The 72,089-nt window shown below is 39.9% G+C and overlaps 1 protein-coding gene across 1 annotated transcript; it reads left to right on the top strand.

The window, feature by feature from the left end:
- Positions 1 to 7,508: 7,508 nt before the first annotated feature.
- Positions 7,509 to 50,307, top strand: PPARGC1A (PPARG coactivator 1 alpha). The gene is made up of 11 exons (XM_008685845.2): positions 7,509 to 7,633; positions 9,689 to 9,811; positions 10,670 to 10,874; positions 15,129 to 15,174; positions 15,284 to 15,357; positions 28,248 to 29,163; positions 29,703 to 29,807; positions 29,961 to 30,081; positions 39,466 to 39,587; positions 39,920 to 40,071; positions 46,230 to 50,307. The coding sequence occupies exons 1-11, from the start codon at positions 7,586 to 7,588 to the stop codon at positions 46,331 to 46,333; spliced, it is 2,016 nt and encodes a 671-aa protein (XP_008684067.1). The 5' UTR covers positions 7,509 to 7,585; the 3' UTR covers positions 46,334 to 50,307.
- The last annotated feature ends 21,782 nt before the right edge of the window (positions 50,308 to 72,089 follow it).

The raw sequence follows: 72,089 nt of genomic DNA on the forward strand, positions 1-72,089 counted from the left end.
CCATGGAGGGCTAGGTCACAAGGGGCACAAGGTATGACTTAGGTTTTATCAGTATCCTTTAGTCTTCTGTGTTGAGAATGAACTATTGGGATGGGGAGAAAAGTGGCAAGGGTGAAAGCAGGGAACCAGTTAGGAACCTACGAGATCATCATTTGGGCACGTGCCCTGCAGCCAGAGTCGAGCCATTTTAGTTGAGGCTACGTAACTAGCTAGTGGTATAGATGGGACTCGGGCCAATTTTCCTGACTTTCAGTCTGGTGTCCTTTACACAGGGCCCAGCTTCTCTTTTAGTTCAAACTTGAAAACAAACGAAGGCCAGGCTGGATCTTTACAGGCCCATTAAGCCTTCTGTTTGGTGGCTCAACTTGGTGGCTTCCTCTTCACGTTATGAGAAGTGGACGTGAAATGTATCCCATCCCCCACCCCCACCCCACGAAATAGCTCATTTTGAACCATCAACCAAGATTTTCTTAAGCCTTTCTCTTGAACGTCTGTATTTACGCTTTTGGCTCGTGTAACCTCTTCAGAATAATGAATTCCACACGCTCAGTGCATGCTTAGTAACTTATGAGTGTGTGATATAAGCTAGTAAGTTCAAATGGAGCCTAATACAGATGAGAACACATATTTTATGCCTGCTTAAATAGGAGCATAAATATTAACAAAAATTAAATGGACAAATATAACTATAGAGGGAGTTCTTCAGTTTTGTGTATTTATTTCCACTTGATTCTTGGTTTATTTTATTGTCCCAAGAATTGTCTTCAATTTTTGATCATTGCTTTCCTCAGTTAGAGTGGATAACTGGGAGAAAGCATCCATGTGCTGATAATACACATATATAGTCAACTGCAATGGAATATATGAGCGTATACCTAAGAGACTGAAAGAAATGCGCATGTACATAGATTCTGTTTTACATATGTGTGCTTGCGATGCAAACTTGTGTGTGTTGGGGCATGGTATGAATAGACACATTTACATACGTGTTATTTTAAGTAGCCTTGATGTCCATGGAGATTTACCCAAACAGTGAAATTAAAATTTATGTTTTTTCTATTAGCCACTCTAGCAATACAACCGTAAATTCCAGCAACTTCGGCATCCAACAGAGCAAATCCAGGGTCTCATAATGTGCTTATCTTATCTCTCCTGGGAATAAAAGAGGGGACTAAGCTCATTCGCAGGGCATCTGTAAGAAGTGAATACATACAGAAGTATTTTTTCACAAGAAATGTGTGATGTAATGCAAAGTCTTTATTGTCTTGGCTATTTTTCTGCTGCACGTATACACCTGAAATTTCTTACATCATTTTTTTCCCCGTCTTCAAGTGTCCACCCTTTTTCAAAGCCATCCCATAAACAGAAAGTTAGTGGGTTATTTTAGGGCCTTCTCTTCTTGAATGGGGCAGGAGGTAGTAAACTTTAAGAAGTGCCACGTGGGGTTTCTGCGCATTTACTGTTGGGCTGTGAGAAGGTGCACGGACATACTGTTGGTCTGTATGTGGGTATAAGAGAAGCAAGAAAAAGCACATTGGATTGTAAAACACTCCAGGAAGGAAAGAGAAAAAAAAGAGAAAGAGAGTTGTTTGAGAGTGAGTATTCAAAATATTAACATCTCCAGCAAAGGCTTAGACCCCTCAGAGCTGACATGTATAATAACCAATCGGAGAAGGTGGTATCTTTCCTGATTAAAATGCTTTAAAGAAAAAAGCTAATAACCTCAAATTCTATTTCAGTAGTCTAGTATGAACTGTAATTTTTTTCTTTCATTTCAGAAATTGTTTTTTTTTAATTTTAGTTCAGCTTCTTGCAAATCTTGAATCAAACTTTATACATTAAAACCAAAATTTCACACATGTAAAAGTTTTTTGCCTTTTTGTGCGTGAACAAAATGTACAGAACTTTATGTGTAAAGATCCAGAAAAGGGACTCCTATGGTCAACTGTGTTTCTTCTTTGAACCCCTCAAGCTATCGTAAAAGTCACTTTCTCATTTATTTATTTCAACTCCTGGTTGGGGTCTAGTGGGAGAAATAATCCAAAATAGTGGATAATCCAAAAATGTCATTTATATTTGGCTTCAGAATGCATTACCAGATGTTACTCTAGCAGATTTCCCTTCCTAATTAGGCCTCACTTAAAGTAGGAGTTAATTTTGTCTTCATTAGCTGCTTCCAAATCAGCAGGATGGGGCAAGGAGGAAGCCCAAGGCATGCTGGGTATTTGGGAGGAAGCTGGCCCACTGCTAAAAGTCGGCAGTAGATCATGCTCAAAGAAAGAAATTCAAATATGGTCAATCAAGACGATAGACATATACCCTGGAAATGTATTGAGCCCCTCCTTGAAGGATTCTCAGGCTTTCGTCCATTCTTTTTTTTCTCCCGATTAACCATGAGTGCAGAAAAAGTCTGTCCTAGGAATTAGGCAGATAATAACCTGAATTTTTATATAGAAAAAAGAAAATAGAGGCTCACAGAGGTTAAGTGACCTCTCACATAGACTGATCTCTGAGTAAACAGTACCTAAGATACTAAAACTGATTAATGAGTGATAAGAAGACCCCACTGTTTCCTTCTTATTGATGATTTGAATAATGAGGAAGCAGGAATTCTCCTGGCCTAATTCGCATTAAGAGAGCTAAGATAATGAAGCTGTGATTAAATGGCTATTAAACTATTTTTATCAAACAGAGATCAAGCGAGTGTGAGAATCTGGGGACGCAGAGTGTAATTGCAATTCTACAAGATGTGGAAAAAATTACTATCATAAGCAGGGCATGGTCCTGCCATAATAGCCTGCATTTAAAAATCTTTGGGATACCACATGCCGCTTTCACTTTGCAGTTCTCCCTTCAGGTGTCGGGAAGCATCTCGGAATCCCTCATTGCCTCCTTAATTTTTTTTTTTTAAAGATTTTATTTATTTATTTGACAGAGAGAGAGAGACAGCCAGCGAGAGAGGGAACACAAGCAGGGGGAGTGGGAGAGGAAGAAGCAGGCTCCCAGCAGAAAAGCCTGACATGGGGCTCGATCCCAGAACTCCGGGATCACGCCCTGAGCCGAAGGCAGATGCTTAACGACTGAGCCACCCAGGTGCCCCTGCCTCCTTAATTTAGTAGATTTATTCCCTCTCTATGCACTTGGGTGAGCTCAGTGTACTGTCTGCCCCACCATGCATAATCAGTTGCAAGATCCTTTTGCCAACTGCTCACAAGGGAAGAAGGCCCAGATATTATGTCCCGGACCCCAAATTTCAATCTTCAGGTGACTCTGAGCACCTGAAGATGTGGAATCTGCCTTCCTTTAACTGTGCCCTTTGAATTGTATCACACTTAGGGCAGGTCAGATAGGGACCCAACAGTCCCAATGAGCAGTAATGAACCAAGTGTTCTGAACTATCATTTGTTAAAGACATAGCATTGCTTCGGAGTTACTGCCCATTCTGAATTTCAGGTTCCTAGTGCACGTGTATGTGTATCGCCTGCCAGTGGAAACTCTTTACAACCTGAGTGTCTGTGGAATGGGCTTCTTTACTCCTGGAGCGCCCTCCGGGAATGCACGGTACGGTCACCAGGACCTTTATTGCGGTGGGAGGAGCAGCAGACCCACCTTGCGTTAGGAGAGCCCAGGTGGACGCCCACCAAGGCTGAAGCTGCCTGAGAGTCTCAGAGCTCCCCTGTGGAAATGCTTGTCGGCCTGTGCCCGACCTTTCTTTCCCTCTCTGCCCCCCCCCACTCAGCTGTGCACCTTTACATCACTCTCTAATTGGTGACCTGCTCTCTCTTTTTTGCCTCTCTGCTCTTCTTTTCTTAACTTATATGGAGCTAATAAGCATATTTTTGTAAAAACAGTAATTCCGAACAATTAGAACACGGTGTCAGAGCGAGTCTTTGAAAGGTTATTTTGCAAAGTCGTTTTACTGCCTGATGTATTTCAATGCCCCGTCACCTGTGAACAGACATGTGTTCGTAGGCCAGAGTGCTTCATCTGCAGTGACTTTGATTTATTTGCTCTGTAAATTGGGACCGAAGCAATAATGGGAAGTGACATTAATTGTTTACCAGAGTCCTTTTTGTCACATCCATTGCCTTCTCTGGAGTGTTTGATTGTTGAAACTCTTGCTAAACTAATTGGAATTGCCACAGTGAGGAGCAATGTCCACTCAACTTCACCAACACGAGTATCTGTTGAGCTTCAGAACAAAAATGTCATCGGGAAATATCTTAGCTTTTTCCTCAGTCTTCTACGATTAGACAAAACACAGAGAATTTGAAATAACATTCTTTCCTTCCATAATTCAAGAATGACTTTACTAAAATAAACGGTCTCCGAACCCCTCACTGAGTCAGCCACATATGTGTCTGATGAACATGGGCTGTAAATAAGAATCACGGCCCGACCGGTCCGTCCTGGTTGAATACCAGCCTACCCTACCCACGTACCCCATCACACACACACACACACACACACACACACACACACACACACACTGCCAATCTCCCATCCCACCGCCCTCCCTCCCATTGTGGTTCCAGTAGAGAGAATTTAAATAGCTGTGGTTTAATCAGATCTTGTAAATTAATTATGACATTATCAGGCTCCAATATTTCTGCCATTGTTTTTGATGTACATTCACCCGGGCTTATTAAAGAAATTGGAGAAACTAGTTAATTTAAGTGTTCTTTGTCATTCTGACTTGATTGGAATTATTATAGTTTGTTTACACTAGGGATAGAACTAAGGCGCTATTGTATTATGTGATTGAAAGCAAATAGAGGCTTGTAGTGTTGCTGGAAAGCCAAATACAAAACTTAAATCGGGGTAAACAAAATTACTCATTTATTGGTAAACATTCTTAACTGTTTTTCTTGAGCTATTTTTGAACTTCAGTGAAATAAGCCTTTCTGAAAATTAGGATCCCTGGAAAAAAAAGTCCAATTTACTCAAACCATGTGTGTGTATGTGTGTGTGTATGTGTGTGTGCTTGAGATATCTTCAAAGATTATGTTTATTAGCTACTATGGGTATATTTATATTAATGTAAATCTCATGGTTTTTAGATGATTTAAAATAATATGTATTTAATTTAAATATTATTTCTATTTAGGACAGATGAATAATGGAATTTGGTTTTTCATATGTGGGGGTAATCTGAATTGAAAGGGAAGAGATTGGAATCTTTGGATGCTAGAATATGATCTGGGGCAGAAAATAAGTGAAAATCATTTCCATATCTTTATTATTCAGATTATATGGACAGATCCAGGAGAATTGAGGCTGGGCGGTATGTTCGATAATGATTTGTTATTAAATCAAGCAGTTTGATTTTTAAACAATCGGTCAATTTCTGGAAGAAGTGGTGCCATTCTGAAATTAACATTTCACACCACCCCCCAATTAGGATTTACCTCCTGCAGTGGAGTCCTCATACTCAGAAAGTTGTCATTCCATCCCCTGTGCCCAAATCCACTTGACTCACAATGTGAAGTCCAGGGGCATTAGGGAGACACATTATGCAAAGGTAAGAAATGCTAGTAAAGGGGCGCCTGGGTGGCTCAGTCGTTAAGCATCTGCCTTCGGCTCAGGGTGTGATCCCAGAGTCCTGGGATCAAGCCCCACATCGGGCTCCCTACTCCACTGGGTGCCTGCTTCTTCCTCTCTCACTCCCCCTGCTTATGTTCCCTCTCTCGCTTGTCTCTCTCTCTGTCAGATAAATAAATAAAATCTTAAAAAAAAAAAAGGAAATGCTAGTGAAGTCTACCATGAGTACAAATGGCTCTTTTTGGCCTCTCGAATCCAAGAGAAAGAAGTCTGTAGTTTTCCTTCTGGATAGGGACTCATCGGTAATGAGGGAAAATAATTTTTATGTGAAAATAGAATGTATACGTGATAAAGGCCTGCCTAATTTCTCTAGTAATACAATTTGATTTTCTGATTAGCTGTCTTATTCTGTGATTCTTGTAATTTTGTCAGGTCAATTAACTGGAGTTCAGTGCTAGAGAGAAAGGACGTGTGGGCACTGCTGGCTTCATTACATGTCAGCAGCTTAGGTGCATCTTGTAATAGAATCGGTGTGGGATGATTTAGCCGATATTGTTAATGTCATAGCACAAGGAACTTCAAAAAGAAGATTTATGAAGCAGGTCAAATTGGACAAACAATGTGGAGTGCTAACAGGAGGAAGAGAAAGTGATCTACACAACATATATTCTAGGCAGTAAACGCAGATCGATGAATTATCCAGCAAGTAATCGTTGACCATGCTGTGTGCCTAGCATTGGCACTGGTTGCCCAGGTGATGGGAATATAGCACATTTTCCTGTAAACAAGGTGTACAAGCTCGTACAGAGTACTGAAATAAATGTTATCATTTATAATAAATGATTCACAGGTTCTTGCCTTCCCCTGGACGGTTTCTGGAGGGCAGAGGTCATCTTTCTCTTTCTATCTCTAACACCAAACATAGCCCTGGTATAGGAGGTATGCAGATATGTTTATGCAATGAATACCTGAAGATTAACTTTCCAAGGGTGTGTGGCTGGGAGTGATTGTGGGAGTTGCGGAAACAAGTTAGAATACGTTCGCAGGGGTCCCCGTTCCAACTAACGTAGCACTAGAATTGCACCCCAGCCACAAGAAACGACCGCATTGAAGAGATATGACAAAGTAAGACTCTACCTAATGACTGACCAGATGAAGAGGACTCAAAGTCGCTCTACAGTTTGGGTCTGAGGAACTGTTACCCAAACTCAGGAAGTCAAGGGAAACAGCAGGTTTGCTGTGAAAGGTCCTAAGTTTGGGTTGTGGAGGATGAGGGAGCTATTATCAGGGAGAAATGTCCAGTGGGCAGTTCTAGATTTATGACCAAAGTTGGGAGAGATGTCAGGGAGGGAAATAAATGGCCGTGGAGTGTTTGGTGATGAGATTATAATTGAAACCATGAAAATGTATGGTTGCTCTCAGTATAGTTTCAGTTTCTGGTCCTGTTCAAACGGAGGGTTATCTAAGCATTTTGGCTGCACAGGAGATTGAAACACTATATCTGAAGATGAAATAGATGATGGTTAAAATTCTCTCAAGTGCTAAGATTCTCTAGACCTTCTCCTTTAGTTAGGGAAACAAGACATACACCTGGGAAGAACGACTGTGAACAAGATGGTGTCATATACAGCTGTCACATGTACCGACATCACAAATTGCTAGCTTGGACAGCTCAGCCATCAGAGATTGCTCCTGAGAGGTATCAATTCATTGTGTGATTCAGACCAAAAGTGAATTTGGAGTCTGAAGAAGACATGATCATTTGTGTTCTGGCACAAGCATTCGAAATTTCATGTACTACTCATTTGGATAAACATGATCCGTCTACACTGATGGATAGCGTTATCCGTCCCTCAATGTCAATGCTCTCACGTCGTCGATTTTTCTGTTTTTGCAGAAGATAGATGAAGAGAACGAGGCGAACTTGCTAGCAGTCCTCACAGAGACACTGGACAGTCTCCCTGTGGATGAAGACGGATTGCCCTCATTTGATGCGCTGACAGATGGAGATGTGACCACTGAGAATGAGGCTAGTCCTTCCTCCATGCCTGACGGCACCCCTCCGCCTCAGGAGGCAGAAGAGCCGTCTCTAGTAAGAACCCTTCCTACTGTTTAACAGGAATCGGAGTTGCCTCTGGCTACCCGCTGCATGGGTATGATGTAGTAACAATAAGGTTTGGATTTTTAATTTAGACTGATGCCAAAAACAATTCCCGAGCAGACTCGCAGTCGCAAATTCTGTGATTCTGTGTTTAAAATGTTGGTAATAACAGTCTTCATATGGTCTTACTACAGTTTGTTTTAACTGTCTTTTGCTATGTATATGTGTGTATTTTTATTTCTTAGCATTATTTATGTTCATGGTAGAAACTTAGAAAACGTAGACAACCCAAAAAGAATAGACCAAAAATTCACCTGTAAAATCAAATAATCTCTGATATAAGAAAAAAAGATTTATTTATTTTTTTTTTAATTTTTTTAATGATTGTTTATTATATTATGTTAGTCACCATCCAGTACGTCCCCGGTTTCTGATGTAAGGCTCGATGATTCATTAGTTGCGTATAACACCCAGTGCACCATGCAATACGTGCCCTCCTTACTACCCATCACCAGTCTATCCCATTCCCCCACCCCCCTCCCCTCTGAAAAGAAGAAATAAGAAAAAAAGATTTAAATCCCCTCTTGTTTTAAGATACAGCACCATGCTTGTGAATTTGAAATATATGCATCATTGTTCATGTTACATATTATTTTATTGTTTGGAGATGTCCTAGTTCATTAAGAGATTTGTTATGGCTGGATATTTAGTCTTTTTCCTATTTTCCACCATCATAAATTATATAATAATCGGCATATTTATAGTTTTATTCTTATGCCTATGATTCTAGAAATAAAAGGTAGATCAAGGGATATGCAATATTTTAAGGTTTTCGATCCATAATTCTTATGAAGATTGAAAAATAATAGCACATTTGCAACCTAAGTTCCCTAAATTTATGGGAGGCAATGAAGAGTGAATTTGTTGGCAATGAAGAGTAAATTTTCTTTTCGATGCAGTGCTTGACCAGAATTTTATTAGTTCTAAGACACAGTTTACCTTCTCATCTATGGTAGCCATTTGTCATTTGCCATAAATCTGATGGAAGACCATTCTATGTAAATTATGGAATGCTATCCTCCAAACTTTAATAGTGTTCCTGGGCATGCCATTTAGAGGTTGTTTCTCTCCCATCTCTAAGTTTTTTAAATGTTAAAAGCATTCCATGTAAACATATGGAGACTCTACTTGTACTCCTATGCATTTCGAGATTTCTGGTTTAGAAGAAACTCCCTCATAAGTAATTGCTACCCCCCCACCCCCCCCACCCGCCCACGCCATTTCTCCATTTGCCATTTGGCTTTGCTCTCTGGTACTTTGATGTCTTTACATTGATACCAGAGGATTTTCATCCACATAATTGGTTTACTGGGAGGGGTTGTTGACTCCGCCTCATACTGTCTGTCCGAGCAGGGAGGTCCTAGAAGGCCAGCAAGTCAAATGAAGAAACAGAGGTCAAGAACAGTAAATGCTTTGCCTGAGCCAGAATCAATCTCTATCTACTTACAAGTCTTCAGTGATAGCCACTCTTTTATCATAAATATCCTTTGAATCAGTAAAGTTAAACTGGATTGTGAAATATCATTCAAAGCATTACAGAATCTTTTATTTATTTTCCCTTGATTCATTTGGGTTATTGAGGGGAAAATGTACTATATTCTGTCCCCAACCCCCAGTTCCTCATTTAGCAGGGCAACTTTTCTCACCTAGTAGGTATTTGGAAATCCTTTTAGGAAGATCCTTTCTGCCTTATTTTCTCCAAAAAAAGAAAAAAAAACAAAACAAAAATCAAGGTAGACAATACTAAGTCTCAGATATAGGGAAGGGAAATACTTTCACAGTTGGTAGTGTAATGCCAATTTTTTCTTACTTTTTAAAAATGCGTTTCCTTTAGCACTACTGTGCCTTGGTGTGACTATAATTAAAGGGTGAGAGAATTAATCTTTATAATTAATTAACATGACGTTTAAAATTTCAGTAACTTATTCTAATGCTTAAAAGATGCATAACTTTTCTTGCTTTCCCCCTTCTCTGATATGTTTCTAGCTTAAGAAGCTCTTACTGGCACCAGCCAACACTCAGCTAAGTTATAATGAATGCAGTGGTCTCAGTACCCAGAACCATGCAAACCATAATCACAGGATCAGAACAAACCCTGCAGTTGTTAAGGTACAATGCAAACTTTCTAATATAGGAGGGAAAGTAACAAAGGATTTTGCTTGCAGCAGTAAAACAAAGGATAGGTTTATTTCTATGTATTCAGCTGGGATCCTGCAGTTGCTTTATAATGTGAAACAATATGAAATGGGTTTCCAAAAGCAGCGCTCCAGCTACTTTAAACTAGAAAGAGTTCATTTATGCTTTGTCTTCGGATGATTGGAATGGAAGTTCCGCCGTCTGTTACTCCTTGCCCACTTTATTAATACACGCAGCAATGTGGGTTCCAATAAAATGTGCTGATAGGCTGGTATTATCTATGAGTGACTTTAAGATGCAGGATTGCCATTTTGCCAGCTGTCTAACCTGAGAAAGATTGCTCTGGAATCCCTACAAAAGATCGATCTCTGCCATTAATTGGCGAGAATGCTGGCAATGACATAATTCGGTTAGCGGGCTGTATTAAACAATGTTTGTCTTGCCATTCACTGTGAGTGAAAACGGAGCGTTAAGGGGTACTTAAGAGAATTGTGAATATGGGGCTCCAGCAATCAGTGGCAAATTAAGGTTTAAACCAGCTTATTTTTTTTTTATTCACAGTAAAGGCGCTATAGGGTCTTGTTAGTTACATGTTGCTGAGTAGGAACATTGAAATGTAGGAGAAATGAAATAAAAAGCTGCATAAATGTCATTTAGGAATTTTAAATGTAATTTTCTTTCCTTGTTCTGCAAACAATTATTCACAGCTCATAGATCTAGTACACTTAGACTGAACACTTCATTGAAAATCTCATCTCTTCAGAAAACCTATATCCATTCTGATAAGGTTCAGTTCACTAATTTTAGCTTTCTTTATGCCTTGTTTTTAAGACCGAGAATTCATGGAGCAATAAAGCGAAGAGCATTTGTCAACAGCAAAAGCCACAAAGACGTCCCTGCTCGGAGCTTCTCAAGTATCTGACCACAAACGATGACCCTCCTCACACCAAACCCACAGAGAACAGGAACAGTAGCAGAGACAAATGCACCTCCAAAAAGAAGTCCCACACACAATCGCAGTCTCAACATTTACAAGGTAGGCTGGGGACCAACACGCAGGCTGTCGGCGGCCGGGGCGCTGAAGGCAAAGCAAGCATGCACGGGGCTGGGAGTGCCCCAACTTCAGGCTTTCGCTCCACTGCTCTATCTCTGGAAAGAGAATTCGGCACTTTATTATAGACTCATAAAAAAAAGAAACTCTTTCCTGGGACACAGGTTGAACATGTCCTATTCGGCTAATACGCAGCCTAATTCACAGTCACCAAAAAGCCCCTGAAATGTGAGCTGGGTCGGGAGGGGGTGGTGAAAGGTTTATGCGGAGTCTGAATTGCAGAGATAATTGAAATTCGGAGCAAGCTGGGCTAGCCAATATTAAAAAGCTTTTCTTTTTTCCTTTCTATTAATGGAAAAAACGAGGCATTGTTGATTTGCTGTCTATACCTTAAGAAAGAAGACACGGTGTTGGTGCAGCCTCTCCCGATTATTAAGTGCAGTCTTTTTTTTTTTTTTTAAAGACCACATGTTATGCTCATAGGTTTTATTTTGTAAATAAGGATTTGGAAATTCCTGGAATTTATTTGTGTTTGCCTTCTATTAAAAAATATTGCCCAGATCCAACGAAGCATCTGGGTTGATTTTTGTTGTCCCCATACATTCTGGAAGGCTGAAGCTTCTGAGGCAGATCAGGGTGATTTGGGGAAAACCTGTCTTGGCAGAGGTGTAATATTTTCTTTCTTTTTGGCTCTTCCCTCAAAATCGTCCTGTCTTAGGGGCCCAAAGGAAGCTTATTGAAAGTTGCTGTTGCTTTAAAATATCTCAGCTTCCACATTAACCCTACCTTTAACCTCATGGTGGAAGCAGGTATATTCATTTTTTTAAATTAATTTATTTATTTTAAAGACAGTGAGAGAGAGAGAGTGCAGGGAGGGGGAGGGAGAGGGAGAGAGAGTCTTAAGCAGACTCTGTGCTAAATGTGGAGCCCAACGCGGGGCTTGATCTCACAACCTGGAGATCAGGACCTGAACTGAAACCAGGAGTCAGATGCTTAACCGACCGCGCCACCCAGGCGCCCCAGAAGCAGGCATATTCTAACATAGCAATTACAAACACCCACTTCTTTTTTCCCTTTTGTTTCCCTGACTTCCCCTTCCAGCTGCAGAGTGGTAGTCCCTGATCCCTGTTTTGAACCATGATTATTTCATACAGGTATGCTGTTGCTGCTGCTTTTAATAAGTATTTTCTTTCCAGTGTTTTCAGTTTCCCTCTTTCATCCCTATCTCACCATAAACCTTCAGGAACCTTCTTTTAAAGTTTTAAATTGGCTCTCAGTCAGGTTTTCCCTGGTGGATATATCAAAATCACTTGGCCATCCTTTTCTGTCAGTTCAGGGAAAGGTATTTATTGAAATGGGCCACATTTTTTGGTAGCTCGCCTTGCCCTGATTGGCCCCTCACGCACATGTGCTGGACCAGTTTTTCTCAGAGCAGAACCGGCAGTGCTGTGGGATGCAATGGTGTGGAGAACCTCAGGTGAAGGGAAGGCAGCCGAGCTCACTCCAGTGAGTGGACTGCAAAATTCACTGGGCTGCTCTCCTTGTCCTAGTGTGTCCCAGTCTGGCGTTCATTTTCTGGAGCTGAATTTGAAGTCCTAAGCCAGCTATAACCTTGTAGCCAGTGAGCCCAGATGCAACACATGTTTAAAACATCTTTTTTAATTTTTATATTCTTAAAATTGTATTTGGCCCTTTTGGATTTTGAGAGTTTAGGAGGTTTGGGGTTCGTTTTTTAAATCCACTTACCACTAATAATACTGTAAACTCTTACAAAGCATGGCAGTGAGGAGTTAAATTGGCCTACGGGGAATATACTCTTTAGGTGAGACCTGCTGTATGCGGATTTTTTAAAAAAGATATATGCCTGTGGCAAAGCATACAAAGTTTATCCCAGAACAAAGCCTGTGGACAAAAACACAAAAAAACGAAACGAAACAAACAAAACGTCACAAAATTCCTATAGTTGTTAAAGGCCAAGAGCAAATTAAACATGGCTGGCTGTGAATAACCAACGGGAAATAAACGCTTAGCTTCAGGATTTATTTAAATTATGATTCAAACTTTAAAAGTAGAAAATATATTAACAATTAGAGACAGTAACCCAGGATCTACTGAGGTTTCTCTTTCCTGATGTACTGTAACGTTCTCTCAGTGAACTGCATGTGTGCTGTCTGTAACATTGTGGGGTCAAGTTCTTTTCACTTCCTTAGGATAATGGCCTGACCTTTGGCTCATGTTGGTGTCCCCTGTACTCATTTATTCATTCATTTGCTAATGTATTCATTCATCGAAAAGACCATGATCTGCATGAAAAAGATGTATTCCCCCGCCCTCAAGGATCTTAGAGGCCCTGGTCTGTCCCTCTTTGGAGTAGTGTGGATTAAACTCCCAGTAAACCAAATCAGTGTTCTTCTAGGGGTAGCTTCTGTGAGTGTGGGCATATTCAGGGATGGCGTTCTGTACTGTATTTGGTTCGGGGCTGAACCTTCCTGTAGCCTTCTCTTCCTGTTTGCCATCGGTCCCGTTAAACATGGCCACCGCCTAAGGCTCCCCTTCCAGTGCCCTTGCCATCACCTATACCCAACTGTCAGAATGTTAGGGATCTTCCTTTGAGCATTTCGGATAGCCTACCCTACACCTTGAAAACTGGATCCCAGAGACCGATTTTCAATGTGTATTTACTGTGTGACGTAGCACACAGTTCCTATCTAGCAACACTTGCTGTGGAGCCTGTATGCGTGATCCTAATTATTAGTTGAACGTCGAAAATGTTGGTAAATTTCCTTCATGAGTGTGTTCTTTTGGAAAGGCTCATTATATCAGACATACTAAAAAAATTAATATAAAACCAGTTCATTTATCTGTATATATAAAAGCCAATCAATCAAGCTACCTAATTTGTAGAAGACAGCGTGAACTTCGTATTTCTGGATGCACATTGGATGGATGATAAACCATTCAATTGTTTAAAAACTAAATCTAAATCGACAAATTAAATATGTAAATACTATTTATCCAAGTAAAGTATGTAATTTCAGCCTAATTTGGACATAAATAATATTTTCACATTTCAAAGGATCTTAATTACTGGGGTTGATTAATTTACTTTAATATCTATTGAATGCAATTCCTTTTGGTAATAGGAAAAAGAAAACATATTCTGGGCTGACTTTGTCAGTAACTAGTTTTATGGCCCTGGAAATATCATTTCACATCTTTAGGTCTCAGGTTTTTTCATCCATAAAATAAGAGTGTATTCTAAACACCTTTTTAGTTTCAAATCTATGATTTTCATTACGTAAATGACTACCTCTTGACCTTTTGAAAGTAGTTATGCTAATGAGAAAAAATTGGCATAAACCTACATACATATAAATATATCTTTATAGATAAGCATATATATACATAATATGTGGATGTATATCCCAAGGACGTTTCTCATCATGTTTTCCCCTCCTTCTGTTCAAAATACAAGACTGCCAAGGAGAAGCAATTGAAATTTTGGAGTGAGAAGAAGATTCTTACTCCACCCTTCCTAATTGGGAAATGCCTCCTGTAGGAGGTAAGATTTAGGAAGCATAAAGGAAGTAAATGAGCTCTCTTTGCAAGTCTATAGGTCTCTCAACTGATAAATGCAGTATCTTACTTTAGTTGTCTGTAAGATTTGGGGATCTGAACCCCTTTTAAACCATCAGGGTCAATGTCCACAATTTGTCATAATCTCTCAATTAATTTTCTGTAAATGGAATGGTTATTGCTTGATCTCTGGCCTCATAGAAATAACCTATTCTCAGGGCTAGATATAAAATTATACATTTTAGGAGAAAAATCAACTGAATATTCATAACGTTCTGTTGTCTTATAGTTATTCTGCTGTTTTCTTGTCTAAACAAACCGTGTACTGTATTCCAAATTAAAATAGAACACATTATTTCTCTCTGATGGTATGATGCAAATTTTGTATCCTTAACAGAGACGCTACATTTTGGGGAAAATTCTGTTTTTGTATGTGTTTTTGAATGATAGTTTACCGATGCAGATGTTGTCTGCAGTTTGTTTTAGCATAACGGACTGTTGTCTGACTTTGATCCAATATTCGGGGGTTTCCTTACTTTAGTTTTCCAGTTTCCAGTTTCCAACCTGATTGTAGTAAGAAAAAATGTTCTAAAAAAGAAAAAAAAAGAAAACCAAACCACGAAACTCAATATTTCATAATTAGTTTCCATTTTTTTCCTTTAGCCAAACCAACAACTTTATCTCTTCCTCTGACCCCAGAGTCACCAAAGTAAGTATTAAGAAATGTAACCATTTTTAGAAAGGGAAGGGGGTTCTAATACATTTGGCTACAGCAACTCCATTTCAGTTTGTTTTTATAAATGTGCCATATCTTCCAGTGACCCCAAGGGTTCCCCATTTGAGAACAAGACTATTGAACGAACCTTAAGTGTGGAACTCTCTGGAACTGCAGGTAAGCCTTACATTTCACTTGGAACTCTGTGTGTGTGTGTGTGTGTGTGTGTGTGTGTGTGTGTGTGTGAAATATGTATTAAATAATAGTGCATATTCTCCATGTGATTAATGAAATTGACGAATAGTATAAGCAACATTAGATAAGAAGTTACATATAAATATTTTCACTTCTTTTTTTCTTTTAAAGAGAAGATATTTATCGTGTGTCAGACCTGGGCCAGACCCTCTGATGTATACTACTGCTTTAGATCCTGAAGTAACCCTATGTCAGATTAAGACACCAAAGCTTGAGCAGGAGGAGAAATTAACATTTATTGGTCTCCCACTCAATAAACGTGCCAGGCACGTAAGTGGTTTTGACTAGTTTCACAACAACCTCATGAAGATAGTGGTAATTTTCTCATCTTTAAGATGAGGGTATAAAATTCAGAAATGTTAATCAACTTGCCCAGGATCACAGAGCTAGAAAGCAAGGAGCAAAGTTTTGAACCACAGTTTATTCATTATATCAATGTTTTAATTGGAATATTTTCTTACTCACCATTATACTTAACAGTATAATGTTCTCTTATATATGTTACCATTTTTATATCTTTTCAGCAAAGGAGAAAAATGAAAATGTGCCCATTCACCAAAACAAAATGTACTTAGATATTTTTAAACAAGACTGATTTTCTTCGCCATTTGGACTTCTGGACTCATTTAGTCAGTCTTACTTTATATACTGAAGAGGAAGGAGCTTTAAAAACTTGGAGTAACTTAATAATCCACAGACTTCCTAGGCAGACTTCTAAATTGGGTGGAAATGGTGCTTTTGCACTGAGTGTTTTAGGTTTAGGTACAGAACTAGACCAGAAAGTGAATCTTAGGCTGTCTGAACAAGAAGTTCCTTGGCTCTGGCCATTGCTGGTAAGGGTAAAGGAACAGTAACTTATACAAGATGCTTCCAACCAGAACTATAGTGCCCATGTACACCATGGCCATTGTCACTAAGTTTAATTTCACACTTTGAGTTTGCTAAATTACCACCTTATGAAAGGCCTACTGCATGATCGCATGATTTGGTCAAGCAGTAGAGTAGTTAATTTCATGGTATTTATATACGTATTTTCTTGTGTGTACACACATATACATATGCAAATGTATACATATCTTTATATGCATACATACATATATACACATATACTCACTTATAGACATATATGTAACATCATTTCTTAAATAAATTATAATTACTTATATGGTTATAAGTCACTTTTATGTATGTATATTACATGCAGTAGAAGCCTTCTTATCTGACCAGTGAGAATGAGTATTTGGTGGGCTTATCCAAAAAATCGATTGAAGTATACAGCTTTGTCATTTTACTTTTGCCTAAGTCATATAAAGAAATATTCAAATTTTTTTTTTTTTTTTTGTAAAGTATAAAAAAAAAAATTTTAATTTTTTTTTTTTTTTTTTTTTTTTTTGGTATAAGATACAGAGATCTTTGCCTTGAACTTAAATGTCCTAACTGGCAATCCATTCCTCTTTCTGGCACAAACTGTAGTAATAACAATGTATCTTAGATGGTATCCACTGTTCATTTCTTGCTTTTTAAAAGAAAAAAATTAAAGATATTGTGTAGTAGTCTGAGTGCAAAATCATTCTAGATTTTTATGATTTTCATATAAATCAATAATAATCATGATTTCCCATGTTTTCCCAGTGTTTCTGATACCACCAGTCTACAACCCATTTGACAGCTCTTCTTTTAGTGACATACCTTTATTGGTTCTTCTTAGAGAAACAATTTTTCTTATACTTCATTCAATGGCATCATATTTTATTACCTTATGTAATTCCAGTTACCACCATAATAGACATCAACTGGTTTGGGAAATAGGACTGTGGCTTATGATAACAACTCAGTTGAAAGGAATCTATTTACTATGAGTGTCGAGAATGTTGTATTAGTTACTTCGTTTCAGAGAGGATTGAGAAAGCTTCCTCTTTATACACCCACACCAAGGCTTCTGTTAAAAGGTTTTTATTATTTTCTTACTATAAATAATTTAAACTTACTATAAAAATGTCAAAAATATAAACTAGTGGAAAAATATTTGTAATTCTTTTTTTAAGATTTATTTATTTATTTATTTGAGAGAGAAAGAGAGAGAGAGAGAGAGAGAGCATAGCAGGGGGCAGAGGGAGAGGGGCAGAAGGAGAGGGAAACAATCTCAAGCCGACTCCCGGATAAGCACAGAGCCCGATGGGGGGCCTCGGTCCCACAACCCGGAGATCATGACCTGAGCAAAAATCAAGAGTCAGACACTTAACTGACTGAGCCGCCCAGGTGCCCCTATTCACAATTCTAAGATGCAAAGTTATCCATAGCATTTTTTTCATATGGATACTTTTATACATTATATTTATACTATAATCATTTTGTAAATATAATTTTGCATCCTGATTTTTCAGTCAACATTTTAATGAGAATTTTTTGTATTATCACAGACCCTTTATTATCAGGCTTTTAGCGTGTTATATGACATTAGTTTTAGTATGTAATCAAAACTTATTTAATCATACTCCTCTTATAAATTAAGGTTGTTTTTAAGTGTTAACATTTTGAAATAGCACTGCATTAGAAATGGTTGTTCATATATATTTTTTTTACTGAAGTACAGTAGACATACAATGTTATGTGAGTTTCAGGTGTACAACATAGTGTTTCAACACTTCTATATATTATGCGTAAGTGTAGTTACCATCTGTCACCATGTAAGTTTATTACAATATTATTGGTTAATTCCCTATGCTGTGCTTTTCATCCCCTTGACATATTTATAACTGGAAATTTATACCTCTTAATCCCCTTCACCTATTTTGCCCATCCCCCCACCTCCCTCCCTTGTGGCAATCACCAGTTTGTTCTCTGTATTTATGAGTCTGTTTCTTGTTTATGTGTTTTGTTTTGTTTTTCAGATTCCACATATAAGTGAAATCATATGGGATTTGTCTTTCTCTATCTGACTTATATCACTTAGCATAAGACACTCTAGATCCATTCATGCTCTCACAAGTGGCAAGATTTTATTCTTTCTTTTAATGACTGAGTAATATTCTATTATATATGTATACTGCATCTTCTTTACTCATCTATTGCTTTTCTATCTTGGTTATTTTAAATAATGCTGCAATAAACATAGGGATGCATGTATCTTTTCTACCTAGTGTTTTCATTTTTGTTGAGTCAATACCCAACAATGGAATTACTGGATTATATGGTATTTCTATTTTTAATTTTTTTCAGGGATCTCCATATTGTTTTCCAGAGTGCATGCATCAATTTACATTTCCACCAGCAGTCACAAGTTTTCCTTTTTTTCCACATTCTCATCAACACTTGTTATTTCTTATATTTTTGATAATAGTCATTCTGACAGGTAAAAGGTGACATCTCATTGTGGTTTTAATGTCCCTTTTCCTGATGAGGAGTGATGTTGAGCATCGTTTCATGTGTCTGTTGGCCATCTGTATGTCTTCTTTGGAAAAACACCTATTCACGTCCTCTGGCCATTTTAATCAGATATTCGTGGGTTTTGTTGTTCTGTTCCTAAGCTTTATCCTATTTTCTCAAGATAAATTCTTAGTAGTTTTTAATAGTGAACGTAAAGATAGAATATCTTGGGGTCTTCTGGTATATATTGCCACATTGCTTTCCAAAGGTGTGCTTTCATTTATAGCCCCATTAGCACTACATGGATATACTTGCTTTATTACATCCTTCCTGGCATTAGATATCTTTGTTTTTAAAATTTTATCATTTTAATTGCATTCCTTCCATTAGTGAGATCATGGTGTTACAAAAAAGCATTTCTATTTTCTTTTTGCAAAAGTTTTAACATTTTTCTTATCGATAGATGCCGAATTTTAGATAATTTAGTGATGATTTTGGAAGTTTAGTAGCCTACACTATTGAAAGACAAGTAGAGATTTATAGAAGATACATTTTTTACATATTTAGAATCCTTAAAAATACACACAGTGGATTTATTTCTGTCAGTGAACCAGAATTCATCTGACTGGTTTGAATCCTTTCCTCTTGGGGCTTTGAAGGATGATTGGATACAATGGAAATCAATTTACCAACATGTTTTTAATACCTGCTCTATGCTTGCAGTGTGATAGGTCTTAGTGACTGTACAGCAAACGGAAGACCTAGAGACTGATCCATATAAAGCATGAAGCATTGTCCTTGGCTGCTAAACAGATGTCCTTGTGTTTAAGGTGTGGGCTTATGGACTGTCGTGGAGAATAACACACATTGTGCAAGTAGCATGAAAGCAAAATATTATTTATTACCTACAATGTTTTGTTACCATCTAAGAAAGATGGGCCCACGGGATGGTTTTTAGTTTATTTAGTGTGGTGGTTTTAAGTGTGAAGATGCAAATTAGAGAAACTGAGGTAGGGCCAAATTGCCTTACAAAATAGAAAGAATTTAGAGCCCTAGGAAAACAAGGGACCAAGGAAGAACTTGGAGCATGCTGAAGGAGGCTGGGAAGAGAACTTTGGAACTTGACTGGAGGGTGGTGTGAAGAAGAGGTTTTTTTGAATAGAGATATCGTGCATTTGAACCGCGATGCAATATGTAATGATTGTGTTCTCCATGTCCTCGAACAATCTTTAGTAACATTTCTCTCAGGGTAGGGATTGCAGTATGTGACAAACAGCGATTGCAGGAGAATCACCAAAGGGAGAAAAGAAGTTATCAAGGAGAACCCTGTAACTTTGCCTCAAGTTAAATACAACGATTGCACGCAAGATTGAAAAGAATTACAAAGATGGCTCAAGGACCAGAAGAAGCATTAGGTGCTCTCATTAGTGAAGGACCCAGGTGATCCACGGAAAGGAGTGTGGAGGGAACTGTGCTCTCCATAGGCTAAACTGACTTGGGGAGCCTTAGGGAGAGAAATATTTGTATCCGATTTGAACTGCACAGATGGAAAGGGGAGAAGATATTGATGGAGCAGAAGCAAGTAGGCAGGAAATCAAAGCGATGTTTGAGTAACACGTACTTGGCAATGGGCAGTGAAATCAGTAAGGAGCTACAAGACAGAGCATGTACTTTTCCACCTTCGTCTTTTAATTGCTACAATGCTTTTCGCTCTCCTTAATCTTTTCTGGGTCTTAGTTTCCTTAATGTTTAAGTCATGTTTATAATTCCCAAATCAAATTATTTTCGGACTCCAACGACTAAAATATAGGTTGAAAAATAAAATTGCCAGTATTCAACCATTTTTGACATCCAGAAATGGCAATTACATGTGCATTCAGCCAGAATTTAAAAACGTTATAAGCAGCAAAGCTCCAAATGAAATTAGTCTACTGTGATTTTCTAAAAGCCGACGGCATGGCTTAGTGAGGTTGTGCAAAACCTTGGTTCTGACACTGGACAAACCCAAGTTCAAATTCTGAATCTACCATCTAGCAAGGTGGCCTTTGGTCATTTTAATTAACTTTTGTAAGACTCGGGATCCTAATGAACCCAATGAAGATAATAACAGTACCCGTCTCTCATTGGGTCGCTCTGAGGAGAGAGATAAAACATGAAAAAGGCTTCCTCCAGTGCCAGCGTATAGAAGTATTCCATAAATATGAGATCTTTCATTACTAATTCTGCATTAACTTTACCTGCCGAGGTCATTGTACCTGATTGCTCATCTTTTCAATGTTTGATTATCTTCACCCGTTCCCTTTCATTGGCCCTAATGTTGTTCTCTCTTTGGCACACTCATATATAAAGTTACATATTTTCTTTGTGGCAAAAATCCCTCTAATTCCCTCATAAAACTGAACATACACCATTTTGGGTGTGGGTATGGGATCTGCTAAATCGAGGTAGAAAATTCTCCTCTTTGATACTATCTCAACAGCAGCTCCTTCTACATTACTACGCATCCTGGAGGTTAGGCACTCCCCAGTAAGCATGTTGTATGTGTTATCTTTTTGATTCTCTGGCCATTGCATCGTCGAGGAAAAAGCTATATGTTGACACTAGCTCTGTGGTGGATCCGGGTTCAAAGCATGTCTGTCCAATTAGAGATGGTGTCTCTTTCCTGAAGCCTGAATTGTAAAGAGAGTAGTCAACATCTGTTATGTTAAATAGGTTTCATTTCACTTGCCAAGTGTCATTGATTGGTTATTGGCTGCCAGGAGCATTGTGTTGAGAATTCCAAGGCCAAGTCTATACTCGGTGCAAAGGTCACAATCAATTAATGATGTCAGCCATAGGTGCAGCAAGGGGGTAGACGGGGTGGAAACAGTCACGTGGTTGATTCGTTGGTCCTTGGTCTACAGGCTTAATCCATGTGGTTCTGGCCAAGGAAATGGATCAAGCTGTTGCCCAGGACTTTCTGCTGTCTTCTTTCTCTTTACTCTCACAAATGGTGGTGAAATTTTCCAAACATTGAAGTACAAGTGTAAAAAGTCAACAAAATTCTGAGACCTCCAGAATAATCCCTCTGCCCCATCTGCAGAGTCTTTGGGAAACAGGAGGGATGAGACAGGAAGTTTGCTTTATTAGGTATTGCCAGCTGGTCTGACTTTGTGATTGTCCTAAACTAGCTCATTTTGGCTGATAAAAAAAACACTTCTTTTTTACAGGTGTAAAAACTAATTTGATTTCAAAATAGCTGTTAGTAAAGCAAGATCAGAGGAGAGAATGCTCTTTTGGCAGAAGGCATTTAAATCTATTGCATATGGCGATTTTCAGAGTGCTAGACTTTTTTTTGTTTCTGAAATGAAAATGGCAAAGCAATGTCAGCTCAACCAGATGATGGTTTTAGCCAGCAGACATGAAGAAATTTGGTTAGGGACCAAAGTGGCTGACCCCAAAATTTCACATATGTATATATGTGTGTGTACATGGACATGTAGATTGTTTTTAAAGTTATTACTGTGAAAGTAATAAAAAGCAATATAATTCTTTTATAACTAAGTAGAGAAATGAGAACAACCAAATAATTGGCAGTCTCATCACCCTAACACACTGGGTCTTAGGGAAGTTGTCTTCCATTTGTATTGTCTTTTCCTCATGGTTTTGATGACAGAAGATGAGTGATTGGATGCTGTTTATTTTTCACTTTATGTTTGGCCTTGTTTTAAATTGGCAATCATTCAAACTGCACTTTGGTGGACTTGTGTTTAAGAGCCCACTCATTAACCAATCAATTTGTAATTTCTTTTATGCGGAGTTTTATGTTATTATCCTTTTTGGACTTCCCATTTAAAAATTCATTTTGCTGGACAGAACATTGACAGACAGCAAAAATTTGCTGTATCCTTTCGGTATATGTGTCTTTTGTATGTGACTTACCTTTGGGGAAATAAACCAAAGCAAAATATGAGTAGTAGTTGGTAGTTTTAAAAGGAAAACCCCAGCATGAGAGAACTGAAAAGTGATTTTGACAGGTCATATAATCCATTCCTGAGCCTGAAAAATCCAAGAAAGGGAGACCCACAAATTCTCTTTACAGCCCATTCCAGTGTTTGGCAACTCTTACTGTCAGGGATTTCTCCCATATTTCAACTATATCCTTCATTTTCTTTTTTTGATCTCATTCTTCTTGACCCAACATCTGGAAAGATCATTCCTTTGTTCCTGAGGTATCTTTTTGGGAAATAATACTATCCAAATTTCTTCTAAGCCAAGAATAACAAAGGACTTTCCTCTCCCACATCAGCTTGGGGGGTAGGGGGGACATTGGTGATAGCTGCCTGGAAGGCAGGTTTCCCCTCCCCTAACCCTGATCCCTACTCCTGCCCCGGCAATGTGGGAAACTGCATGGACGCCAATTCATATCTTAGTTTTCCATGAGCAAGAGTTGGGGAATTAGGTACATGTCATAGGAATGCTCTGGAGCTTTTCTGTGAGGCCAGTTTGCTCCCTGGGAATCAGGGGTGAAACAGGACATATTGAAAAAGCAATAAAGGCAGGGGTACTACAGTCAGAACAGCCTGGGGTGATGGCCTCCAGAGTACAGGGTGTGAGAGGTTCCCCCTGGGAGCATTAACCCTTCAGTGGCTGGCCTCTCTGGACCTCCAGGGAGTCCTGGGGAAGTTGGGGAGGAGCTTTTATAGCAAAATATGCTCACCAGCAGAGCAGTAACAATTCATCCTTAGTATCAGCCCTTCCTGTGATCCCTTGACACCCACTCCAAGTTCTTGAGGCATGAAATATAAAAGTAGGATAAGCCACACACCTCTCTGCCTGGTCCTTTTTTAGTAACTTTTTAAGCAAATAAGAAACTCATCTTCTCATTGTTCTTCCTCAAGAAATATTGCAACTGCCATGTGACCTAAGGAAAATCCCACCGTCACAAACACCAAAGCAAGTCACGGATAGAGCAGTGGATTCCGTAATATGTTATAAACTATTAAAACAACAACAGCAACAAAACAAGACCCTGCTGAAGTCATTGGGCGGATTGTGGAACACACACACACACACACACACACACACACACACACACACACACACCAGGGCAGTCATCATTTATCAGAGTCATTCAATTAAACAAACAAACCCAAAAGGGAACTCGTCAAAGAAAATCATTTTATGGCACATAATGAAAAACAAAACAAAACAAAACTTGTCTCTGACTTTTTTTTTTTTTTTTAAATACAAGGGCTGTTTAGAAGGATGACTGTGGAGTGTGTGGCACTTCTCCCCGATTTGCTGTGCAGAAGTGCAGAAGTGTGAGTGATGCAGAAGCACTTGTTTATTATAGAACACATTTCAATGCAGTAATCATAAATATTGCTAAGGTTGTGCTCTGTTGAAATATGACCTACATACTCTTGATTGTTTGTGTTACGTGATTTGTCTGACACCCATTACATTCTGGGTAATAGCAGCCATTTGTTGCTCTGCACAGCAGGCTCTTTTGACAAAAGAAAATAGGCAGTAATAAAAAAGCTCTAGTCTGAATTACATTCTGCACTGCTGAGAGTTTGTGCAAGTGTGTTAACAATGTTCTGAACTGCCTCTTGTCAGCCTTCAGCCTGTAATGGCCATCTGTCCTCACATAAATCTGTCAAAACCTGCTAAGTTCAAGAGAGAGCATGGAATATACCTTGTACTGTCAACACCAAAATGTACACATTCCCCAGAAAATCAACACACAGGAAATAATCCGGAGGTGATGGGAGGCATTAGCGCTGTTGATTTAAGCTCGTGGGGTGAAATTGAGAGTCTGGCCATTGGAGGGAAGATGAGCAAAGGAAGTGCATGAAGGAATCGAGTACTGACTGCCCTCCCAGCGCAGGGGACCGAGCTCCGGCCGGGGCACCTGGGAGAGAGCCAATTAGTTTGCGTGCAGGAAGGGGGTCCCTGCCCCATCAGTGGCTCTTAAAAGTTTGACACTATGTTAAAAAAAACCCAAACACAAAAAACAAGTACTTCTTGCGCTTTGTTTTGCTTTGGCTCTCCACTCCACCTGCAAATAGATTTTCAGTTAGGTGCTGGTGGTTCCGCCCTTGAGATTTCTCAGTCTTGCCGGGAGGTAGTCTCTGAATAAAGACATTTCAGTAAACAGTAAAAAGTTTAGGGAACTACCGGAATTGTTTTCCCTTACCCACCTACTCACTAACCCTAAAATAACTTCAGTCCATTGGGCAAGTATTATTATTATTATTTTTAACAAAGTGTGCCAACAGAAATTTACAGCCCTATTTTCACTCCTAGGGTGTCTATTTGGTTATCTCAGTGCTTCTGTAAATTTTAAGCATATGCGCAAGAACACGTACTTTCTTCAAGTTGTGGAGATTGGCCCATGAAGTCCCTGATGTTCCAGCCTCTGGTATATTATCCAGCACGTAGTAGGTGTTCAGTGAATGTCTGTTCCCCTTGCTGCAGGCTGCCTAAGATGGGAAGAAGGTAAAAGGCTTGGCTTTTAACTCAAAAGAAAAAAAAAAAAACACAAAAAAACCCACGACGACAATCAGGGTGTCGCCACTCCCAAGAGCAACTTGAGAATCAGTTATTTAAGCGATAATGAGCTTAGGTACTAGGACAAGGGTTTCAAATGTTCAAGACTAAAAAGAATTTCTATATTTAAAATCCCTAGATAGCCGAGCTATATTTAGAACTAGTCTCTCTTTAATAGTGGCCTAATTTGGTGTTTCTGAAGTTTAGGGTTTCTTTTTATACGTCTAGAATGTCAGTCAAAATACATGTACCTGAGAACAAGGCAATGTGCTGCATGGATATGACAGGACAGAGGCTCTCCATATGTGGTCCATGAACCACCTCATTAAAAATGTTTGACCAGCTTCCCAAGTTATTCTTGGGCCACTGAAATGTGAGACCCACTACTAAAGGAGAATGTAGAAAAAAAAATGTTTTAAAGATTTTATTTATTTATTTATTTGACAAAGAGAAAGCGAGCGAGCACAAGCAGGGGGAGCCGGAGAGGCAGAGGAAGAAGCAGGCTCCCCGCTGAGTAGGGAGCCCAATACCAATACGGGGCTCGATCCCAGGACCCTGAGATCATGAGCTGAGCCGAAGGCAGACGCTTAACAGACTGAGCCACCCAGGCGCCCCTAGGGAGAAAAAAAATACGAGTAAGAATTTTTGCAAAAAGAAGCCCAGGCAATATTCCACTAAGAGCATATAATTTATTTGGAGAGACAAGATAAAACATACATTCAAAAAGAGATGTGTAAGAATATATAGCATTATCTGATAAGTATCAAACGAGTGATCCTGGCAGTAAATTATTAGGAAAGTAAAATCTATCCTACTTTGGAAACCACGAGAAGATATATGAAATCGGATTTTAGGATGTCAAATGTCGTCTCCCCCATTCAAGGGCTACGTCATTTGGAATATTTGACTGTTATTTGCTCAGCAAAGAGAGATTATTCATCATTATTTCTTTGAGCACGTTAGCCTCCTATGAGAAATATCTGAGAATTTGTCATTTGTTTGAGGGGGGGCATCAGGATCTTAAAATTTGTTGTAATGGCAATCGAAGGCAGCATGCGGTAGACATCCGTTTTATGACGCGGCTGTGCAAAAACAAGGGAAAAAGAGAGAGAAAGGAGACAATTCGATTATATAGGAATTTCTTAGATTGAGGAAAAGACATACTTGTCCGCGAAAGAGGGAACAAAAGGAGAGTGTGCCTCAGTGACACTGATGTTTCGTTCAATAGTATGTCCCCTCCCGGTTATCTTCTGGAGAACAGTGCCTGGCTGCTACTCGAGGGAGCTTTTCTGGGACTCTGATGTGTCCCTTCTCTTTATGTTTGTATTTCCCTGTCTTTCTGAACTTTTCTGGGATGGATTTCCAGAATCAAATTACCTTGCATTTTTGTAGGTTTTCTCTCATTTAAAGAGGGTTAGCTATGCATAATAAAAATTGCCAAATATTAGTGTAAAATATTTTATTATAGAGGAGATATTAATATTAATGTCTTCCACTTTTTTATTGTAAAGTGGGAGAAAGAGGCAGTATTTTCCTGATCATATCAAAATTTCAAGTGGCTTTCTGTAACCTACTTGGTTATGTGTGTGTGTGTGTGTGTGTGTGTGTGTGTATACATACATATATGTGTGTGTGTATATATATATATTTTTTTTTTTCCTTTCTCCAGCAGGGTTAGATTTCTCTGCCATTTCCTTGAAATGCGCAGTTGCCTTAAGTCTAACCCCAGGCTTGTTAGCAGACTAGAAGTTCTTTTCTGCTGAATAGCCTTTACCCATCCTTCTAAATAGAAAATGTGTGGTAAACTCAAATATTCCCTTGTAAGCATAAAGTCATTTGAACTCCAGCCTGCCCTTCTTCAAAGTTCCTTGGCCTCTGGAGCCGTTTCCCAATTACCCTCCTTCGGTGTAAAGGGATGCCTAGAACTTTCTCAGGGGTAAAACACAGGGGAGGCAACTGTGATTCACAGACTCTCCCACGATGGCCTCTGATGGCATTTTTCTGCTCTTCCCTAGAAAAGGACAAAAGGCCCGACTGATGGGGTTTCTCTCGTCTCCCTTTATTTATTTAATTTTTACTTTTTTAATTAGTTGGTTGCTGAAGTTTGGATCCGCTTCAATCCTTCAGCCTCGCCGCCCGCCCCGATGTGCTCTAAATAAAACGGCCCACTGGCACTGCGATATTTAGTGTTCCTGTTCATTTAGGGTTCTGTCGCAGAAGCATATTTTAGACGGAATGTATTAGTTATGCTTACAAGAAAGTATTATACCTACATTAGCCATGGTTTACTAAGTTAATGAACTGTGGAGGCAAAGAAACATCCCGTCAAGTTGCAGAGCTGTCTGGTTCCCTGCCTCGGTCTGTCGTGTGTTTCTGAACTTCACTTGGAAGTTGTGTCTGTCATTCTGACCCTGCCCCACATTTGCTGTCATCCCATCTTTTTTTTTTCCCTTTCTTTTTTTTTTTTCTTTCTTTTTTTTAAGTTGCCTAGTTCTTGGGCTCCATGGGTAGATATCCTTGATGGGAGAACAATTTCTGAGCCACTTGTGTAGACCGCGCCCCCGGAGACGCGAGCTCTGGTACTGCCTGGTGTGGTGGAGGCCGGTAGTGAGGCGTTCATGTTTTCTGGGAAGCAAGATCTGTTAGCACGGGCGTTTAAAATACAAAATATCACGGATTTCACGGCTGCCCGGCGGTAGTGAGGTCCATCTTTCCTTGGTGACAGAGACCGAGGGGGAGACAGGCACTTTTTCAGGCCTTGTCATGAATTTCGGTTCCTTGTCTGAAATCCTGGAAAAGTTCAGGAAACATGTTCCTGGCATTTAACAACACGATCTCTGTCTCTTGTCTCTCTCCCCACCCCCCACCCCCTCCTTGTTGTTGTTGTGGCTGTTTTTCCTTTTTGACCTCAGGCCTAACTCCACCCACAACTCCTCCTCATAAAGCCAACCAAGATAATCCTTTCAGGACTTCCCCAAAGCTGAAGTCCTCTTGCAAGACTGTGGTACCTCCGCCGTCGAAGAAGCCCCGGAACAGTGAGCCTTCGGGCGCCCAAGGCAATACCTCCACCAGGAAAGGGCCCGAGCAGTCTGAGCTGTACGCACAGCTCAGCAAGACCTCCGTGCTCACCAGTGGACACGAGGAAAGGAAGGCCAAGCGGCCCAGTCTACGGCTGTTTGGTGACCATGACTATTGTCAGTCAATTAATTCCAAAACGGAAATACTCATTAATCTATCACAGGAGCTCCAAGACTCTAGACCACTAGCATATAAAGATGTCTCCTCCGATCGGCAGGGGCAAATCTGCTCTTCCACAGATTCAGACCAGTGCTACCTGAGAGAGACTTCGGAGGCGGGCAAGCAGGTCTCTCCTTGCAGCACCAGAAAACAGCTCCAAGACCAGGAAATCCGAGCCGAGCTGAACAAGCACTTCGGTCATCCCAGTCAAGCTGTTTTTGACGACGAAGCAGACAAGACCAGTGAACTGAGGGACAGTGATTTCAGTAATGAACAATTCTCCAAACTACCTATGTTTATAAATTCAGGACTAGCCATGGATGGCCTGTTTGATGACAGCGAAGATGAAAGTGATAAACTGAACTACCCTTGGGATGGCACGCAATCCTATTCATTGTTCAATGTGTCGCCTTCTTGCTCTTCTTTTAACTCTCCATGTAGAGATTCCGTGTCACCACCCAAATCCTTATTTGCTCAAAGACCCCAAAGGATGCGCTCTCGTTCAAGGTCCTTTTCTCGACACAGGTCGTGTTCCCGATCACCATATTCCAGGTCAAGATCAAGGTCCCCAGGCAGTAGATCCTCTTCAAGGTAAACCTTGGCAATGTCCACCCAAAGAGTAAGGTCCAACAACTGCATTTAAAGCCCACAGACAGCCCCAGCCCCTCTCACCAGGCCATTCCCAGCGCCTCTGGAACTAACCAGGTTGTTGTTAGACATTCCTCCCCCATCTTCTCTGAAATCTGTCAGCCTAGAGCTGACACAGTGCCTTGAGCCAGTCGGATCACAGAGAGCAATTTGTAAGAAACTTGCTCATCTAACTTTTTCCATTACCTGGAGAGCTGCCCTATGCCAGGATAGTTGAGATCCATGCAAGATAAAGCTGACAGTGCACCAGACTGGCGCTCGGCGTTAACATCAATAAGAGGGGCTGGGAGAGAACACATCACTCCCAGACCTCTAAGCTGACTAGATGATCACAAACTGTCACTGGGAAACCTCACCAGTAGCTAGGAAGAAAAAAAGCTGCTTTATGTCATCCGGTGTTTCAGGGCATGCTCAGTTGGGCCGATAAAGCGGGGGTAAGTGGCAGTTGCAAATGCCCTTTTTGTTTTTCTTCTCGCTCGCAGATCTTGCTACTACTATGAGTCGAGCCACTGCAGACACCGTGCGCACCGAAATTCCCCTCTGTGCGCAAGATCACGTTCCAGGTCGCCCTACAGCCGTAGGCCCAGGTAAGGAAGCAGGTCATTTTCCTTTGGCTCCTCCTCTTGCCCCTCCTCTAGATGACACCGGTTAGCTTGCACCCCGCCCCCTCCCCGGTTCGTGATTCATTGTGCTCGCGTAAACGGAGGCGGTTGACTTAATGATGAAGTTATGTTTCTCAGGTATGACAGCTACGAGGAATATCAGCACGAAAGGCTGAAGAGGGAAGAATACCGCAAAGAGTATGAGAAGCGGGAGTCTGAGAGGGCCAAACAAAGGGAGAGGCAGAGGCAGAAGGCAATTGTAAGCAGCTTGGAGCTCACTTTCGCTTTAGTGGGTTTCTTTTCCTTTCTTATTTCTCTCCTTTTTTCTTTTCTTTTCTCTTCTTCTTTTTCCTTTCTCTCTCTCTCTCTCTTTCTTCCTCTTTCTTTCTTCTTTTCTTTTCTTTCTTTCTTTCTTTCTTTCTTTCTTTCTTTCTTTCTTTCTCTTTCTTTCTTTGATTAGAAAATAAACTAAAGCTAAGGCTTTGTTAGAATATGCAATATTCCACAGCCTTTTGACTTTAAAACACCAATGGGTCCCCAATCCCTCTTGGGGAAACAAAATGTTAAATGAGTGTATGTTTTCTTATTCATACTTCATATTTCTCATTCATCTGGAAGCTCATTTACTGTTTTCCACTTTTGTTTTCCAAAATGGAGGGAGCAGGGATTTTTTTTTTTTTTTTTTTTTTTTTTTTTTTTTTTTTTTGGTCAAATGCTGGTTCCATCAGGTCAGACGATGAGTTTTTTGGACTATTGTCTGTGGCCTTTTTGTCGGAGTGGGAGATAAGGCGGTATCAGTGTTTGGTTTCAGTTTTTTGTCTTTTGGGCAGGTGTTAGAATTGGATTGTCCATGAAGGGACTGGGTTCGAGCTAGATTTGAAGAAGGCAGGACAGGAAGAGGGGCTAAAAAGTCATCATTTCATACTTGTGCTGGGTCAGCATCTCACTGGGTAGTTGACACATCTACATTTCTCATGAACTACTTGGCAATAACCCGTTCTGTATTTCGGGACTACTTTCTGCAGGGTATCGCGTTTCCTTGACATACAGGCATTACTGGTTCTTTGGTCTAAAGATCCAGGTTATGTTGAACTTGTTAGTTCTCTGCCGGTCAGTAGTTTTTCAGCACCTGCTCACAAACAGGTAGACTTCACCCCACCTCCTTCCTATTGCTTATCAGCCTAGAACTCAGATGGCAAAGCCCCCCTCACTCTACTTATCAGTTTTGTTCATGGCAGACATGCCTAATCAATTATGGAACTCTTCCCACTGAGCGCACAGGGAAGCTTTGGGTCTCTCCCAACTCAGTGCTTCAGGGAGCACTGAGTAATCAATCAGAAGTGGCACTGCTTTTGTTCCCTTCAGCTGCCTATATGGGCTAGCTCCTAGGAGTCATTTCAGTTAGATCAGCTTTGCACATATCTTGCATAGAAAGTAACCAACATTTAGGGAAATGACTTTTAACTGTAAAGGTTAGATTTATATAGTGCCTACTACCACCCACAAAATCTTGAAAAACCTACAAAAAAGAACTAATGGAGTCAGAATCAAGCAGTGGCCAACAGTTATCAACTAGAGGGAAAAGGTGAACCAAGAGGCTTGTTCATCACAGGCACTCAAGGAAAAAAAGAAGGGAGAAGTAATTGAATACTTAGGCTAAAGGTCTAGAGTGTCTGCTGTCATTTAACATGGAATCTACCGGAGACTGAATCAAAAGTCTTGTGCAAATTACAACACTTTTCCTCATTTTTCTCAACTTTCAAATGAGCTGTGATATTAAGAGCTGCCAGAGTGTCATTAGTTAACACTTAAGAAGACTAATGAGAATTAAAAATTCAATTTTTCTGATTTTGCTGTATTTAATTAATAGCCTGTTCAATAATTATAATAACTCACATTTATATAATGCCGTGAAGTTTACAAAGCCTTTTAATATGGCACATTACAGTTAATCTTTACAAAGAGAGAATCATGTTGAGCAAGCATGTAGGAAAATAGTTATTTCAGTGTTTGCACATTCATATTTTATAAAATCCTTCATGTTTCTTCCAAAACGTATCACATTGAAGAGAGAGATTAATAGTTTCATCGAGTATTTGCTCATTTGGGCAAAATACACCACTATAACCAAAGCTGTGGGTAAATGTAGCTATACGGCTTGTGCTTCTTTTCTTCCTTCCAAAGATAATTTAGTGCCAGATACTTAACCAAAGTCCATACAGGGAGGGAGGGGTCCTTCCATTAGCTGGCTCTTTCCAAAACATCAAATAGTGTGATTGGTCTACATCCCATAGTTGATGCCTGCATCAAAAGCAACCTTGAGGTCACTAGCCCCAGACTGAAAGCAGATACCTCCTGCCTTTTCTTTGTGTCACAAATGTTGACCGATTCTTTAGTTAATTCTTTGAGTAAGACAGCCTTTATCAGTTCTCTCTCAAAGATGGCTTAGAGAGTACAGATGTCAAGTTGGCCTACATTAAGTCATCAGAAATTAACTAAGCATTTGTTTAGAATTTTTGCTTTGAGATTTTGTTTTTGTTTTTGTTTTGGAAAAGGAGATTAAAACAACAACAAAACCCCCAAAACTAGGATATAGAGATGACTTAGTTTACCAACACAGTGAACTATAGTTAATAAGAGCTTAATATAAAGATTTGGGACTTATTCTTAAACTAATCCCCTCTTGGACAGTGATATGCTATTTCTGCTTAATATAAGTGAAAACTGATGATCCTTTATGTGACAAACATTTGCTAGGTGCTTGGGATGTAAAATTAGTTTAGACCTGGAATCCAGAGAGCTTCAAGTCTACTGGCGGATAAAGATATGCAAACAAGCAATAGGGTATGTTAAGTGCTATTGCAGAAGGTAATCTAAGGTACGCTGGTGACAAATGGGGGAATTTCCTTCTAGACCTGAGAACGACTGAGGGCATCCATAGAGAGGGTGAGATTGATCTGAAATCAAAAGAGAAGGAGGAGAAAGTTTTTCTACACCTGTGCTGTGCAATATGGTGGCCACTGGGCACACAGTAAATGCAGCTAGTTCGGAATTAAGATGCACTAATAAATGTGATTGAATTTTAAAGACTTAGTTCAAAAGAAAAGTGTAAAATGCCTCATTCATACTTTTTATATCAATGACCATTTGAAACAATATTTTGGATGTATTGAGCTAAGTAAAATACATTATTAAAATTCAATTTTCTGTTTCTTTTTATTTTTTAAGATGTGCCTCCTAGAAAATTTAAAATTGTAAATGCAGCATTGTATTTTTATTGGGCATTGCTATTCTAGGCAGAAGCTAGAGCTCCTACTAAGTCCCTGGACAAAAGCAAGGTATATTGGGAAACTGCTGGTCATTTACCCAGAACACTGGGGCACGGGAGCAACAGGAAATGAGTCTGGAGGGCTCCACGAAAGCCAGATCCCTAAAGTGTCCTGGAAGTCATGATAAGGATTTTGAAGTCTATCTCGGAGGCATAGTGGAACTACTTAATGAGTTTACCCATGGGAAGATTTTCTGATCGATTTCCTTCCTCAAGACGATCTGCTTTCTTGTGCCACAGTGCATTTGCAAAATGTATTTTTATGGACTCGGGCCCAGAGACACATGCAATGGGTTTTGATTCGTTTGACTGGATTAGCTTGTGATGTCATTCATGAAACAGCTAAAGGAAATAGGACGGTCCACCCAAGCTGGTTGGGTAGGTGATTTCCATTCATATTTTTGAGACACCTTTAAAATACTGAACAAGTAGCAAATTATGTTTCGGGATGTCGAGGGTATGGTGCTGGTTATCTATTAATTCAGATCAGTCATATAATGAGAGGCCTAGCAAAGCAGAGGCTCCAGAAGAAAATGAAAAACAATGTTAAAATCATCTAATAATTGATATTTTACAAAATTAAAGTAGTCTTTGCCACCTTTGTCTTGTGGTCTATGTCGCTTTCATTTTGAGTTCCATAAGGAGATGGTTTAGGAGGTCTGTCTACTTTTCATTGCTTATGCATCTAAAAATCTTATCCAGACCAGCCTGAGTGCAACAAGTCTGAGAGTTAAGAGAAGACTAATAATCAGTAGTTACTGACACAGAATCTTATACTGTGGTTGACCATTGCCGTTGTTTTGGTTGCTCCTTTCCTCCATGTTCCACCAAAACCCTTTCACCCTCTACCCTTCCTTAGTGTCCTAGGCTTGCAATCATTCAGGTTAATCGGAACTTGTAAGCCAGAGTTTGGTACTTAATGTCTAAACTGTCACTGCTCTCATTTCTTGAGGAGTTCTAAGTCCAACTCCATTTGCAGTCGGTACAATTTTCTGCCAGAAAACATGATAATGGGATGTTAATTTAAAGGGCAAATCTACACATTAGGATATGGCTCAGTGCTCAAAACCCAAACCGGATGTGCCTTGGCAATGACAGCGCCACTCCATTTCTCCCTTCCATTCATCCGTAGGCAGCCCCTGAGCCAGGAAGAGTGCTTCATCACGGATAATTATCAGCTTCTTCCAAATGGGGAAAAAAAAATTGTGTAATTTTTCATAGTTATTGTTGGAGAAAATAGTTTTCTATCCAAACCTCTTTCAAGAGATATTTCCTGTGGGTTAGAATATATGTTCTATAATGAATTGAAGGTCACTATTTAGAAATTAACAGCTTTATTGAAAGTTGTCCCACATTCTCTGAGTCTATAGTGTTTGTGCTTTCTGTCTTTTCATTGTGTTTCCTTGCAGTTAGCTCTAGTAGACTACCCTGGATTTATTCACACTGATCCAACCTTAGACTCTAGGGGAGAGTATTCTGGGGTGGTAGTTGGAGGCAAGTAACTTTGGAAAACTGAGTGCTGTTGTTTTGTTTCTCCCGTAAGAGTGCCCCCTAGTAGTAAGCACTTAGTGAATGCCTACTGAATTAAATAGCGTAATCAATACGAAGGGAAAGAGAGAAAAAAAAAACCCACATTTTTGACCTTTTGTCGAGGTTTTGGCATTTCTTTCTGTCCATACATGCCTTTTCACAACCATCCGCCCCCTCACTTTATCTTTAGATGGAGGACCTCGCTATATCATTCAGCCTCAAATGGCATAGATTTTATCCATTCATCTCACATATAGTATTTGGAATTTCTTTGGAATTTCCGAGGAAGTCAGGGTGGTAGCTGATCTGGAAATGAATATAAATCTTTCATGGCTGAAGTTGGCATGCAGTTTCCTTAGCGTAGGAGAAAGAATTTTTACATTATCCTGACTTGGAAATGTAGAAGTTCTGAGAACCAAAATCTAAATTACATCAGGCTGTTCCTTGTTGTTACCTAGCATTGCAGAGCATTTTGGTGAGATCACCCATACAGAAGCATCAAGCACTGTACTTGGCATATATTAGAATTCAATAAATGTTAATCTCCTTACTAAATTCCCTTTCTCTTAGTCAAATCCCTTTTACCAAGGCTAGCTTATTTGTTGTTGAGAAACAACCATTGTATGTTTTCCCCAGCTAACTGGGAGGCTCTGTTCTCTTTTTGATAAAGATTTTGATGATGCAAAGTCAGTTAATTTCAGTTCTTTTTTTTTCTTTATTTATCCCCCTGTATTTTGATGTAACGATGATTTACTATACCTGTTAATGCAATATAAATCTTCAATTTTGTTATCCACCCCATCAGCAAACTAGCTTTTGTGAAAATTGAAGCTAAAAGATATTTGATGAATGTTCCATCTTCCTCAATGGTGAAAACTGGTCTGAAAATCATTTTTCAAGGAGCTTTTTCCAAAGGTTTAGAGTTCCTCCAAGCCTTTAAGAAGTTGAAAATGTTATTAAGCAATTTGATTTCTTTTCCTTTCATCTCCTGTTTAGAAATTAATGTCTTGAAAAATTGGCTGCAAATGTTAAGGTTTTTTAAAGATATGGAATCTATTCATCTGTCTAATAAAACTGCAACATGTTAAAAATAATCGTTTCTTTGCTAGACATTTTGGCCAATCTTTGAAAGATTTTTGTCTTTGCTTTTAGACCTTCAGATGCCTTTTAGTTTCATTTTTAGCACTAGGAAAACCAAGCACTCTAATCATTTTCTAAAATGAGAATTTCAGCATGTATTCAATCTCTGATCTTTGTAAGGAAGCAAGACGTGGTTCCATTCCTGTGTTTCATAAAAGGAGACGATAGACAAATAAGTAGTTTATGTGATTGCGCACCAGCCCTTGGGGTTTCTGTTTTTCCCATCTAGATTGTGTCTTCTTTTTACTGCAGAATGTATCAGTATCCGAAAAGGTCCTCTGGTTTATCTTCTTTGTAGGATCATTGTTGCATACAGTTTTGTATAAAGAAGCAATTCAGAGACTGTCCCAATATGTCTGCATATGGACGTGCATATGGTCGATTTTAGCTTTAACTTCAAATTTCCTTGAATACGTAGGCTGTGTGTATTCCCATAATGGTAGTTGAGCAATTTCTTTGTGATGGTTCAATTTCTTTCTCTGTCTTCTACATTCCCCCTCCTTTTTCTTTATACAGTAGTAACCTTCCTAAAAAGGCCCATTAAAAAAAAATCAACTAAAAAACCATAACACCCATGCAAGCAGGCGCCAGAAAGTTTAGATAACAGTCCCATCCCATTTGGCTGTTTGGCTGGAGCTGGCTGCGTAAATAGAATGGAATGTGGTGTTATGACTCCCTTACAACACTGTATAACACTGCCCCAGGGTGAGCCTCGCCATCCATTTATATTTATTGATCTCCAGGGTGTGCTGGGTGCTCTGGAACAATGCAATTGCAGCCTTCAGTTGAGACGACATACAATCTACATGGAAGTGAATCAGGCAGTCGACTCTGTTCGCTCTACTTCACCTGGTCAATTATTTAGGCCTGATTGCTGTTGTCAGAGGAACTGTGTTTTACTGAGTGTTTCAGTGGAGGCCCACCTCCGATGTTCAGAAGTGGTTTTTAAGAGTGAGAGTTCTGCAAACATGTAGTCCTCCATTCTTCTTCTACTTAAACCTGCAAAAACAAATCCTGAAAGTCTTTGTCAAGTCACTCAGCTGAGCTACGTGGGCAGGGTTTTCCCTGTGATTAAGCACCAAAACTGGCTTTCATTCTCCATTGTCTTAAAGAGTCTCAGAGTAAGGATTGCATGTAGGCATACAGGTAAGGGTTAAAAATGATTAATTGATTGGTGATTGATTTTTCAACAAATATTCATTGAGACGCTGGTGTGTTTCAAGTACCCTTAAAATACAGTAGTCAAGAAGACATGCGTTTTTTGCTTTCCCGAGGCTTTCCTTGTAGAGGGAGGTAGACGTTACACAATGAATTAACTATTAATTATTTAATTACAACTAGGCAGAGAACTATAAAGGAGAAATAGTGTACTATAAGAACAACTAATAGGAAGCCTGACCTCATCTCAAGTCTCAGAAGGAAATGATTGTTGATTTCAATGTAATTTTATAGTATGCTTACGTTGATGAAGAGGAGGGAGAGGCAGTGTGTGGAGGATCTTACAAGTAGCAAGGGGGCAGCAGGTGCGAAGGCCTTGGAGAAGGAAAGGAGCACAGTATATACAAGGGGCTGATAGAAGCTCAATGTAACGGGAAAGTAAAGGGAAGAAGGGGATGTGGGAGGTGAAGCCCATGAGAAAGGCAGGGCCTGGTGGGTCCTGTTAATCATTTAGGTCTTTCCTTAAGAGTTATGAGGCCCCTGATATGTTTTAGACAGTAATTGACATGATCAGATTCTTGCTCCCTTAGCAAAGATTTTTCTGACTGAAGTGAAGGAATAGATTAGAGGAGGGTAAATATAGACACAGGATCCAAGTTAAGAAGCTGCTATGCTAGTCCAGAAAGAAATGCTGGCAGCTTGGTTTAGGGGAGATGGAATAAGAGAGACAGAGCAGAGAGAGAGATATTTAGGAGGTAAAAATCAACAGGGCTTAATGAGTGATTGGATGTGTAGAGGGGACTAAGGGAACAATCAAGGAAGGCACTCAGGTGTTTGCCCTGAATACCTGGCTAGATGGCATTAATTTCACTGACACGAGAACAGTGGAGAAAGACCCACAGGGTAGAGGGTGGGACTGGAGAGCTGGGTTTGGGGACTGCTGGTCTAGTCTGAAGTGCTCAGAGGACGTCCAGCCAGAGATGTCAAGTAGACAGTTGGCAATTTGAGTCTGAAGCTCAGAGGAACTTCTCTGATGAAAACAGAAATATGAATGTTGCATTCGGTAAAAGAAGATGAGGCATGGCTGATCAGATCACCTAGGAGAGTATATACTATAGATCTGTGAATTGTTTAGTTATATTTCACAAGTGCTTACTGAATTCTCTTTGCCAGGCCCTTGGCTAAATATTAGGCATATGAAAAGGAAAGGCGTTCGGGGAGTAACATAGAGCGTCTCTTTGCCATAAGCCCAAATTACCCTTTACATCATCCAAGGCAGGATACTCTCAGTACATCCAGAGAAAACTCGTGAGCAAACTGAATCTATGCCTTCGTCCTGTGTTTCCTCGTCTCTGCTCCCATCTAACTGAAACCCCTGCAACCCTAAGTTCACATCATTCTTGTTTGTTCTTAGTAGGTGTAGAGATGAGGTGGTAAGCACGTTCTTTATGTAAGCTCCTTGTGTTCTGGAAAAACCTTCCCTCAGTTTTGACAGACATCATCACCTTTGGTCTTATCTTCTTAGAACAACTGATACATGATTGCTTCTTACACTAAGAAGGGTTTTCTTTACTGTTGTGTGAAAATGGAGTCCATCCTTTGGCTATAAGATATTATTTCCATATTTTGTAGGTTATAATTTGCTGATGACTTTCAGATTATGATGATATTGACTCCATTTCTGAAAATCAGGCCACACCCTTCTAGTCTGTTCCTAAAATAAGATTCATTGGCAAAGTGAAATTTATAGCCTCTTTTATAGCTCTTATTCTTCAGAGACCCATGGCTTAAAATAGCCTACATTTTAAGACTGTATTTTTCAAATTATTGTCTTTGGACCACCTATATCGGAATCACTTGGGTGTGCTTATTAAAAATGAAGATCATTGAATTGTCTTTTCCAATTTTTTTTAATACTGCCGGGATAAACCCCAATAATTTGCATTTTAAATAAGCACTCCAGGTAATTTTTATTTATTCTAGAGTTAAGAGTCGTCGTTTTGAGGGATGTCAAAATTTGTACATCTCATTATGAGAATCCTGAGTAAAATGAGAAATTAAACAGTTTTGCAAGACAGGTCAGTTTCTGACCAATTTTGAAGATTAAGAATCAAGTCACAAGGGTTAGGGTATTTAATAGGGATCGTGATAAACAGTGATAAACAGATCGCATTACCCTATTTCTTTTGTAATATGTCGAAGCTCAGGAGAGAATAACAGAGCTGGTGAGCAAAAGCAGAAGAGAGTGAGCTGCAGAGTAGGACCTGGGAAAGGAGGGGGGAATCCAGAGAACGGAGAAATGGACGCTAAGACTTGGGTCGCGTGTCGTCTTTTCATTCCGTTTTAGCGGATGTTTGACTTGAACCAGCATGCTCGGTGGGTTCTCGGTATGCATGACTGTACATTTTGGAACGTTTCTAGAGGTGCAACTTCCTTCCTATCTCCAGAACTGGCAAAAGTCTCTCCTTACTCCCACCCCCTCCCCAGGAAGAACGCCGTGTGATTTACGTTGGTAAAATCAGACCTGACACGACACGGACGGAACTGAGGGACCGTTTTGAAGTTTTTGGTGAAATTGAGGAGTGCACAGTAAATCTACGGGATGATGGGTAAGAACCTTCAAGATTATTTCTTGTTTAGAAGCTGACATATGTAAAAAATTATGGCCATAAGATTACCAGGATGGGAATGCTTTGACAGATGACATGTTGAGTTCAGAACCTTATTTATTTTCTTTTATCCCTATTTATTAATCTTTCTAGTTGAGATTTCCTGTCCCAGAAATAAGTATTTAGCTGCTTGACAGGACAATCACACTGATAAATGGATGCAGTGGTTCAGACGTTGGCACCAGGGAAGTCTTCCAAAGTAGGAAGGGTTCTAGGCATCTATGTTAATGCTTCCTCGCCAGCTTTGAACCTCTCTTCTTTGTCCATTGCAGAGACAGCTATGGTTTCATTACCTACCGTTATACCTGTGATGCTTTTGCTGCTCTTGAAAATGGATACACTTTGCGCAGGTCGAATGAAACTGACTTCGAGCTGTACTTTTGTGGACGCAAGCAATTTTTCAAGTCTAACTATGCAGACCTAGGTATGGATTTTATTGTATGTGAAATGAGGAATCCATAATGGAGGGCTCAAAATGAAAGCAGATGTAAACCGTAGGCATATTGGGTTGGACCCTCACTTTATTTTGCTGAAGGGAATGTTTGAATACAGATTTTATCTTATTTTTAATCTTTTTTAAGGTACAAGACAGTTTCAGAAGCAAAGGGCTCGGGTTTTGGCGGCAAAGAGCAGAAGTAAATTCTTCGTACTGTGTTCTCAAATGTTGAAAGTCTGCACTGTTTGTGCGTGTGCGTGTTGACATGTGTTTATGTTGTGTGTGCATGTGTGTGTGTGTGTGTGTGTCTTTGCATAGGTTTGCAATGTGCTTTCTGTGCCTGCCCTGAATCCTTCTGTATAAAACTTAGCATTATCATCTTTGTCTTACGGAACAGAATATGCAATAGAATATTCTGGTGCTTTTTTCCTTATTATCCTACAAACTCTTAAAAATGTTAAGACATTTTCTACAAATTACACCTTGAGAAAATATAATTTCATATGCTAAATCACACTATACTTTCTTTAAAACAAAAGAAGAAAAAGAAACTCTGTTATTTTTTGAGTGTTTCCGTATGCTAGGCACTGTGCCAGGGGCTCTGCAAACATTTTCTTATTTAATTACCAGAACAATCCTAGGAGGTGGTTATTATTATTATTATCATCATCCTCTCATAGATAAGGAAACTGAAGCATTTGTAAGTATTCCTTTTTCCTGTTGTAAAAGTTATACAGACTCAAGGGGTAAAATTTGGAAAATGTCAAAAGTATTAGGAAAAACAGTAATATCACCTGTCAGCCCATCACCTAGAGATCTGCTGTGTGATTTACAGTCCAGTCTTTTGTCTCAGGATGTCTAATTTCTTATAGTTGAGCTCACGTAATTTAGATCTATCAGTTTTTATTTTTTATTTATTTTATTTATTTTTTTTTAAAGATTTTATTTATTTATTTGACAGAGATAGAGACAGCCAGTGAGAGAGGGAACACAAGCAGGGGGAGTGGGAGAGAAAGAAGCAGGCTCATAGCAGAAGAGCCTGATGTGGGGCTTGATCCCATAACGCCAGGATCACGCCCTGAGCCGAAGGCAGACGCTTTAACCGCTGTGCCACCCAGGCGCCCCTAGATCTATCAGTTTTTAAATTCAGCTCTTCTCAATGCATGTTATGTAAGTTCATTTTCTACTGTATTCATGGGATTTAAAATAATTTATCAACTTACTTTAATGGTTGCACAGTATTGTGTTAGGTGAATACCATTATATTTAATCATTCCATTATAGCTAAACATTTATTCAATTTTCAATTTTTTTGGCATTATAAGTAATGCCAAAATGGACATCTTAATTTTCTTCCCAATTTTAATTTGGTCCCTTTGCATGCCAGTCCCTATTTAATGTACATATCGTAAGCCTTTAAATCCTTTGATGAAGGAATCAAGGAAGGGAAATGGCAAATGTCTTGTGCATATGACGTAATTAATTTAAATCAATTTATAACAATCATCATAAGATTAACATATAAATCTGTTCCTCAGCATTACTATATATCTGTCTGCACTTGCTTTGGCTTGGTATAAAGAAAGAAATGAATACCAAATACAGGGATTTTTTTTTCTCCGCTCCACCAAAGTGATGTCTTCCTACAGTAATTGATATAGGAGGTGTGCATTGTTCAGGGGGAATATGCTATAATTCACTTCACAAGCTAAATAGATAGTATGAAGCAGGGGAGAGGCAGCTGACTGTCAGAGAGATAGAGGCCTAGGGATGAAAATATAAAAGGTGGCAAGTCATTTGTTCAAATGTTGGCTGATAAAAACAGTCAAGACGGATTGAAGTCTTAAGTTGATTTGACTTATTTTCTTCAGTGATGAAGGCCAGGGTGTTTCCAGTCTTTCAAAACATCTAGAGTTTAAAATAAGCTACCTAGAGGGGCCTTTAAATCACGATTCATCACTGGTAGAGGGAGGATTGGATGGTATTTCCAAATTGAACTGGAGCCTCCCTGAAATATTTCTAAGAAGAATGCTTCCCCTCTTGTTATCTTTCTGCCTCGCCAGCAGCAATAGAAACTTTGCCGTTGCTAAGCTGGCTCTGTATTTTCTGAAAAGTATGTTTGATGTGTATTGTAGTAGCATGGGTTTTCTCCGATTCCCTCAAGCCCTACAATTTCACGAAGGGTAGTCGATCTGAGCGTAGGCATAGCAGAGTGGAAAGAGCCCCGGCTTCGGAATCTGATAGACCTGGTTTTGAAACCTGACTTAGCTGCTGACCTTGAGCAAACAATTACGCTCCCTCTGCCTCCAGTTCTTCGTTTGTAAACTACATCATAATGTTGTTGCAAAGATTAAATACATGTTTGTGATGTGGTTGGCGTAGTATCTGACATAAAGTAGGTGCTCAATAAATAGTAGCTATGTTTGTAATTAAAAATGATGGCAATGAGAAGTTAGAAATGTCAAGTTATTTTAAAATGAAAGCGTCAGCATCAGGGGCCAGCTCTGGAACCGAACAACACACATTCATATGTGTCCTGTGTTTGTCCCCTGAAGAGTTCATGTGAAATGCTTTAGGGCATGACCCGTGAATTTGATGAGCGTGAGACCATACTGGACACTTAGAGGGATTGGGGGCTCACACGTGTGTCTGCTGAGAGTTAGTGAAAATGATGTGATCTAGATTAATTTTACCAAGAGTTAAGAGCCCTATCATTTTAAAAAGATTTAATCATTTTTTTTTTCTGTTTTGCTCCCCAGATTGTTAGCTCACACATCCTGTTCCTCTATTATCGGGGCCACCTGGTGATTACTACAAGACTATGAGTACAGAATGTGGTGATTCCATGTTAATATTATGAGCCAGTTTTATAAGTGAGACTCAGGGTTAAAGGGACAATCAAGGTTACCTAGATAAAGCCAGGATTTAAGCCTGGTTTCAGTGAATCTCTAATCTGTGAGTCTGTTTACTGTCTTATAAACAGATGGATCTTTCTCAAAGACCTCAATGAAGAATCTTAAAGATGAGAGATAGAAATTAAATTAGGACTATAGGGGTGCCTGGGTGGCACAGCGGTTAAAGGTCTGCCTTCGGCTCAGGGCGTGATCCCGGCGTTATGGGATCGAGCCCCACATCAGGCTCTTCCGCTATGAGCCTGCTTCTTCCTCTCCCACTCCGCCTGCTTGTGTTCCCTCTCTCACTGGCTGTCTCTATCTCTGTCAAATAAATAAATAAAATCTTTAAAAATAAATAAATAAATAAATAAATAAATAAATAAATAAATAAGGACTATAGAACCAGAAGAGAAGGATGGGTTAATATGAAGAATGTAATAATATATCCATCAGGAATTAGTTATGGTATAAAACTTTTAAACATATAAGAAAAATGAAATAAATAACATTCATCTCAAATTCTTCATTAACTCAAAAAATGTATTACATTATCAGCATCTCAAATATATACATAACTTTATATATACTCTTGGCATTCATTGGTAAATCATCCCAAGATCCCAACGGGAAGATTTTCAACCCACTTTTTTTTTTTTTTTTAATGCTGGTGTTCAAGATTAATACATTCATTCAACAAATTCTAATCTTAGTACCTGCTTTGTACCAACAGTTTTCTAGGTGGAAAGACTGCGGTTGTATTGTGATGTGTTTCTATTTATATGGTATCATTATTTATAACAATTTATTTTAAAAAATAATTAGAGTGGCTTTTGACTTTTTCCTGTCAAAATTCTATTATATCTTACTTGTGTTGCAATATCCTTTCGTGGCAAGAAAGAGGTGACCTAGATGTTGTTGTCTCAGGAATTGCATGTAACCATGTATTCATACAGTAGAAAAGAGTTTGTAGATGCCTATTGTGTGACATAGTCTGCCTGTGTAAGTGATTGCATATTTGTAAATACCAGCTATCATATTCATAGCGAAGAAACTATCGACAGCCACTGTTTCCAAATATTTTTTTCGCTAATGAAAATATGGAAACACTGAAATTTTGGGTTTGATCTAGAGGAACCCAAAGTCAAGACATTTTAAGTATTCTCAAAATGTCCTTCAAGAAATATCTGTATGTGTGTTCTTTTCTTTTTTCTTTTTCTTTTTTTTTTTTTTTTAAGATTTTATTTATTTATTTGAGAGAGAGAGAGCGCATGAGTGGGATGGGCGACAGAGGGAGAAGCAGACTCCCTGCTGAGCAGGGAGCCCAATGCGGGGCTCAACCTGGGATCCAGGACTCCGGGATCATGACCTGAGCCAAAGGCAGATGCTTAACCTACTGAGCCACCCAGGCGCCCCGTATGTGTGTTTTTGACATTTCTGTGCTGACCTTAATGCTACGCAGACTCTGGTCACCAGGAGACTCTTCTAACGTTATTTATGATGCAAGTGCAATTCCGATTTCAGGTTAATCTCAAGCAATGAGCAGGACTTTTTGTGTGTATGTGTCTACAAAAAAAGATTTTGATTGGAATGACAGCTGCTCTTGAAGCTTTAGTGATACAAGCCAACTGCTCATTAGGCTATCTATGAAGAGAAGGATGGGAGCCGGTGTAATTTAAGAATTGACTCTGCGAGATGTTAGTGAGGAAAGATTGGCCATTTTTGTCCTGTCTTTTATGTCTGAGGCCAACTGTAACTGCTGTTCTTACCTGGAAAAACTTGCTCGGCAAAAAAATCAGTAAATACAAGGGATGGTAAGAATGGAAGAAAAGAAAGTGAAGGAATTTCCTTGTCTTTAAATCTAAGATGGCTAAAGTAGGTTGAAGCTAGGGCGAAAAATCAGGCTGGTGCTGGAGAGCTTGAGGGATTGCAACCATTTCAGCCAAACAGCTTGTGAGGTCAATGAGTACGCCGCCATATTATCTAATCTCATACTCTTCTGTCACTTCGGACATTTCTGTTTCATAACACTCTGGATAAAACACAGAAATGTTCGTCTGTTTGTGGGATTGTTAATACTTCCCAGAAAGGACTGGTTTTCCCTTCAAGTAAGGGCTCTCAAAAGAATGAATTTATTTGCAAGAGGCTTTCTATTATATTTCTAAGATGTCTTTCCTCATTTGCAAGACCAGCAGACATATCTGATTTTTTTTATAAATGTCACTGGAGAAATATCAGAAATATTTAGAATCAGAATTTCATTTTACATCCATCGTTGTTGAAACATGACAATTTTGTTAAGGGGCTATGTGAAGTATGTCAAACTCTTCACAAAAGCTGACTTGGACTTGTTCAAGGAAGACCATGGTTTTATTTATACCTGTGTATTTTTACTGTTGTATTAGTGAGGTTGACTTTGCCTTCTCTGGACATGAAGTGTTTCCCTATACCTTCTAATTTGGGGTGAATTTGTGCCCCTATTGCTGGGGTGCTCCCAAGGTACTGGAATAGATAAGTGGATCATATGTTCCTCATGCCTGAAAGGAGAGCAGCCGGGTGGCGAGTAGGTGACGTTCTGATGATTCTCCCACCCTCCCTCTCACCAGGCTTTCATGCTCCGTGAAATCAATCCCATTGACTAGGAAAATTAGTTCCAGCTTCTACTCTTACCTCTCCACTTGAGTTGTTGAGGAGCCTTGGGTAAATCATTTAACATTCCTGGAAGGGGGCAGGACATGGCTATTTTTAACGTGTATTCATTGGATACATTGCTATAGATTAGAAATATTAAAGTTTGTTCTGATTACCTCCTAGAATTGTTTAAGACTAAAAAGAGTCAAAAAGTAGTGTTTTGAATGCTTACCACTTCTTACCCTCTGTAAACATGTTATCTAAACTTATACTCTCTCTTCCTTTCTCTCTGTAAACATGTATATTTTTAAATATTTATTTTTATGCATTGTATATAGTTATATATACATTTATAAATATGCTTATATATCATTTACAAATTATTATATTTAAATATAAATAATATAACAATAAAATATTGGGTATATATGCCCTCTGCAAATATATATACACATATAAAACATATATACCAATAAAATATATCAATATATATATATCAATAAAAGTTGGGTATATTTTTAAAAGTGTATCGATTGGATAAGCTATTATTGAATCAAGTACTCTTGAGTTGGACGAGTGAGTTAATGACGAGAGTGTGTCTAACCTGGCGTGGGTTTCTTGCAGATTCAAACTCAGATGACTTTGACCCTGCTTCCACCAAGAGCAAGTATGACTCTCTGGATTTCGATAGTTTACTGAAAGAAGCTCAGAGAAGCTTGCGCAGGTAACATGTTCCCTGGCTGAAGATGACAGAGGGACGGTGAATACCTCACGGGACAGCGCGTCCTTCCCTAACTGACTATTGCAAGTCATACTTAGGAATTTCTCCTACTTTACACTCTCTGTATAAAAACAAAACAAAACAACAACAATACAACAAGAACAACAACAATGGTTTACATGAACACAGCTGCTGAAGAGGCAAGAGACAGAATGGATATCCAGTAAGCACATGTTTATTCATGGGTGTCAGCTTTGCTTTCCCTGGAGTCTCTTGGTGATGGAGTGTGTGTGCGCGCGCGCGTGTGTGCGTGTGTGTGCGCGCGCGTGTGTGTGCGTGTGTGTGTGTGCGCGCATGCACACGCCTGGTTGGGGGGGACTATGTATGCACAGGTGGGGACTGGGGGCACCTGTACCAGAGTGTGCCAGGGCAAACCACTTCAAATGGCAGCAGTTCCATGAAGACACACTTAAAACCTAGAACTTCAAAATGTTCGTATTCTATTCAAAAAGAAAAAAAATGCATAAATTCAAAAGGAAAGAAAACTAACCAACCAACCACAAACCACCCTAAAATGACAGCCACTGATGTCTGGGCATCAACCTCCGTACTGTGTTTTTTAAGAAAGTGCAAAATCGACTTGAAGCAAGCTTTCTCTCATAACATGATGGTTATATGACAATCCCGAAGAAACCACAGGTTCTGTGGTTTCTCTCTCTCTCTCTCTCTCTCCCTCACTCCCTCTCTCTGTCTGTCCGCCTCCCTCTCTTTCTCCCTCTCCTCCTCTCTCCCACTATCTCTTCCTTTCTCTCTCTCTTTCTGTCACTCGTTCTGTCTCTCTTTTTCTTCTTTTTTTCCTTTTGCCATGGAGTCTGGGTGGGAGAGGACACTGCGGGCAGCGGAATGCTAAACTTTCCTAACATTTTGAAGTTTCTGTAGTTCATCCTCTATCCTGACACCCATGTCAATGTCCAAAATGTTGATCTTCCACTGCAAATTTCAAAAGCCTTGTCAAGGGTCAAGCGAGCAGCTTGTTCAGCGGTCCTTTCTGAGGAGCGGGCACGGTGTTACATTACTAATGAGAGTTGGGTAGAACTCTCTGGTATGTGTTCAGATAGTGTCATTGCTACATTCTCTGATGTAGTGAAGTATTTACAGATGTTCAATGGAGTATTTTTATTTTGTGTACATACTATACGACAATGTTCTTTTTTGTTACAGCTATGCACTGTAAATGCAGCCTTCTTTTCAAAACTGCTCAATTTTTCTTAATCAAGAATATTCAAATGTAATTACGAGGTGATACAATTATTGTACACTCACATATTTAGAAGCTGAACTTACTGCTTATATATATTTGATTGTAAAAACAAAAACGACAGTGTGTGTGTCCGTCGACTGCAAGAACAAAATGATGCTTACGCGTACCCATCCCTTCTTAGACAAGCTTCGAGCTGAGCATCTTGTCGAGAAATATCCTAGCCCCCTAAAGGTATTAACCACTTATGCGATATTTTTCCACATTTTCTTGTTGCTTGTTTTTCTTTGAAGTTTTATACACTGGATTTGTTAGGGGAATGAAATTTTCTCATCTAAAATTTTTCTAGGAGATATCATGATTTTATGTAAAGTCTCTCAATGGGTAACCATTAAGAAATGTTTTTATTTTCTCTATCAACAGTAGTTTTGAAACTAGAGGTCAGAAATCTTTTTAAAATGCTGTTTCGTTTTAATTTTTGTGATTTTAATTTGATACAAAATGCTGAGGTAATAATTATAGTATGATTTTTACAATAATTAATGTGTGTCTGAAGACTATTCTTGAAGCCAGTATCTCTTTCCCTTGGCAGAGTATGATGATGGTATTTATCTGTATTTTTTACAGTTATGCATCCTGTATAAATACTGATAATTCATTCCTTTGTTTACTAAAGAGACATATTTATCAGTTGCAGATAGCCTATTTATTATAAATTATGAGATGATGACATTAATAAAGCCAGTGGAAATTTTCTACCTAGGATGCATGGCAATTGTCAGGTTGGAGTTGAAATGTTTCATTCGGGAAATTCAGCTTTTGCAGAAGCAGTGTTTCTACTTGCACTAGCTTGGCCTCTGACGTGACCATGATGTTGTTCTTGATGACATTGCTTCTGCTAAATTCAATAAAAACTTCAGAAAAACCTCCATTTTGAGCATCAGGATTTCATCTGAGTGCGGAGCCCTGGAATGGAAGTCAGTAAAGTTTGGAGTGTGTATTCAAGTTTCTAAATTGAGATTCGATTACAGTTTGGCCGACATGACTTTTCTGGAAGATGTGAGATACTTACTCCTTAATCGTTCTTTTCCTTTCTCTTGCCCAACACAATCTTATAAAACGGATTTCACCCCCAGGCCAATGCAGCTAATTTTGGGAGCTGCATTCATTTATCACCAGCATATTGTGTTCTGAGTGAATCCACTGTCTGTCCTGTCGGATGCTTGCTTGATTTTTTGGCTTCTTATTTCTAAGTAGATAGAAAGCAATAAAAAAAAATATGAAATAAAAGAACTTGTTCACAGGTTCTGCGTTACGGCAGTAACACATCTTTAATCCGCCTAATTCTTGTTGTTCTGTAGGTTAAATGCAGATATTTTAACTCTGTGTGAACGCCAAACTAAAGTTTACAGTCTTTCTTTCGGAATTTTGAGTATCTTCTGTTGTAGAATAATAATAATAAAAAAAAAAAGACTATTAAGAGCAATAAATTATTTTTAAGAAATCAATATTTAGTAAATCATATTATGTGTTCAAGGACCAGATGCGTTCTCTACTTTGCCTTTAAATTTTTGTGATCCAATTTTAAATACATTCTCCTTTTTGCCCTGGATGTTGACATGAGTAAAATACTTGGTTTCTTTTCTTACTTATCAAAAGACAACACTACAGATTTCAAGTTGAGGATTAATTTGTCCCCACTCTGGCCTGACAAATATCGTTACCATGAAGATAGTTTTCCTCCATGGACTTCAAATCGCATCTAAAATTAGTGCAAAGGGAGAATCACTAACCCATCTGAATAGAGCTTTTTGTATCTTATGCAGACCCTGTGGGTAGCCCATCAAAATGTAAACTGTGTTCCTTTTATTTTTATTTTTAATTTTTTTTTTTTTTTGGAGAGAATATTTCAAATGAACACATGCACCCCATCATCACTGGAGGCAAATTTCAGCATAGAACTGTAGGATTTTTAGATGACCGCAGGCCAATGCCTTCACGCTGTGGTAAGTACCACATCTACAATTTTGGTGACCGAACTGGTGCTTTAGAAATGTGGGGTTTTGTGTTTTTGTTTTTTTAAAAGAGATGTAGCGGAATAATTCTTCCAGTGCAACAAAATCAGTTTTTGCTAAACGACTCCGAGAACAACGCGGTTGGGCTGTCAACATTCAAAGCAGCAGAGAGGGAACTTTGCACTATTGGGGTATGATGGTTGGGTCAGTTGAAAAAAGGAAACCTTTTCATGCCTTTAGATGTGAGCTTACAGTAGGTAATGATTATGTGTCCTTTTTTGATGGCTGTAACGAGAACTTCAATCACTGTAGTCTAAGACCTGATCTATAGATGACCTAGAATAGCCATGTAATATAATGTGATGATTCTAAATTTGTACCTATGTGACAGACATTTTCAATAATGTGAACTGCTGATTTGATGGAGCTACTTTAAGATTTGTAGGTGAAAGTGTAACACTGTTGGTTGAACTATGCTGAAGAGGGAAAGTGAGCGATTAGTTTAGCCCTTGCCGGGCTTTTTTTTTCCCACCTGCCAATTCTACATGTATTGTTGTGGTTTTATTCATTGTATGAAAATTCCTGTGATTTTTTTTTTTAAATGTGCAGTACACATCAGCCTCACTGAGCTAATAAAGGGAAACGAATGTTTCAAATCTACTTCTGCTTTTCTTATTTATTTTAACCAATCTCATGTTGGCATGTTTCTCAGACCAGTACACATTAGTGGCTTTATCATTATTCCATTTTCTCTCTGGATCTCCTTCCTTTTCTCCCGCTTCTCCACATTCATGGATGGATTTCAGCTCTAAGGTAACGTAGACCTTCTGTATTTTACCTTTTCTCCTTTCAAACGGCAAAGGCGGAAGTGGTTTCTATAATGAGCAATGACGTGGGGCTTTAGGAAATGGATTAACTAGGTTTTGTACAGAAAGTGTGTATTTTTAAGTACAAGCCATTGCCCCTCGTGAGAATCCTGCTGAATATTCAGCTTAGGAAGCAATTCTGTAGTTGGACTGAGCGTGTTGCCAAGACTTGTAACAGGGCGCAGCCCCCATCGTGTGCAAGTCATATGGGACGAGCTGATAGCTGCTGACATAGCTTGCTGTCAGGATGTCTGTCTACTGTGCCTCGCAGGTGACTGGTGGTCCTGATGACCAAGATGACAGAGAATGCCCTTGTTCGTGCTCTGCCCTCTCCCAGTTTTACATGGTCGTCCCCACTCCCAGCCACCTGCATTGCAAGACCCACCATAAACATGACATTGGGGAAAGACTCTAAGATTTGCCAGTTGTTTTATCAAAACAGAAAATAAAAATTACATTATCTTACCCAAATATGACCCTCACCTCCAACCGTGGCTACCGAGCACGCCTGGTGGATTACCCTCGGATTCTGACTTGTCTCCATTGATGCTTAAATTGCATACGACATTTTTAATCTTCTGGCTGGACCCAGCAAGGACATGGGAAGAATGCGGGTCTTTCTTTTAAAGGGTTAACTTTTTACCCTTAAAAACCTTTTGAGAGGAAAGAGGGAATTTGAAGAAGTAACAGTAGTAGCTGCTGGCCTGGTACTAGGATATTCTGATTAAAAATAAAGGATTTATTTCGTGTTGTCCTCAAAACATTAAATCACTTCCATCCTTGATGACACTAATGGCAAAATAATTATTGAAACCAAAATTAGGCTGATAAAAATAAATGAACACTGAATATGAATAGTTTATATAAAAGGAGCTTGTCTCAATTCAAAAGTCCTCTAAACTAAATCTGTCTAAACTGTACAATGTGATATTCAAACTCCCTTTTCAGCATTGCTGGTGTTCTCTCCATTGTAGGATTATTTAGCTAATCATTGGATATAATTTACAGCCCTAACAACATTATTATACTCATTTGACACTAGTATTACTAGCTACACAGTTGTAACCCAGCATTAATTATAGAATATTTTAACCAAAGCGTACTTTTTGCAGTATTTACTTTATATTAATTTTATATTTTGCAATTCTTGTTGCCATTCCTTGTTTTCAACCACATTATACACCATTATAAATCAATCTTCGTACTTTATCAAACAGCAGAGAGTAATAAAGAAGGTCACAACTCATAGAGGAGTTCCTTGGAGGTTTGTAACATCATGATTTAAATCTCAGAAAGATTTAATCAAAAGCTGAATTAATCCCTGGGGGAAAAGATGCTATATAGATTCTATTGATGGGCACAAAGCAGCCCATTTCTTTTCATTGGTCTCTGTTAACACGTTGGGAAAAAGAAACATAGTTTTTGTTCGGGAAAGAAAACAAGATTTCCTTAATGGGGGAAGGGTAATATGAAATGGCCTTTATGCCTTGTTTCTTCCCTTTCATTCAGAACGATCCGTTTCATTCCACTTGCCGTGGCTTTTTCTGTTCTTCTAGTGCGCGGTTAAGCGGTTCTTCTAGTGCGCGGTTCCACCCCCTCGTTCCCGTCCGTATATCCCATGTGATTCCAATAATTCTGCAAAGCTCCACTCCAGTCAAGCGTGTGGAATGTGTGGGTCACATGAACTGGTTTCCAGGTCTTCTGCTGTAATCAGGTGACTGCCCCGGGGCAAATTCTCAGCCGTTCAGGGACACTGGAAACTTGCAAGAAGAAATGATCATAAAACGAGAGTATTTCTAGGGCCAGGTTCTACCGAAAAGCCTATCGTTCCATCACTAGGATGTATGCTAAAGATAAGAGGACATCACCTTCCCGTATGCCTCTTTTCCGCCCATAATTCCATAGGAATGTGACCATATTCCCGTTAGCTCAAAAACCATTACTTACCATCGGCTGACTTATAGAAGGGGCAAAGTGGAATTAATTAATTGAAAAAAGTGAGAGAACTTTTAGAGGAGAAAACCAAATGATCCTATAATATTTTCATGATTAAATTAAATGAGCATAATTATACATGCACAAATGCACACCAAGGCATTATTATAATCGAGAACCTTAGAATATGATATTGTTTCAAATTTATGCATATAGCACTTACTAAAGGCAAGGAGCTGGTGTGATATTTGAATTTGCATATTGACCATTTTCATATATTTTCATATATTAATTTCTAGTAGGAAGAAGCTGAATTATTAGGAAAAATCCTAGGGTGATTTAGAAAAAATATTGTGCTTCTGCTCGTTTTTGAACATCAGGGGCACTTAGCAACATTATCTTTCTTCCCCCACATAGTTTTCTGTGATGGATTTTCAACAAGATGACATCCAAGTGAAAGCCGAAATTAAATGGGAAGGAAAGAATGTTAAGTGGTAAAATCCTAAATAGCTTATTAGACTACTTAATTGGAGGGAATTTATTTTTGCTGCTGTTAGGAACTCTATAGTCAAGCTTCTCTTTAACAATACTAATTGATGGGGGGGAAAAAGTAGCTATGGTAATACAGTTACCGCACGATACCCTCCAGCAGGTCGTTTAAGGGAATTCACAGGTACTTTCCTTTGATTGACTTCGGTGCTGTTGAAAATCAAGTCCTATCTTCATTCATACGGTTGCTTTCTCTCTTCACTCCCAACCAGGCCTCTTACTTATTCCTACCAGAGATTCTCAGTGCACTTAAAAGACCTGAAAGGCAATGAGACCATGCTTGTTCCCGGGTTAACCATTGAGCCGGTTTTCAGCTCGATTGCTATACCCTTCCATCAAGTGGCTTATTTTTCATAGTGCTTAGAGGTAGTGCCCCCTTTAAGCACTCCCCTATTTGTTGGCAGCAATATGTGTACCCTACCCCAGAATAATGGTTAATTAGTCTGCTTCCTAGAGAAGATTAAGTTAGTAAACTGGTCACATAGCCTGTGATGTCACCATGTTAGTTTCATGTCAGGTAACTTAATGGTCAAGTTCAATGCATGGCCTAATTTTCCTCCAATTAGCTGGCTACATAGGATAAACATCCTGACCCCCATTCCATAAGCTGCCTTTCCCAGGGTCAGCCACCTGAATTGCAGTGCAGACCGTCCAACAGGAAAATAATTGGAGGAAAAACAAAAATTGGAGTTCACCACCCAATGTTTGGCCTCAGTGTCTGAAGATGGGAAGTACCTGTGTGTTGGGACTGACATTTTCCAATTTTTAATGGCAGGTTTGGTGGCATACAAAGGGAGTGCCAGTGCATGCACCTGATGAATGAAACAATTCATAGAGAGCTCATAAGAGTTTCTTTGTCACATGGTACCAGGGTCGCACTGAGCCACCTTCTGCCATGGCACACCATGCAAAGACTAAGACTAGAAAGGTCAGCTCTTGAAAAGACAAGAAATAAATAGAAGGTTAACCAAACACATTTGAACTCCACGTACAAAACAAGGTTTGCGCAAAGATTCCCCATGGTTTCTTATTTGCCTTTCATGCCGACTCATTCTGTGGGATTCTAGAAACAAAAGAGGCGATTGTATAGGCGAGGCAGTAGAGCTGTGAAGAAGAGAATGAGCTTCATACTGCCGGTTCTCTGTGTGTGTGTGTGTGTGGTTGTGTGTCAGCTATACAGCACCGGGCCTTTACCGACCTGATGTCGCTCAGAGGAGTTGATTGAAAGCCTGTTTCTTGCCTTGGCTGCTGGATTGGTGGAAGGCTTTTAGGGATTTCCATGGCCAGGTTTTTGGATGGAAATTTTCAGCTTTAATTTGGAATGGTAAAAAGATGCCCCTCTGTGCATTCAGTAAAAAATGCTTTTCACATTCCAATAGTGCATTGAGGAAGAACCACCTTTTTTTCTTCTAGTTGTTCAGCTTTACCATCCCAGAGTAGCCATGTGAATTGAGGACACTTCTCAGACTTTCAGCATTTGGAAGGTTAAACTTGAACTCCCTCAGAAGTCTTATGGGTAAGACACTGTGGAAACATTTAAATTCATGGCATTGGGAGGATTTAAAAATATTATTTGACCTTTTCACATTCTTAAAAACAGCCTCATCAACTCCACTTGGAAACTAGATCAACCCGGAGACTTCCTTTCTTAGAATCGATTCTCAGTGATGCACCTGGTTACCTTGTTTTCAGAACTTCCCCCTCAGGTGTGATGGCGGTGCTTCATCTGGCCCATTTTCTCTACCATCTTCATTTTAAATGACATGAATCTTCTGTGGCAATGAGAAGACTAATTTGAAAAGTTGTCCTTCATCTGAAAGTGCAGTAGACTCATCATGAAGACAATGATGATGACCGTGATGGGATCAGCTAACGTTTATTGTAGGATTATTATGTCCTTGCAGCTGCCCTTAGCTCTTTATGTGAATCTTCTTAATATGTCCCCCCACCTGAAGGAGGGGGTTGATCTACAAATGCTCCCATCTCGTGCATGAGGAAATGGAGGTATAAAGAAGTTAAGTAACTGCCAAGATCTCAGCAGAATCCAGTTCACCCCCCAACTGATTTAATTGACTGTCTTGCTACCTATAATGCCTCAACAAAGAAAATATAAATGCCCAGAAGAAAACATTTTCCATTGGAAATAATTGAAAAGTTGGGATGGTTTTGTTGAGACCATCTGGTTGAAGCCAAACTTAGCATACATTGCATACATTCATTGAAGTCTTCCTCTTTTTTTTTTTTTAAAGATTTTATTTATCAAAAGAGAGAATGTGCATGAGTGGGGGCAGGGGCAGAGGGAAATGAAGGAAGAGAATCTCTAGCAGACTCCCCTCTGAGCGTGGAGCCCCACAGGCAGGCTCGATCTCACAACACTGAGATCATGGCCTGAGCTGAAATCAAGAGTTGGATGCTTAACTGACTGAACCACCCAGGTTCCCCTCATTCAACTCGTCCAATGGGTCAGAAACCACATTTAGCTCTAAGAGCAAAAGGAAGAATTAGATAAGGGTCCTACCCTATGTTCTAGCTGGCAATATAGTAAAAGAAAAATAAAATATGTATTTATTAATAGCAGGACCCTTAGTGTGAGTGTGGGTATGTATGTTCTGGAATGTCTATTACTGTATAGCCAATGTCTATGAAGGGTAAGGTCAGAGATCCTCATACTTAATGGACAAAAATGGCCCCAGTGCTATGATCTCATGGTATATAATCTGATTTAGAAAGACTGGTAGCCAGCTTAAAAAGAAGTAGACTTCCTCCCTACGTTAAAGTGGATTTGGAGGTTTAAGTCCGCACACTATTACCACTTAGGCATTCAATAACAAAAATAATAACTTATAGCTCTTAATGATTTTACAAACACTAAAAGTTGGTTGAAGGCTGAGATAAGCGACAAACAATAGGCATATAGACTAGTCACCCTTTAACTGGATGCTTCCTTGTTCCTCTGATTGTGGTCATTGCTATCTTGAATATCAGCTGTTCATGAATGACAGAGGACCTCCTTAAAATTTCTCAGGTGTATTTGTCTGGATTTGTCTCTATCATGCTAACCTTTCTACAGTTGGGTCTTACGATTACCATGGAAATCGATCAGTAGACATTCACAGTCCCAGTTTATGGATGGTCTTTTTGGGGTAATGTCTTTTTGCACCTAGGACCAATGGTAGGAAAAAGAGGGGTGGGTTTCCAATACTGTAATATTTGGGCTCCATTTCCAATTCAACTGTCAAGCTCAGTGAGGTGAGTTAAAATCCGGCATAGGAAAGAGAGGTAGTTGATCAGGGACTTTAGTCTTTGGAATTCTGTGAACCTTAAAGAGTCCAGGATTTGTGGTCTCCATGGTGAGAGAAAGATGTCTGAGAAATGGCTAACAATGGCTGCAAACGAGGTGTTGTCATGGACTGTTAAAAAATGTAAGTTTAATTAGAAAATATTTCAAACAAACGTGTAAGTTTGTAAAATAATCCAATAGAGCTCTGTGTATCCACTTCCCAGATTTATAAGACCTTAACGTTTTACTCTGTGTGCTTAAAATCTCTCTTCAAACAAATCACATCCCCATCTTCTTCCCTTCTCAGTAGTGACCCGTCTCCTCTGGTTGGTGTGTGTTATTCCCCAACCATTTTTTTTTTCTTTTAACTACATTTTCATATATCCAAAATTAAGATGCAGTATTATTTTGTGTCTTTTGAAAATTTACATAATGTTTTTCTACTGTATGTATCCTTTTTGCAATTTGTCAGTGGTGCCTTTTAATGCAAATGCAATTAGAACAATTCAGCCCTGGTGTAAGCCAGAAGGAAATCCTTCTTTCCAGGTGTTTGGAGTTGCCCGAGCAGCTGCTGCAACTGTCCCAGCTAATCATTCTTCACAGTGTTCCTGACATTCATCTTGGTTTCCTATTTATCACTTTGGCTCATGGTTAAGTGCATTTATGCAATATCTTTAAAAATCTTCGACCCTTGATCCACACCCTCATCTTGCTTATTGAGTGGTTATAAAGTTATCCCAAGGAAACAAGAGGTCAAAAAATCAGAGCAGAAGATGAAAACCCACACCTAGGTTTTTGTTTTGTCTGTTCTGTTTTGTTTTGTTTTGATAGGGGAATGGATTCTTTGATTTTCCTTCTTCGCTAAGTCAGAGATTTTTGCCGGACTCCTAACCTTCCCATCCCCACATACCTGTGAATGGCCTTGCCCTCTCCGGAGAGGACATTGGGGAACCCAGCACTGAAAAAATTATTTCTTGTAATAGTAACCGATTAAACTAGTTACCAGCTGGGGACCATGTTTTAGCACTTAAGTTAATTGAACTGTTGCAAACTAAATATGATTCTAAATTGTTTCAGTATTCCAAAGTCCTTCATGCGTGCAGATAAAAATGAAAAAAAAAAAAAAACACCCAAATCGGTTTGAAATGTGCAAATCAGGCCTACAGTGCTGACATTTAGATCTATGACCTGATAACTCTGCAGTAGGTAGCTTGAAAAATTGTGTGGGCTTTTTTTTTTTCTTCTTCTTCTTCTTTTGCTGAGCTCTCCTTTGAAACCCCTGAACCACTACTTGATGTGATATTCAATAAGTGGAAGTCAGGCTGCAATCAGAAGGGGAACTCTCCACATCAGGGTTTTCCTACCATTTTGCCCAGAAAATAATCTCTTGGTGATTCATTTCACAAGCCAAGTAAGAAAGGAATTGTCGAAAAGGTAGGTTGAGCTTAATAGAAGAAATGCAGTATTTTATTCTGGAAGAATCTGTCTAGAATTTGGTTCTTGAATCTGCTTGGGGGGCACGTTTCTCCTTGGGGTGGTGGCCTTTCTGTTTAGGACAACTGTACACAATCAGTGAATGTTAATTTCAGCAAGGAGGTAGTCCTGAAGTATATCTGGATGGCAGAAGATGCTGCTCCCCCATCTGATATGCCCCTTTCTCTTCGTGTCTCCCCCATCACCCAACAAATCATAGAGATCATTTCCCTTCCAGAGTTTTCTGTTGCTTTGCATTTTCCAACCCTCTGCATAGATCAGGCCAAGGGTTGGGATTGAATGGGTTGTTTGCGAGGCTCGGATGGTTTGTGAACCCCTTGGCAGCTTAACAAATCATTGTTGAGTAACAAGTTACACAAGATCCATGGTAATCCTTACATCCTGCCAAGGTCATCCTGGCACCTCCCAAAAGAAACCTACTGGTAAGAAGGAGTGAAATGCCATATCTGTGGACTTCATGGACTCTCACTGAAAAGATGAATAAAATTCAAAGGATTATAGAACTAATGTCACGATGAGGGTAATCAAGGACACACACGAGGATACTGGGAGTCACAGAAGCTAAGTTCCTGGCTTCCAGTCATGCGAGGGTAGAGGCCCGGTTCGAATAGGCTGCCATTGTGCCAGTTACACCACGGGTTGCTGAACACCAGACACTATCAGAACATGAACCAGAAGCACAGGGACAATAACAAACTCATGCAGAAGAAACAGAGTCCAATAAGACCACAGGGATATTGACTGACCGGTCGGCTGTGGCCAGAAAGGGAGGCCGAATCAATTTTATTACAGATTAGGCTGTGTAACCATAGTAGGAGTTGTGAGGTCCCTGTACAGGTTTCCCTCCCCTAAAATATCTCTTTCATGGCTTACAAATAATATAACTAATCAACCTTCAGCTATCCCTTTATTTTGAAGTTAAACTGAAAAAAAATGATAATAAATAATGAAAATAATATAAGCTAATGAACTATAGCCATTTCCATTTTAGCCCACTGTTGCTGGGATAATTTCAAGTTGTGTTAGGGCAAAAGTGAGAGAAATCTGGATACCCAAGCCCTCGCTACCTGGAGGAAGGCAGGAAGGACAATGACACCGGGTAATGAGAAAAAGGACGTATAGTGGGTGTGTCATTGACTTCAGTATCACACTGAAGTTTGAGTGGGCTCCTAGAAGAAGATGTAATACTTATATTCTCAATATCTAACAACGTTCTTTTTCACTTATTTATGCATTCATTAAACATTTATTGAACGTCTACTTTGAGCATTGTACTAGACCTACAAGGGATGAATCATACAGATCCTATCTTCCGGAAACTCCTAATTAAGTATAGAGACATATACAGTATTTGACAAACTTCAGAAAAATACCTGTTCTGTCCCAGACACTGTTTCAGTCACCAAAGTCGCAAAAATGAATTAATGGGAGACCCTGTCTTCAAGCAATCTGTGATCTAGTGGGTGTATACAATGTCGTGATGTAACTAGGAAATGTCCCAAGATCTGTGGAAACAAACCCCACTACCTGGAAAGGAGGGTGGACAGTGAAGGCTCTATTGTATCCTTACTGCCTGAGCTGACCTGGATATATAGAACTGGGCACTGGCTGGAATAGAAGTAGTCCAACTGTCTTTTCCCCAGATCTCTCCTGGAAGTGAGAGCATCCCAGATTCCCCTACTCTGTCTGCCTATGATGACTTGCCATCTTTCCTTGACTCGGTTCAAGTGTTGCCTTCTCTACAAAAGCTTTCCTGACCTATCCCTCCCTCCCACCCCAGATTTGTAGAACTGACTCCGTCATTTTTGTGTCTTTGCATTTACATCTATCACAGCAATGACAATATCATATTTTACTGTATGAGTTTACCTTTGTTTTGTCCTTTGAGTTTGTGAGGATATTGGCTACCTGGATGGATGGATGGATGGATGGATGGATGGATGGATGGATGGGTGAGAATTTTCAAGTTTAGCTAACCTAATGCCCAAATGCTATGGCTATGAATCATTTCTGGAATATCATTCTTTTGAAGCTTTTCTCAAAATGGCAATTTGTGATTCTTGAAATGGGAAGATGATCCCTCAAGCCCTCTCCGACAAACTGGGTGTAAGGAATACTTGTGTGATGGCATTTTCCCTCTCATGGCTCATTCAGAGAATCACCCCCTGACACAACAGTTTTGCTGTGTGAGATGTGGTTTCTTCATCTGAGGGTAGTTGTGACAAGTTTGCTCCACCCAGTCTATGCCAAACAGCTGTCTTTTCTCAGCACTTTACGACACCTCCCCCCTCAGGCTAGCTCTGGGGAAGCCGTCTGTTGTGTCCTGCTTCTCAACATCTTTTGCTCTTCTTTCCTACGTGCTTGATTCTGATATTGGATTCCTTGGATTATGTATCATCTAGGCCAATCTTTTTGGTTTCTTACCCAAGAGGGAACTTGGGTCAGGCAAGGGGCTGCTGATAACTTGGGTACAGAGCCAGCTTTCCCAGGAGTTGGCCATTATTTTAGCAGTCTGGTTATAGTTTTAGGGAAACGTCTCTGGGGGCCTAGCAATTTCTGCTGAATACAAAGACTTAGGAAAGCTTGAAACTTTGTGCAAAAGCTTCGCCTGAGCTCAAATGGAGGAAGCCAGAAGAGATTTGCTCATGCCTTCCAAATATCTGTCCCCAAAGTCTCATTCCTGCTATTCCTGTGGCCAAATGAATTGTCACATCCATGTGCATCCCTTACCTAGCAATCTGTTTATCAAGAAAGAGAAGCCTGTTGTCTCCCGATTTCTGCTTTCCAGGTGACTGATATTAATTAGTTTGCAGCAGGCACAATTTATCTCTAGTTGAAACCAAAGCAGATGAAAATGCTGCCGTGCAGTGAGATTTCTTTTCTTGAAACGATGAATGGGATGAAGATACTTATCTGCGAGAACAAGTTTCAGGTGGAGCTTCCATCAGCCGTACTTTGAAATGCATTGTTAGAGTACGGCTGATCTGGGTAAGGGATAAAAATAGCGTGTCATATTTTGACTACATTAACTCATTTCCAACAGAAGAGGCTGAGGCCTCTGCACAATGATAGACTTGCTCTGAAGGTACAAAGCACCAACTAATAACTCTGAAGTTAGTGCTCAGTTATTGGCATTTCTTAAAAGATACTACTAATTTCCCCCAAGCTATGGCTCCACTATAGAATTCCTCTCAGTTCCCAGGTACAGGGAACAATGGTCTCAAATGGCCCTAGCCCCCCCTTTATTATCACTGATTACCCCCCTAAAACTGTCCCTTCTGGGGAGTTTGCATATGGAGTCAGCTCTGATCTCCCAAGAAGTTGACAAGTAGTTAGAACAACCTGACAATAAAATAACCGTCTTCCTTACTTATATCCTCCCAAGAAATGTATTTCTTTACATCTCTTAGCCTCAATGTTTCCTCAGGAAAAAGTGGGAAAATTAAGCCTATTTTGTGGAGTTGATAGGACACTTCCTGGCTGATCTGTGTCAAAGAACCAGGCAGACAATGAGCCCATTCTTGTCTCTTCTTAGTGGCAGTTGAGATGCCTTCCAAAACATGGAAAGTGATGAAATCTGAGGTCAAAAGGATACTTTTTTAATCAACATTATTTTAGTTCCCATACCTTATTAACAAAAATTCTGGCATAGGTTGGACGGGAAGCTCTGGGTTTTAATTCCGGCTTTGCTATCGACCATCTATTCACACTTTGCCAATGCCCTTTATCTCTGCAGGCCCCACTGACCGCATCTCAGACTAACGAGGGCAGATGGCTTCCAATTCTAACATGGAAATGAGAAATATGCTCTCATCCTTCTCTTCTGGCCATCCCATCATATTCTTCTTCATTAGTTTCTTTCCCTCTGCTTACCTCTTTCATGCTGATATTACCCTGGCTTTTTTTCTTGAATCATCTTTCTCTTCTTTATGTGTGTTCTCCTTAAGATGTATCACTGAGTCCAATAACACTGACTTCCCAAAGACCGTGGGAGGTGACTTCCACATCAGCTTCACCAATCCAAATCCCCGTCCCAAGCTCAGCCTCATAGACCTACTAGATATGTCCTTTGAGTCTCCCCTGAAAATTTAAACACGATACCTCCCAAACCAAACATATCATCTTACTCCCGAAAAATCTACTTATATTCCCCTTTTCGGAGATTGTTTTCAACTTAAACTGCCCTGTCCAAAAATCTAGGAGTCACCATAAATCCTTCCTCTCTTTCCTCACCACATCTAATTTCATCAAATTAAAGATCACCAAATCTTCTTTTGGTGATTGTTTGTTTTTCGTTGATTGTTTTTCAAATCGATTGTTTTTCATCTTCTTTATTTCAGTTATAACCAATTTCACCACTTCTTCCATTTAGCAGTCCAAACTCCAATTTTTATCTTACCCTGTTTTTATTTAGAGCCCACTGATGTGCTCTCAATAAGACCCCCTGGAACCAAATATCAAGCCCTTGGCATTGAGTGTAAGTTCATCTGTAAATGGTCTCTCCTTCCTACAAACATTATTTTCACCGTGCTCCCAGCCCCACTGTCCCCTGCTCCAATCTTACTCCATCATCTGCAGGGTCTGTAATACAGTACACCCTATTCTGTTTCTGAAGCTTTGCTAAAGCTATCCCCTCTGCTTGGAATCCCCTCCCTCAACTGCTCTATCAGAGAGGCCAGAAGTCTGTTCCCCAAGGTGATTCGGAGCCATACTTTGGGGTAAGACATACTGGAAATCAAATCTCAGATCTAGTAACTTGTCAAGTTTGTAATGGTAGTAAGCAGGTTATTTATGCTCTCTAAATTCCAGTTATATCACCTTTAAAATGGAAATAACAATACCTGCTATAAAACGTTGTTCTAAAGATTAAATATGATATATTGAGTATGGTACATGGGAACATTCAATAATTGTTAACTAATATGTATCCTTTCCAACTTGGACTCTAAGCTCCTCCTGTCCCCCAACGACACCTCTCTATGTCGGGCAGCTGGACTTTAAGCTCCATGACGTCAGGACAGGGTCTATGTTATTAACGTTTTTCTAGCACTTGTCGCTCTGTCTGACCCACAGCAGACTAACCATAAAGTGTTTGTCATTTCCATTAAGATTCAACGCAAACACTGTTCCTTCTGGAAAGCTCTTATTAAACCCCTAATCTTCACTCAGCACTGGTTAAGTATTTCTCTTAAGTAACAGACTCTGCTTATATGCTGTTGAAATGGTTTCACTTTCTTCCTAGACCCTTGAGGCTCTGGAGGACAAAGAGTAAGTCCTGTGTATCCTTGAATCCCCAGTACCTTTCCCAGACCCCTAGAGTAGCACTCAGGAAAAGCTTTTTGAATGAATGAAGAGGTGAAGGAATAGATTCTTTTACTCGTGTCTCTTTTCTCTTTGATTTCCTCTTGCCACGCTCCATTTACATTTTGCTTGTAAGAATCAGGCCAAGAATGAGTGAACCAATGGCTCTCAGGCCGGTGAGACCACTCCTTCTCCCCAGAGTAGACATCACGGATAGCCCCCTGGCATTCTGCTACAATAATCGTATTGACAGTGACACCTGGGTGGGAAAGTTTCTTCCATCCTAGGAGCTTTAGACAAGCTTTCCCCTGAGCAAGGGCATGAGAACAGCACAGACAAGCTGCTGGAGACTGTGCAGCCTTCCCTGAAGGAAGTCTGACAAGCTGGAGTGTAGGTAAGAGTCCACCGTGTGACGCTGCCCGGAGGGGTTTGCATAAAAACCTGGGAGGACGGCGCTTTTCTAAATGCTCGGGTGAGAGGGGCTGAGAGACGGTCTGGAAAGGGAGAGGAACACTTCTCTATCTGTCCTCTGGGCCATGGCCTCCAAACCACCTTGTAGGCCCAGCGAAAAGCCGGGCTGACCCTGATATGCCTCGAAATGAAAGGGTTTGTGTGCAAATCAGGGAAGAATTCTTTCAGCACCTACAGGACCGGTGCCAAGGAGCTAACATTTGGAAACCTCAACTCAGTGCCAGGTCATTGTTTGAAAAGCAGCAGATCTCAGAGCAAATGCCAGTGAGATACAGAGGGGAAGAAGTGAGGACAAGGACTCCAGGAATTAGCTATTCAAGAATGTTCAAGAAACCTGATAGCTCTTTTCCTTGTCAAAAGAAAAGAGAGAGAGAGAGAGGGAGAGAGAAAAGGACATTCAAAGGAGCGTTCGTGGAAGCCGGCTGCTCAGGGTTTTCAGGGAATTGGGAGGGCAGATGCTACAAGGTTATTGGAGTCAGTGTCAAATGCGAGAACAAAGTGGCAGTGACATGAGCTAAGAAATGACTAAGCACTGGCGGCCCGGAGTGGCTCATAGATGGAGCCAAATGCCAGCGAAGCAGTTGTCTCGACTCATTTGAATACTTCTGAAGGGGGATGAACAATAAGCAGGAGGGATGCAACCTCTTCGATAAGGAATATCCCAAGATGAGAAGCTCACGCTGCCTCCTCTCAGTCTTAGCTGATGAGCTGGGCTGCCTCAGCCGTCCTTGGGAGTCACTGTCTCTGGAGTCGCAGAACCAGTGCCCACTAAGTTTCCACTGGCTGTGGGGCCTGTGTTCTTAAGGGATCGCTTCTTATTGGCAGTGTGGGACCCTCCCGCTCCCCCCAACGCTGCTCAGGGTTTTGAGATAAAGGGCATAGTTTGACACTCCAGCAATTAAGCTTCTGGTTAACACAGACTTTTCTTCTTCTTCCTCCCACTTAGGTTTCTCCTTTTGCATCCCAGTTTCCGGATTTTGGGGAGCCCGAAGAATTGGGTTATGGTGAGGTGAGGGGGAAGATAGAGAAGGCAAAATTCATAGTACACGTTTTATCTTGGGGGGAGTGTTGGAATGTGAAGGCACATATTAGATGCTTGATAAATAGTCCTGTCCTCATATCTCCCTCTCCCTTTTCAGTTACCTCTCTCCCTTGCTCCTCTTCCTTTCTGCTTTAGTAAGAAAGATAAAGATTGCTTTGCAAAGAATTATTGGCAATGACTGAAAGTGATAAAACTACCATTTACTGTATGCCTCTTCTACATTAGACTTGCTATTAAAGCATTTTTATGATCTCAGTTATGCCTCATCACCCCACCGAATAAGAGGGGCCACTATACCCATTTTACAGATGAAGAAGCTGAGCAAACACAAAGTCAGTCACAGGTCCAATAGCTAAAAAGGGATGAAGCTGGAACTCCAAATTTAGGTTTTCCAGATCCCAAACCCAAGATTTTTTATGGCGCTGCATTTATCTCGTGGACCATGCCAACATGGCTTTCTTGGAGCAAACCCATGTCACTCATTTGGCACCTGGGCCAGGCTAGTTATGTCAGTGACTTAGGTGTGGGTGGCCTTCTGGTTAGCATGCTCCTTTCAACTCTCTACGCTCAAACAGCAACCAATCATGCTGTCCTTTTGCTTGAGCACTTTTGATTATCTCCTGTAACCGGGACTCACCCAGCCCATATCTTTGTCCTTCAAGGGCCCAAGTCTCTACTAGCTAATTAAATAAACTTATCTGGGCTAATAGCTCTGAATTCCAAAGCCAGTGCCCTTCCTTAGGTACTCAGTGTATAATCAAAGATGGGAATTTCAGTTAGTAAAAGATTGCTGAGAGAGAGAAATTTTTGAAAGAGGGAAAACTTCACGGCCTCTGGGATCTCACTAAGTTGCAATCACTCATCCTACCTACAGGTTGGCAGTTTTTAATTCGCAAGAGCTCCACTGAAAAACTGAGGATTGAGATTCTAGCCTCTAATTTTCTGAATAATAAGCTCGGGTTAGGAATGATTTTTGCTGATTTGTTACGTACTTCTTGAGCACCTACTATGTGCTAAACTCTGTTGTAGGTGGGAGACTCAGTGGGCTAATAAGTGATGTCCCCAGCAAGGTCCCATGCCTCTGGATGTTTTCCGGCTCTCTGGCTCTCATGGACATTTTTAGAGCCTGTTGAACACTCAGGAAGACACCCTTGAAAAGATCAAGTATCAAGTGGCTAGGGAGGAAAAAAGATTAAAAGAAAAAAAAAAGAGGGATATTAGTTTTAAACTGCTCATTTAGAATTACTAGTTTCAATCAATGACAATTTCAAGATATTAAATCCATTCTGGAGTAACTTGTCAAAAAAAAAAAAAAAAGAAAAGATGCCATTACTGATATTCTCCGAGGTTTTTCTAATAAGATCAGGGTCAGTGATGGGATATAAGCTGGAAGATGAATACGATGTCAGGATGCAATCGAGTTCCAAGGAGTTCCGGTGCCTCCCAGCACACGTGGCTGGAGCAACTTCGTTTGGATCTGAGACAAAGGGAGGTCTTTGGTGAGACTGTCCCAGGGAACAGCGGCTGATTTCTTATCACATAAAGAGTGTTGGACCCTCCTTGTCTTTAGCCCATGGAGGAACATTTTTTGGCCTTCTCCTCTGCGGTAAGGGAGAGACAGGGGCAGCCATGTGAGCCTTTCTGCTCCTCAGATTCTGTACTCATTTCTATTTTGTCCAGAAGCCCGGATAGATTCTTCACATAGTCCCAATTCAACCAAATCGTGACTCCATCAATGACTAGCTGTGTGACTTTGGGCAAGCACATAACTCTTCTAAGCCTCAGTTTCCTTATCTATAAGATGAGGCTGATACTATGAGTGGCTAATAATACCAGCGAACATTGATTATTTTTCTGTTCAAACAGGGCCGGAGATTCATCTCCTCCCTGGATGCTCACGGTCCCTGAGTTAAGTGTGATTACACCAACCAATAGTTATTATGATCAAGAAGTGTGGTCAGTTCAGAAATCCTTAGAGGTGCGATTTAAAAAATATATATTCATGGTTATGGTTTTTAAAATTGCAAATGATTGTGCATCTTCTGTGATAACCATGTCTGCCAGGGAGGAGCTTTCCTTACGGAACAAATGGCGTCATTTGGAAGAACTTCCACGAGTCCGGGACGTAGGGCTCCCTGAAACGCTCCCTCAGTCATCTCACTCCAGTAGTATGGCAGGACATCTGAGTGACTGAAAATACTCGCTAGTAAACAAGTGCGGGGAGGGCTACGTGCAGGGGGGATTCCTTGTCTAATGCAGAGAGAGATTGAGAGAGAAGGAGAAAGAGTGTGTGTGTGAACGCGAGTGTGAGAGTGTGTGAATGCATGTGTGAGTGTGTGTGTTTTCATATGCACCATCGGTGCCCTTGACAGTGAATACAGGAAATCAGGTCCTCCCCTGTGACCCTGATTCCATGATCTGCTCCGTGATTGGGTCTGGAAATTCCCAAATTGAAGCACGCAGGGGATGTATGGGTTACGTCTTCAGCAGGGCCCTCGTGCCATCTCCCTGGCTCGGGCGTCAGCCCAGCAGAGAACACGTTCCTCTTCTTAAAGAAGAAAGGGGAGAATCCCTTCAGCTCTGCCATCTCTTCTCTCCATCCCTGCTGGCTTCTGGTCTTTTCGCTGTTCTACTCTTGTTATGGGATCTGTGAGAAAAGAAAAATCAATTCTCTAGTTAAGGTCAGCCAGTAAAATTTGCTCCTAGGTCCCCTAACCACAGCCTGATGAATGCAGCCACATTTCTCCCGGGTTACAATTCAATAAAGCCTCCTAACAGCCTTTATCACGACTTCCCTTCACACAGGTCCCTCCACAGCCCCCTTGCATGATCACTTTTAAACCTCCTTGTAGGGCGATACTTTTGTCTTTTAGTTTTTCTGGATCGTTTAGGGAGGTGAATTGGCCTGGGGTGGTGGTGATGAGGGTGAGGGTGAGGGCTCAAAAAAAAAAAAAAAAAAAAAGTCCTGGGTTTTTAGCTACATCTAGTCATTCCAGTTAGTGTTCACAGCAAACTATGAAAGTAAGGGGACCTTCAGAAAGTGCTGACTGGCAAAGGCTTAAGATAGCTCCTTCCTGGCTTCACCTGGTTCCTGAATCATCATGCGACACCTATTCAACCATTCATTTATTTATGGTTGGCCATGGGTGGGGAACATCTTTCGAACCCCTACCATATGCAAGGTAAAGACGCTACTGAGAAGAAAGTGTGCCGGTTGTTACGCATAATCAGAGAGGGCAAGAGAGACAAGCAAACCAGTGCTTTTAATTGCTTTCAAATGGCAAGGGAAGCACCTGTTTTTCTTTTAGGGGCAGAAGGCATCAGAGGGAACCTTTCTAGACTTGGTTGTAATGTATTGGGTCTTGAAAATCAAAGATGAGTTAATTAGGGGAAGAAGGATGGGAAGATAGTGTGCTCGGACACCCCACAGACCTATACTAAAACTACATGTCTCCCACATATTACCAGTGTTACCTTAGACCAATGATCTATCCTCTCAAAATGCAGGTTCCTGAACTTAAAAAGATAGATAACCTGCTTTGCAGGGTTTTGGTGAAAACTAGCAAAAGATAAGCATAAGACTCGTGTCTGACACTGAGTAGGTATTCAACACATGGAGACTCTATTTTTATTGTGATGATGTGTAATAGTTATTTGTTTTATATTATGAATCCATCAAGGATCATCCCAATAATAATTAGAAGTAAAGCATGATCCATTGAGGAAACGAGAGAACATCAGTTCGGTGATAGTTATGGAGGAGTAGAAAACCTGAGCAAGTGACATGTGTGTCTAGTCAGGCAGGAGCCACTTAATTAAGGGCCTATAGCCTGCATGAAGGATTAGAAGTGGTCTTCTTGAAGGGGATGGGATCCCCTGAGGTTAACCACTTTTTTAGGAAAGGTTGTGTGGAAGCAACTAGACATCCCACTGCTATGGCCCTTCTTGTCGTCAGCTGTCTGATCCCAGCTCCCAAAGCCTTGGTTCATTTACCACCTAGCCATGGAAAATAAAAACTCAGGCACCACTTTCCCTCTGTAGAATTCTCAGCAATTTTTCAGAGTAAAACATTCTCTGTGAAATTCTTGAAGATTTCTCCCCCTCACTCTGAAATGCCCTGAATTTCAAGCAGTTATAATGTTGCTGACTCACTTCTAGTTTCATAAGGATCTGGGTTGAGTTGTCATATGTTATAAATCTCTAGTTTAAGGAATCTCTCCTACTGCTCTTAGGGTAGACCTAGAAATGTGTCAAAGGAATTCAAGGTGGGCTAAACATAAGTTAAGCTTAAAAAGTGTCCTTTAATTTTGCTCATTTTTTTCCCTAGTAAAGGAGACCTTTAATGTTTTTACAGAGAGTCATTATTTAATTTTTGTCTTAAGGAGGAAACGTCAAGGAGTGGACTTCCAAGATATATGTCTATGTAAGACCGATTGTATGCAACGTAAATCTCTCAGGGCTTGCTTTAATGCTTTATGGAATCCTTCCTACATCATTCATGCAAAAAGATGTCAGATCTCTGACAGCAGGCAAATTTCTCTTTGTAGGATTTTGGCTTGACTTTGTCTATCATGGACAGAGATATCTAGCAACTTCGGGAAAGTGGACACCAAAGCCTATGTGTTAAACAGGAACATAAAGATGTAGCAATGCACAGAATGAGGAAAAAAAGGCTGGGCTGAAGACAAATATGGCGGTGTCGCAGTTCCACCCCCTCCCCCCAAGAATCAGCTCCATCGACAAAGCCTACAGAATAAACTCCATGGGATTTGAATACGATTTTGCAAGCCAACTTTTATCAAGGCACCTCTTTCCTAGTGAGGATAAATTTGCCTGTGTCTCTGCAGCACTCTTCCTGCAACACATGAATGGGTTGGTGGATGGATGGATGGACAGATGGACGGATGGATGGATGGATGGATGGATGGACAGATGGCCTGAAACAGCAGCCCCTGCCTGAAAATGTAACTTCTTAACTCATCATTATACTAATTTTTTTCACCACTAAAGAAGGTTTATCTCTGAATGCTTTAGCCTTTAATTTTTTTACTAATTTCTCTGAGATTTTTCTAGTGCCACACCTTGCTTTATCACTCTCTTCTTTTATAGGTTTAACCCTCCTTGACCTAAAGACCACGGTCAGGGGGAACAACATGCAAGCCTGCCTAGTCCAATGTACATCTCCTGATTGGGAAATTGAGCTTCTACCAAGCCATGGTTTCTTAGAGGAAGGGATGCGGACTCATGAAATAGGCAAGGCAATATGCATATGCAAATATATAACTTATCTCTTACGCTGCTTTCATCGGACTGTAGGTCTGCGGTGTCTGAACAGCTGTTGATACTTAGGCTTAATTTTACACAATTATACAATATAGAAGGGTATTGTCTCTGCGTTTCCTTACTGTATATCACTTCTATCCTGCACTAGAAATGTAAGCTCCGGGAGGGCAGTGGTTTTGAGGCTTTTGCTAACTGATGTACTCTCGTCACCCAGAACAGTGCCTAGCATTAGTAGAAACTCACTAAATTTTTGAACAATTGAATGACTGAATACAAAATCAAAATGTCCTCCTTTCTTTGTTTACTGTCTTTTCCTCATGCAGTTTTTTTTCCTCCCTTGGGGGAGGGCTCACAGCGTCACCTACAATGAGAGAAATTACAGTTATTTTTAAAGATCATGCCATTTTGTCATGAGGAGCTGGAATTTCCATGCCCATTCTTTCTCACTGACACCAGCTGATTTTATGTCAATGTTGCTATATTTTTCACATTTCTTACATTTCTTGTACTTCCAGTCTTTTTTAGCAGAAGCTCGCTTTTCTTAGATTATTTATCTCATATATATATATACATATATATATGTTTATTTCTAAAATGTTAAAAGTTATTCAACTTAATTTTATGCCTTGTATTGTTCCCCGCTGCCCATATTTTCTTTTCTTTGTGCTTTCTCGTTTGCTCTTCTCATATGTAATCCTTTCCTTTCAAGTCACCAAACAGCAATTGCCCGAGTTTCCCGATAGCATCTCTCTCTATTTGGGTATCTTCTGCAGTATCTTTTTAGCACCCTTTCAATACAGCCCAGATCAAGGAGAACATTCCATGTACCTGGCAGGAAAGTGTTAAGCATTAACTCCTAATATCCTTACTCCTTTGTATCTATCCTTTAGGTGGCCAGATAGACTTGAAGTAGAAAATGGAAAGTCACTCAAGCCAGGATCTCTTTTCCTATATAGAGGAGAGGTTGTCTTTCAAAAGCTCTATCTAGAAACAAATTCCTTTCATTGACAGCTGCCATTTGTCCAAAAGGACAGATAAATAATCTTTTGTAGAGGTAGGGGAGGCATCTTTTCGCAGTAAGACCAGTTTTGATCAAGTTTCAAATGTTCAGATGCAACGATAAAGGGACAGGGATCAAAGCGATTGATGACCAATACAAAGGGCGTAGATTGTTTACTAGCTATAGTGACTGGTACAAGGTCATAATAATGGGGCTTTTAATAATTCAATGAGATTCTATGTATCATCCTGACAAGGTAGTCAATTAGGACTTAAGGGAAATAGGAGGGGGTACAAAACAAAATTGAAACACTTGGTACCCTCCAACCTCCCTCCCCCCAAAATATTATCAATTTCCGGTGAGCATGGATTTTTGGTTGGATTGTGAACCATACTATATAATGCAACTATGCAGTCGTTGGAGGTACAAATAGGTTTCACATTATGTGCCAGTTCCAAGAACTTGCCATTATGAAGGATTCTCGAGTATTAGGTGGTATCTGTGAGAAAATACACTGTAATCATCAGCAATATCTATCATGGGCATAGTGCTTGGAAATGCTAGCTTGAGTTCTGTGAATTTTTTATTGTTGATTCATGTCTAATTACTACTTCAAATATGTTTAGTTTTCTTCTGATAATTTTTTGGGGGTTCTAAATTTGTTATTATAAGATTTGCTTCTGGAAAGATTGATGTATCATAATAGCCATCTGGCCCTTGTACTGTTTGCGCAGTTGGGGTTGTTACAAAATTGTACCCTGACAGATTTCATAGCAGAGAACAGATATCCCACATGGACATGAGGAAACAGAGATGTTGACCTAAGAAAAGATAAAAATGTGCAGTGCAAAATTCACCATTGTTTTCACTTGGGTAATGATGTTAGAGACCTTAATTGCATTACAAAGGACTCTGTTAGTAAGGATGTTTTCAGCAGCAAACACCGGCAAACTCAATCAACAGTGGTGTAAACTAATACAAGTAACTCTTTTTCACTCAAGAATCAGGAGGCTGATGATTGCTGACATGTGTTCAACAGCATAATAGTGTCAGGGCTTGCAACTCTTTGAATCTCTTGGGGTTTTTTGTTTGTTTGTCACGGTTATCAGAGGGACACCACATCACCAAATCTCATGTCTACCTTAAAGTTAGGACAAATGGGATAAGGTAACTTATCAGTGATGACTGCTCATTTCATCAGTAAAGTAAAAGCTTTCACACATTACCTCAGCTTCACATCTTTTTGTTCGGAAGTGTGTCATATGGCTC

Source organism: Ursus maritimus, unplaced genomic scaffold, assembly GCF_017311325.1.
Source record: "Ursus maritimus isolate PB19 unplaced genomic scaffold, ASM1731132v1 scaffold_8, whole genome shotgun sequence".
NCBI lineage: Eukaryota > Metazoa > Chordata > Mammalia > Carnivora > Ursidae > Ursus > Ursus maritimus.

Bases quoted from the DNA above. Each gene is read 5' to 3' on its own strand.
- PPARGC1A (XM_008685845.2), top strand. From the start codon at position 7,586: ATGCCTGACGGCACCCCTCCGCCTCAGGAGGCAGAAGAGCCGTCTCTA. The intron at 30,082-39,465 runs GTAAGCAGCTTG...CCCCCTCCCCAG, and splicing joins GGCAGAGGCAGAAGGCAATT to GAAGAACGCCGTGTGATTTA. The intron at 39,588-39,919 runs GTAAGAACCTTC...TGTCCATTGCAG, and splicing joins GTAAATCTACGGGATGATGG to AGACAGCTATGGTTTCATTA.